The 72,089-nt window shown below is 44.1% G+C and overlaps 1 protein-coding gene across 2 annotated transcripts; it reads left to right on the forward strand.

Annotated features, from left to right (window-relative positions):
• Positions 1–9,297: 9,297 nt before the first annotated feature.
• On the forward strand, positions 9,298–27,503 carry LOC142590275 (uncharacterized). Of its 2 annotated transcripts, none has more exons than XM_075702254.1 (8): positions 9,298–9,391; positions 10,960–10,995; positions 14,351–14,389; positions 16,016–16,072; positions 17,877–17,894; positions 21,527–21,585; positions 21,718–21,792; positions 27,257–27,503. In XM_075702254.1, the coding sequence occupies exons 1-8, from the start codon at positions 9,352–9,354 to the stop codon at positions 27,428–27,430; spliced, it is 498 nt and encodes a 165-aa protein (XP_075558369.1). In that variant the 5' UTR covers positions 9,298–9,351; the 3' UTR covers positions 27,431–27,503. The 2 variants fall into 2 exon arrangements, with proteins under 2 accessions (XP_075558369.1, XP_075558370.1); XM_075702255.1 differs by having other exon boundaries at positions 16,061–16,072.
• Positions 27,504–72,089: the final 44,586 nt, after the last annotated feature.

Here is a 72,089-nt window from a genome sequence, read left to right on the forward strand (position 1 = left end):
CCACAGCAAGCACATGCTTCTTGTTCCTCGTTGTACCTAACATATTACCTACGGGTTTTAGGCATCCTGATCTTACTTCGAAAAGTAGAAAGATTGCCTTTGAAAAATCATAAAATTTTTATTTCCTGGTTTCACATTGTCATCTTAGGCAGTTTCTAATAGGTGGTTTATTTTCTATTGCCGCGCCCCACAAGATTGTATCAGCCTCTCTGACTTAGGGGTACAGGTTCTTTGTTACCACATTACTTACTACACCGGTCGCCAACTTGCTGGTAAGCTTTCTAGTTCTTTTCCTCCACTGTTATTCAATGTTTTTCTTGTAGAAAGATCTGAACACATCGCAAGCCATCTAATTTCTTCCATATTACTCAGTTGTTCTTCAAAATAAATTTTACTTTTAGTTCCCCTCACTTCAAAACTTGTCCTGTCGATATCACCATGCACAGCTTCATATGTGGTCTTCCCATAAGTGCCCAACGTGAGGCGTCCCACTAACCTCTCGTTGCCATCTAGTCCTCATCGTGCTCCTTACTTCCAGCAAACATCGGCATTTGCAAATGTAAGCCCCGGAGCCAATAAACCTTTCCACATATTCCGCGGATCACTTCCTACCTATGGTATTTCTATAGCACCATGTGGTATATTATGGCCGCATTTCTCTAACCCTTTGCTTTTTTTCCCTGTGTCTCCATATATGAATTGGCCATATTTACCCATATTCCCAGGTATATGTATTTTTTTTACCCGGCGTATTTGATGGCCCTATATTGATACCGTCTCTTCAGTGTTTACATTGAATACCATGAAACTTGATTTCTTAAATATAAGTTTCAGTACTAAATTCTCACCTTCCTGTTTACAGATGTTAGCAAGACGTTGAATATCACTTCGCTTGTTAGCTAGCAACACAATTCTATCCACATAACACAAACTTGGAACCTGCTGTCTACTATTGTGCCCACGTGTTCGTATGAATGAGAGATTAAACCAGATATTGCTTCGTTCTAGCGTCCTTTCCATCCTTATCATGTACATCATAAACAGTACCTCGGATAAAGAGCACCCCTGTATAAGTTCCTTCTTGATATCATCTTCTCCTCGCTCGTAATCTTTTCCCATCCAACGCAAAGAATATTTTGTAGGTAAATGTCTCTCAAAAACTGTGTGCAATAGTCCTCTAAGCCTTCGCTTTCCAAAATATCCCACAAAATATTAGGGTATACGTTGTCATACGCACCTACAATGTCTAAAGAAGTCACATATAACGGTATCCTTTCTATTTTTAGATATTTGAACACATTGAGTAAAAACTAATTGCTATCATCCCGATGTGTTCCTATTCTCAAGCTATTGTGAAGTTTTACCAATATGTCATCATTCTCTGTAAACGCTTGCAGTTTTAATTGAATCGCCTGCATTATTAACATGTATATAAACCGATGTAATGGTTACCTGTTTAAATGAGCAAATTCTTTTCCCCCTCACCCTGATAAATTAAATGCACTCTGCTTTGTCGTCAACTGTCTGGTATTTTCCTGCCTTGTAAGCTCAGGGCACAATAATTTTATGGTACGACAGGGGCAACAATTGGTGACGCCGACAGTTGGGCGTGACAGTATTTGGCCTCGCCGATAGGGTAATCTTTGAGGCCATGGATGGGCATGCTTGTACGGTTTCGCCATCGATTGACAGACATAACACTAAAACAATATGAAACACAAACAAATGGAACACAACAATAAAAGAAAGGCGTCAGGCAGGGACATACGATCTCTCCAATGTTATTCACAGCGTGTTTACAGGTGGTATTCAGAGACCAGGATTGGGAAGAATTGGGGATAAGAGTTAATGAAGAATACCTCAGTAACTTGCGATTCGCTAATGATATTGCCTTGCTTAGTAACTCAGGGGACCAACTGCAATGCATGCTCACTGACCTGGAGAGGCAAAGCCGAAAGGTGGATCTAAAAAATTAATCTGCAGAAAACTAAAGTAATGTTTAGCAGTCTCGGAAGTAAACAGCAGTTTACGATAGGTAGAGTCGCACTGGAAGTGGTAAGGGAATACATCTACTTAGGACAGATAGTGACTGCAGATCCTAATCCTGAGACAGAAATAATCACACGAATAAGAACGGGATGGGGTGTGTTTTGCAGGCCTTCTGAGATTATGAACAGTAGGTTACCATTATCCATTAAGAGAAAAGTGTATAATAGCTGTGTCTTACCAGTACTCACCTACGGGGCAGACACCTAGAGGCTAACGAAAAGGGTTCTACTTAAATTGAGGATGACGCAACGAGCTATGGAAAGAAGAATGATAGGTGTAACGTTAAGGGATAAGAAAAGAGCAGATGGGGTGACGGAACACGCGCGAGTTAATGATATCATAGTTCAAATCAAGAAAAAGAAACGGGCATGGGCAGGACACGTAATGAGGAGGGAAGATAACCGATGGTCATTAAGAGTTACGGAATGGATTCCAAGGGAAGGGAAGCGTAGCAGAGGGCGGCAGAAAGTTAGGTGGGCGGATGAGATTAAGAAGTTTTCAGGGAAAACATTGCCACAATTAGTACATGACCGGGGTAGTTGGAGAAGTATGGGAGAGGCCTTCGCCTTGCAGTGGGCGTAACCAGGATGATGATGATGATGATGACAGACAGAGACGGACAGTAAAAATACAATGCACTTGTGGGATGTCGTGTCGGCCGAAGGGGGAATCCCAACATCAAAGCGTAACGACTCTTTATTCGACTAACGATGGCAGCGGACGGGCCACGTCCTGCGTTCGTCTTAGTAGCGGAAAGTAGAAAGTGGTCCTTCTCATCCGGGCAGCCTGTTTTTGTAGCCACCGTCGGTGACGTATTCCTCGAGTGACGCGGCGATGGGGTAATGTTTTACTGGCCAAGCAGTCCAGCGTGCAGCTATGTTATGCTGGGCCGGATGATAAGGAGGCTGAGGGTGCGCCGAAGTATGCGCGGAGTGTGTAGCCACACACTCTTAACTGTAATTGCGCTCCCTTTCCCACTATTATGGAGCACACAGAAATCATGGCGAATACATAAAATCATTTATGCTCATTATGCATGCAAAACCTACAGTGTAACTGAATAGTATCTCGCGCGTAAACTACGTATTACACTGCGCAAACATTTGCTTTCTCTAACGTTCGCTTGTGGAACGGTGGTGGCATTTCCCTGAACCAAATCATTACGCTAAATGTGAATAAAAACTCCAATTTTTCTGGTTGATATTTATGTATTTATTTATTTAGGAATACTGCAGGCCTTAGAAGGCCCAGGCAGGAGGGGAAAGGTACATACAAAAAGAAAACACAATAGATTGACGAAGGAGTAAAAAAGAAAGCTCCGGAAAAAATGTAATAGAAAGTACAATTGCATAATGAGTAAAGCACCTCTAAATAATGCATAGAGAGTGGCAGATACAAATTGAAACGCTGTTTCACAAGCACAATTTCAAAGCACAGGAAATGTAATAGAAAAAAAGGAGGAGTGCATAATTTAAAATTACTACAACGCGCAAATCAATAAATATTGCACAACGATACAAATTGAAACGAGATTTCGTAAGAACAAGCACTAATATTAGATAGTAATAGACGCAATTGAGTCAGTGCTGAGAAGTTTGTTATAGGGTGGGCTGTTCCATTCCGTTACTGTTCGAGGGAAAAAGGAAGACAAAGACATTGGTTCTACCATTATAAGGCGTTAATGATGCAGCGTGGCGATGTCTTGTTCGGCGGGCAGTAAGGGGTGTTATGTAAGGTTCGGGAGAAAGAGATAGTTTATTGTTACTCAGCAAGAAGAGAAATTTAAGCCTGTGAATTTTTCTTCTTAGTTGCAAAGACTGAATATTGTGTTCAGCCATTAACTGAGTTGGAGAATCAGTTGAGCGCTATTTAGAGAAGATGAACCTTACTGCTTTACGTTGTATCATTTCTAGCGCACGGATGTTAGCTTTAGTATAGGGATCCCATACAATAGCTGCATACTCGAGTTTAGGACGGACAAGAGAGCTGTAGGCGATAAGACGGGTTTCAGAAGGAGCGTGTTTTAATTTATGCCTGAGGTAGCAAAGCTTCTTAAAAGCCGAGTCGCAAAGATGGGAGCTGTGCGAGTTCCAACTAAGGTTACTGGCTATTGTAACATCGAGGTATTTATATTCATTCACCTCCGTAAGAGGTTTGGATGCTAGGCTATAGGTAAATGACAATTTATTAATTTTTCTAGTGATCTTCATAAATACTGTTTTATCAATGTTAAGCTGTATATCCCAGCGCGCACACCAAGCTAGTATATCTTGAAGGTTAGAGTTTAGAATAACTTGATCTTGTCGGCAAGTGATCTCATTAAAGAGGAGGCAGTCATAAGCAAACAGTTTTATTTGTACGGGTTGAGTAACAGTGTCTACAATGTCATTAATATATATGTTAAATAATAATGGTCCAAGAACACTACCCTGAGGAACACCAGAAGTCACAGGAAGGGTGCTGGAAGAGCAATTATCAACTACTACGAATTGCGTACGGTTAGAAATATGAGCGCGAATCTAATTTACGAGATGTGAAGGAATGTTGAAATGTTCAAGTTTTTCTATCAGCTTCGTGTGCAATACAAGATCAAATGCTTTCCTGAAGTCGAAGAATATGGTGTCAGTTTGCCCTGATTTGTCGATAGTGCTAGCGAGACTGTGAACTACATTGGTTAATTGAGTTACAGTGGAGAGGCCCTTTCGAAAACCATGCTGCATAGGAGATAGAATGGCTCTATCGTCGAGAAATTTATTGATTTCAGAAGCAATAATATGTTCTAAAAGTTTGCAACAAGATGAGGTTAGTGAAATGGGACGATAGTTTGCCTCTAGTGATAGATCGCCTGTTTTTAGTATCGGAACAATACGAGCAGAAAGCCAGTCGTTAGGAAGCACCGCCGATGAAAGGGATGCACGAAATATGATTACGAGAAAGGGAGATAGCATTTCAGCGTACCTATGAAGAAACACGTTTGGTAGGTTATCAGGCCCAGGAGATGATTTTGTTTTAATATTCAGAAGCATAGAAAAGACGCCAGACAAAGAAATAAAACTAAAATCATTGTTATGTGCTACGCCATTCACACGGGGGGAAACGGGCGAGTTCGAAAAGACACTGTTAAAATAAGCATTGAAGTGAACAGCGATATCTTGTTTAGCGACGACAGGATTGCCCTCATGCATAATATGGTCAGCTGATCTACTTTTTTTTACTAAGATAACCCCAAAACTTGGAAGGAGCAGTTCTGATGAAGTTAGGAAGGGTGAACTGGTAATAGCGAAGTTTAGCAACACTGATAGCCTCATTTAATTTTGCTTGGTAGGGTTCTACTATGTCACGAGAAAGACCATGTCGTATTAGTCGTTTGACCTTTCTCTTTATGTTCACTATGTAACGCGTCATCCAGGGAGTAGCTCTATATGTTCTGTTGGTTTTATTTGGAATAAAGTTGTCAATACAGTGTGTACAAATATTCTTAAATTAATCCCAAAGTTGAACGGTGTCATGTCCCCCAAAACTGCTAAGATGAAAGTCAAGATAATCCAGTATGCTCTCATCCCTGGCGCATGAAAAATCTTTTACAGTAATAGTTTTACAATGAGTAGATCTGAGAGGATCAAGGTAGCAAGAAAAAGCCACAAGTTCATGATCCGAAATGCCATGCTCAACAGAGACAGAATAATTATCTAAACTCCGGCTAATAAACACAAGGTCAAGTATTCAGGCAGAAGTAGAGCTAATTCGTGTTGGCTCAGTAACCACTTGCTGCAAGTTGTGCATCAAGATTATGTTACGCAACTGCTCATTATTTATATTAACATCAGCGCTAGGAGTTCCGTGAATCCAGTCAACTCTCGGAAGATTGAAATCACCTATGAGAAAATTTTTTTCGTGCACAATAGTCGCCATGTGATCACGCAGATCATTGAGAAATTGCGGAGCGGAATCGGGAGTGCGGTAAACAGCAAAAATCAAGACAGAAGCATTATGGCATAAAATTTTTAGAGAGATCACTTTGTCGGGCCCTTGGGCCCTCTCTGCAGCGCGCACGGGGGAGGCCTTTGAAACGCGCGCCACAGCGGCACTCGTCCCATGGAGCATGCGCGCCGAATGCGTATCGTGAGAACTCGCGCGGGGAATGCCGGGAAGGCGGCTGCCCGATAAGAAGGCAGCTGACACGGCACTCGGGGCTTTTTGCGGGGCGCGGGCCTGGGGAGGCACTGGTGGGATATGGCCCGTCTAGGTTTCTTTCCGAGCGTGCTGCAGAGCAGGGGAAAAAGCGTCTTTGTATTGTGTCTGCATGAAAGAATGCTCTTGTTGTTCGTTTTTGGGACTATCTGCGCGCCTGGTTCGGTGATTGCTTGCTTTCTGCGCTTTACGCATTCTGTTATCGCCCGAAAGATTCTGTTGGTTGATGGTTTGTAACGGCCGTTCTTTCGTCACTCCCTTTGGCTTGCATATTTTGTTGCCTCGCTTTTTTGCTGCTTGCTTTTTTGCTGCTTTGCTTCTTTGCTGCTTGCTTCTTTGCCTTGTTCTTTTCTGCTATTGGCCGCGAGGCTGCGGTAATTTTGAGTGTTAGATTCTATCGTAAATTAAAGCGGTCTTTGTTCCTTGCGCCTTTGGTCCTTTGTCGTGCTGGTCGCGGCTCGCGGACCCCCTGAGCGAAGGCAAGGGGCCTTCAACTTCAACATTATCAGCTTGACGTAGGAGAACTGCCGAAATATCTTGTCTCACCAAAATAGCAACACCGCCACCTCTAGTAGGTCTATCACGACGGAAAGCACGGTAATTAGAGGGAAAGACATCCGTATCTTCTATTTCGTCATGCAGCCATGTTTCTGTGATGACGAGAATGTGTGGGTTACGCGCAAGAATTATCGCGTCAAGCTGATCGCTCTTGTTGATAACACTGCGTGCATTGATATTTAAGATTCGGAATTCTTGAGGGGGAGCAAGTCAGTCCTTTTTTGAAGCACTGCGATAGTCGTGGATTTTAATCCTGGTGTTCGTGGCATCATTCCATATAAAGTATTCATTGTTGACCCGTAGTTTCGCGTCTATCAAAGTAACTTTATTGCCCTCTTTCTTTTCAGCCTTCGCGCTGTCCCAAAGCAATTTACCTTTTCTGAGGGTTTCATGCGAATAATCATTTTCTACTGAAGTTCTGGTCCTTTTTAACTTGTGGGCGTTTTTTAAGATTGCAAGTTTTTTATAGAAGTCCTGAAAGAACATAATAACGGGTCTTTGTTTACCAGTCTTCCCTAAACGGTGGATTCTTCCAATCGAGCTCCAATTTACGTTTAGCATATGGGAAAATATGTCAGTCACAATTTTTTGCTTAAGCTCGGTTTCTGTTTCAACGGCTTCCTCTCGAAGGTCAAAAAGTACCAAATTGGAACGCCTACTCCTATCTTCCAATTCTACCATCTTGATTTGTAGAGATTTAACGGTTTGTTCGAGTTCATCAACACGAGCGACACGTTTTTCTAAAACAGTGAAACGATTTCCCCAATCAGTAAAAAGTTTTTCTATGTTATTCTGCTGCGTTCTAAGCATCGCCATATCTTCAACTAAGTTAGTTTGTCATGCCAGTATTTCTTGCAGCACTTTTTCAATATCGGGGCCTGGATTTGTCTCAACGTCACCGCACAGCAAAAGTAAACACATACAGTACATTTCGTAAGCAATACTAGCAAAACGTCGGGGGCACGGGAAGACCAAAAGACAGCGGCAATCGCTCTTAAATGAGGCAGAGTAGTAACTAACCTGCATGAAGCAGAGGAAAGGCTTGTGAGGCCACATGCCCGCAGTTGGTCCGCCGTGCCCACTGAAATCGTGCAGCTGCAGTCGTCCTTTTGTACAGCAGCCCACTGATGTCGCATGATGTGTAGGTGGCGCTATGGTTGGATTGCGCGGGACCAGAGCTGGCGTGACGTGGAAGGAAGGTGTTTCGTGATAACTCTCCATCGTTGCTGACGTGTTAAGAAAACACGTGGAAGGATCAGGCACATTTTGGCAGCTTGAAGATCGGGTAGAATAACTGTTTCGGTGATACGTCGCTCCGGTCAAACCAAGAACGAGCATCTGCACGAAGCAGAGGAAAGGCTTGTGAGGCCACATGCCCGCAGTTGGTCCGCCGTGCCCACAGGAACATGCGGCAGTAAAAAAGTAAAATTCGAAAGCAATTATTCTCCGTCTTCTCTGTAGGTTAGGCCAGAAGGTGAAAAAATCAATATGATATCATATTATATGTTATAATATATGAGTTTATAAACAAAATATTAGCCTTCGTTCATTACCATTATTTTATTTGTAACTTTTATTCCGAAAATTTTATTTACATCTTTATTGGTGAGCTTCCGCAACGCCACTATAGTAGTCAATGCGGCGCTTCGAAAGAGGCTGCACCAGCTGTACATCGCCTCCGAGATGTTGCGGCGGGTGCACGTCACATACGATGGGCGCTGCGAGAACTTAGAGGCTTTTGATTAACAATGTTTGCTTGTACTTATTAATTTTTATGATATTGCCTGAACATAAAGCTTTCATTCTGCTGAAAGAAGAGGTGTGGAAAAAATAAGTCGTTCCACTCAACGCGGTTAGCGTGCTCTGACCCTCTTGACATCCTACATTACTGGATTGCGTGTCTACTCCACCTAAATACTGATGCCATTCAACGCGGCGCTGCAGTTGACGGAGCCACAGAATTTAAGGTTGGCGCATAAGGTTCTCCTGGCGGCCCATTTCTTTTTCCTCCCCCCCCCCCCTCCCCCCCGTTAATTTCAAAAAAGTTTATTGGAAATGGCATCGTCGGTGTGCTGACCTTAGATGCTAATGTCATGACTTACCATTTGATTGAGCGCGAGGAATGAGGCCAACTTGTTTATACCTGGGTTTCACATGTCTCTAAGATTTCAAGGACCTATGATGTATACCACGACCTGGGCAGCGCTAAGGTTAACACAATGTCAAAGATTCTAGAAGTTGTAGCCATAATGTCAATTATTGAATGCAACCTGTTTGCTAGCGGCGGACCTTCCGTGTTTTTTGCTGCCACAATAGCATATCAACATCAAAGATATATCTCTTCATCGGGTACGACAGTACTGACACATCCAATGTACCATCTGAAGAACAAAAGTCAAAAAGATTGAAGTTCACGATAGCGCTCCACCATTGGCTCGTCATTCGTCTATGCAACAAAATAAAGCCACAAAATACCGGTGCCGTACTTACAAAAGCCGACGGAAATCTCCAGAGCATCGGTAAAGCAAATTTTCTACTAGTGAGAAGCAAGCAATGTTAACTACGTTGCTTTTTGCGTTGGCCTGTATTTCTGGTGCGTTGGAGTTTCCTGATTTCTTGCATACCTTGCTGCTGGCGTTTACAAACGTTGCTACAAAGCCTATATTTTCCCTTTTCTCTTTTTATGCTATATATGTGGGGAAAGTCAAAGTTCTATGTAAAACTCTGATAATTGCGCTTCGCCAGTGGTACTCTAACAAGCAGCGTCAAATTGTTGCACCATGTAGCCGCTTTTAGGTTGAGTGGGCATAGATGAAAGTTTTTCAGAAAGAGATATTGAAATTTCGAGAATCACATGACTCTTAGGGGCTGTAATTGCATCGAGTCTAAGTTCACTTTCTTTAAACAAATTGATATACACCTAAAATGAGCTTAAGCATCCAAATATTGCTCTGGGATAGGTCAATGCCGTCTGTTCACATTTCAATGTGGCCGAAGAGAAGTTAAGAAATATAACGTCAGTTTTGGTACTCACGTACTTTACGGTACTCACGGATAACTTTCTGTTGGCTATGAAGGGAAAGCTATGGAGGTAAATTGCGCACGAGTGAGATCACTTCTGAAGAGAGTCCCACGTTTTCATTCATGTTAGCTTAAGCTGGGGAAGAGAAAACATAGGCACCTTATTAGCAACATATAAATAACACAAAACACACCCCTGAATTTTTGTAAAAGGTTACTTATTTTGCAGCTTTTCCTTTCCGCGTCTGGGCAAACACGAAACCGCCGCACGCGGAAGGTGCGCCGATTCAGCGTCTGTTCCGAGGCACCAAAAGCAGTGTCAAACGCTGCCGGACTACTCGGCGTGGTAACGCATGTGCAGAAGCTCCGCCCCCGTAGCTTTCCCTTCATAGCCACAGAAAGTTGTCCGCGAGTATAGCGCACTCGTAAAGTATTTACGAATTCTGTGTTCCGCGAAGAAAGGAAGGCATAATTTAGCAGGGTGTGTGCCACGACAGGGCAGCGACGGAGGTGTTGGCTTTACGGCAACCGTTGTCGCAGAGCTAGCGATAGCGGTTGGCGTTGTCAATTGCACAGTCAATGCCTGCGTCGCGCTGCCCTGGCGCGGCAGCACTCCCTGCTAAATGCTATTTTCTTTTATATACATAACGTTTGGGAGCGCTGCAATCACGGCACGAAAGTGGGCATGTGACGTGGTATTTTTGCATTTCGTTGTCATCTGCAGTAAGCGAAAAAAAACTAATAGTTATTAGAAAGTTAGGAACTGATTATTTGGAAGTTGTGAAAACAGCCCTACAACATTGTACTTGAAATTTCTCCCTAACTTCGTTGTTTCAGAAGTTGGTTCATTAATCTTGACTAACTGTAAAATTAGACGCTGTGCAAAAAATAGTGTTACTTACACATACAAGAACATGCAACATTCATTTCATTGCGTCATCTTAGAGTGCATCGGCACATTTTTAAGCTCTGGCTAAACGTAGCTGGCACCCTGTTTATTTCCGCTAGTAATTGCTAGGTGTATGATTCTAAAAAAATATTTTATGCCAGTTTTTATACTGTTGAGAAATAGCACATTTACTATACGAATGCGCATGCTGTTAGGTCCCGTCTGATAATGTCCGTTGGATTTCGTTTCAGCAACATCGGCCCAAAATGTCAGTAGCTCAACTGAAGGTAAAGCCACCTGTCTTCAATAAACAAATAGAATGCACTTGGATGCTTATTATTGTGCGAAGTTTTCGTCACTCCGGTAAAGATTTCGCAGCCCTCAAAGAACTGACACCCTTTTCGACATCTTTCTTCCTGTTACAATGGCCTGTGAGTGGCCATTGGGACCCAGATCGCCTTGTTGTCAGGTTGATTGTACATACCAATGGTTGCGATAGGGTTATGACAAGGCTATTAAGAAAACGCTCTTTATCAGAGCCGAGGATGGTTGCGAGGCGGTTGTCAGAAATCGTTGTATTTACTGCAACCAAACAAGTTTGCCGGTAGGTATTTCATACTTACATCTACCCTCAATTAAAGGAAAGTAAGCACTTTCTTAATATTTCTTATGGGCCCTAAAGTGTGTTGTGTGAGATTTGCACAGTTTCTAGATGCATGCAGAATGTTCCAAGCGTCATGTCATCAATATATGCCATACATCCAGACATTTATCGCACCAGACAGGCATACTACGGAAACAACCTGCATTCTTCCGAAAACATCAAAAAGGGCACAAAAATGATCAAAACATAAATTACACAATGCTGAGGGGAGAAAATTGCCTGGTAGCTTTACATACTAAATCACAACCGTTCACTTATGATCGGCAAATCTAGCTGTCCATACATTCATCTTGCAAAAATAGCTACAGACGCATTTCGATTATTGTTGTTCAAAAACAGTCTTAGTTGTTTTAGAAACGTTAACGCAAACTTATAGGTGTGTCATTGCTGCTGCAGCTCAAAAGAACACTGACCATAATTTTTCTTTGTTTTGACTTTTACACTTTCTGGGGGTAATAGTCAATAAATTAAAATGAGGCATAACTTCAAACCAAACACCAGTGAGTGTAGCCAGCTGAACGCCACCTCGTGGGGCAGACGCAAGTGACCGGATGCGCAATATTGTTTACTGACCGGTGATGACATTGAGTACAACGAATCGAAATGTCATTTGAAAAACTAGTCTGCTAGTCCAAAACGTGTTACATGTTATTGCCGTCACAATTGTGGTCATCGTCATCGGTAATTCAGGCGTGCAACTTTTTGCAACTAGAAATCGCTGGCACAGAGGTTGCAACAAGCCGTTTTCAATTTGGCTCTAGTGGAGCCGCGCATTCCGAGTTGTGGGGATGCAAAGAGCGATACGGGCCGACTTCAAGCGCGCTCATTTACTGCCGAAATATGAAGCAAGCATTTTTTTTTCTGCTGTCCATTCATTCTGACCACTCCTGCAAACGCCGTTGACCCATTGTTATCGGGTGCCAGAATAGGTAAACAAATGAAATCATACGGCTGCTGCGATGCCATCTTTTTGATTTGATGGCCACTGCCGCAGCTGGTACATGCATCCCGCAATGACGGTATACTCAGTATACTGCTACTGCGCATAGAGGAGCAACCAAACAAGCATCGAAGGAATGGCGTGGTTTCGCGCGCCATCTGTCGCACGAAACGTGCCCGTCGGACCTGCCGTGTACGACAATTCACGACACGTGGGACGGGCGTGGGCGTCTGTGTGCGCTAAGTTGGCTTCGTCTTCAGTCCGGGCGTCCCTGCATTCACGCTCGGAAGACTTCCGCAGTACAAAGCAAACATCTTTGCATGAGCTCCATTCGTTGTGCACGGAAACTGTCAACAGAAGTTTGTCACTGCGAGCGACAAACACTTCGTAATAGCGCCTTTACTGGCACCTCCAATGACAACCACCGAGAGAGTTGTAGGCCAACGCTGTCAGCCGAAGTCGACCACACTAGCGATCGGTGCGCAGCTTCTTATATAAAGCTGTTGTTGTCAATATGAATACCGATTGCACAATTAAATGGTAAATTAATACATCTAACTGCGAAAGCAAACGTGTGAGCCAACACGCCACCTTAGTTCGTGCTATCCATCTGCGAGATAAAACGCCCTGGCATTGCTGCTCTCCATCACGCCATTGTTTCAGTGCTGGGGGCCTCTATGCCGAACAAGCACACATTCAACACAAATTCTTTTCTTAGCTACTATTTTCTACTAGAAACAAGTTATAACCGATGTTTATGGCGTGGTGAGTGGAGATAAAGGTGAATTCCTCCAGCTTTGTGATCGGTCGTGAGATGAACTGTCCCACTGTCGGCTCCGGCTTGGTTGCCGGCAATACCTCACACAGTCAGCGTGAGTTCGTTGCTTATCTAAACGAAATGTTCGATCCAACGATACCTGCCAGTGGAAGTTGTGGAAATTGGTTCGTTGTGGTAGCTGGTACAAGTCAGACACAATATCAGACACCGTAAAGCGGCAACTGTTTCTACAGACCCGCATAGAAGACCAACCCAACTATGAACAGTGACTATACTGCCATGCTTCTCGGCTTTATCCCAATAGGAAACTCGAGAAATGAGCCAGCAGAATGTAGCAAAGGCCAAGGAACCCGTCAACGAGTCATATTGATTACTATTCCGCGAGGAGCTGCAGCTTAAAATCCGTTGCTCACGCTGACTTTAAATTTTATTATGATGAACAGAAGTCAATTTTGGCGTTAAAACCTTCTCAAAGGTACATATGTATGCAGTATAATCGAACAATGCACAATCGCATGCAGTTTTAAATTTTGTATCAGTCTTCCTATAGATGTATTTCGCCTCCCTTTGTTAATTCCTTTTTTCTGTGTTAGTATATCCACAGAGCCACTTCTTAAGAACCTTGCTTACACGGCAGAAGTTTGTCATGCTCCCCTTGAAATTCTGTAACACCCCCCCCCCCCTGCTGCAAGAGAGAAAGGTCTCTTTTCGTAAAACACGCCAATTAGTACTATGTGCACGAATCCTGCAAATATTTTGGGGTATTATGCCGTTGATATTTCCGTATGTACTAATGTTGTTGCAATATTGCAAATCTTGCTAAATTGTTCAGTATTGCCGCATGCTGAGAACTGAGTTCACAGGAGGATGTTTGTTTAAATGCAGGAACACAGAAACAGAGGAACTCTTGTTTATATGAAGGAACACAGAAAATATCACAACGCAGATTTCATGTAAAATGTTAAACAACGATTAATATTTTGAATATTGGAAGAGTGACTGTTTTAATGCGTTGTCTACAATCTTCAACACAAAGGACATATGCCTGCAGCTACACTGCGGCCACGGTGTCTGAATGTCAAGTACGCTTGATTAGTTAGGATTTGCTTAGTAATTTTGACGCATTGTTAATTTTTATGCAGTGGCATAGCAGTGCTTGTGCTAGGCTAACCAATTTTATTTATAGCGCTTGACAATTATATGGTACGTTAATAAATGTAACTGCGAAGTGCTTTTTGATTCTTTCTATCTGTTGAACAGGACCAGTCACCAGTAGCACTGGGCCCGCTCCTGGAATAAGTGAGGCATTTTCGCTGTGGTCTCTCTTTTTCAGCCTATGAATGTTATTTTGGTGTGCGCATAGATTATGGACGTATGTTCAAAGCAAATTGCTCTGAACAACAGGAGCACAAACATTGGTAGTATTTCTTATGGGAACAGAATAATGAACTCTATGACAGAAAAGTTGGCAAGAAAAAAATTACATGAGCATGCACTAGGAAGTTCATGGAACCCTATGCTATTACATTATTGTTGCGTTAACTGAACAAAATTACAGTAAACTTGAAAATACAGCAAACACTAGTGACACGTGTTTACAGAGTAAAATACAACCGCAAGTTATCCATTACGCGGATTCATTTTTATCACTCGTGGGAACAAACTTCCTTAGTTCTTCTGTATAGATACGAAAAACCTATATATAGGCAAGAAACCAGCAACAAATATATGTTAAGCAGGATTTGTAAATGTGATAATACCCTCAGCGGGTGCACGCCCGCCCCAAATTCAGAACTAATGTTTGCGACTGCCGATTGGTTGCCCCATCTCATAGAATTGTGACAGATTTTGTTTCCAATAAAAAGCTGTTGCGGGTTACGCGCGAGGTTCAACTTTTCTTCTCTGTACAGGGTGAGTAGTACGGGTCAAGTTGGAAACTTCATATTTTTTGTATTGTTCTACCAGATTACTGTCAAATACACTACCATCGACTTGCTTGCAATTATGTAGTTACAAACTTTATCATCAGATCAACATATACATCCGCGTATGTGAGAGCGTATGTTCCTGTCCTCATAGAAGGCTTATAACTGGATGAGTATCAACAATGCCGAGATTTTGTGGACCTTTTTGCACTAGGTGTATACATTGGTTTTAGGTGCAAGTCAAGTTCGGGCAGGCGCTTATAACGGATTCTGATTTATTAACCGGTTAACACTTAATAGTGATTCTCGCCAGCGTGCTTTAATCAAGAGCTTTTGATCCGTTATAAAGACAATTTGCGACGAGCTTTTCAGCTATACGAGCACCCAGGTGTCACTGACTGCATCACGTTGATAAACGAATAATAAGCAAATTGTTACATAAGCAGCTACTCTAAACGAATGTTTTCTTTTGTTACTCTTGTTGCAGTTCGTTTGTACAAATTTCATTGGTGTGTCTCGAGAACCCCCATTTTTATCAATTGGAGATAGTCATTGCTCAAACATTTGGTGTATATCACAAGGCAGAGAGCTAGCGCACTAAGATGAACGCCGTGCTCCGAGCGCAGCCAAATTGAAAGTAGGGCTACTGTCGCGCCCACACAGGTTATTATGTTATTTTTATTTTAGGCGACATTGAGGACCCAGAAATCAATACTGCATATTAGGTAGCCCGTAACAACGCTTTTGATGACACGTTTTCTGCATTGCTGTACAACTGTCTCATTTATTATTTGAAAATAATTTCTTAACTCACCGGAATATTGCGTTGAATAATTCTGAACGTAGCACAAACATGCATCATTGGGTGTACTTCCTATGTATGCTACAGCGGCATACATCTAAAAGAATGGATGGAGTTAGCTCTACCACGTTTTCTATGACCGCAAACCTATGTGCTTTAGTGAGAGAATAATTACGTAGTATCATTCCAAATTAAAAGGCTCACTGCAAAACACCTATTTGTTTTCTTTCATATTCTACGAAGACAAAAAGTCAAGTAAGTTGAATCTTTTCTTATGGAGGTTTGGGACGCTTGTACATGCTTAAGCTCGATAAAGATAATAGACAACACACATAAGAAAAGAAATAGACAGTTTGTTCACTGCCAACAATGTTCACATTGAATAACAATTCCCTCTAATGTGCCTGGGTGGCATTCTCAAAAGAAAAAAAAAGGCAGACAATAAAAAGTACCAGATTAGTAATGCGGAAGCGCATATATTTTTCCGAAGAGCACAACATTGTGCTTACATGCGGATGCAAAAAATAATAATTGTAGAGCTAAGGAAACTCAGATGACGTCAGTGAAATTTAGAGAACAGAAGCACGAACGTTATAGCTTCGGAATGTCATCTATCGCGATAGTTTATCTGTTAAGCCGCAGGCACCGTATAGCCAATGCTAGTCAAATAGGACAGTCAACGACACCACCACATGTGAATGTAATGGCGGCTTTGGACCACATTAGGCGTAGTATTGTAGTGTTGTCTGCGTTATAGTGAGCGCCAAACTGCAGAAATTTTCTTTCGGCCAGTCAAAATCGTTGTCATTATCAACATCATTATTCTGGTTCGTGTCATCTGCGCTCTGATTATACGCGTATATATTTCAGCGATCTCCAATTACAGTGTCCTGCGTGGATTGGAATTAGACCCTCTAATTTCTCCTTTAGCCTATCATCAATACTTTCACTTTCCTGTCTTCAAACACTGCGGGAACTAGTCTCTGCTCTTTCGTTGACTGCTCATTGTTTTACATATTATCAAGCATTCCTGCTTTCCTCTATATTTCAGGAGTGTATGTTAGAATTTACAGAGTGCATTGATTGCACACATCCTTTTACAAGCTCAAAGAAGGTGTGGTTCATGACGTGAGAGTAAGGGCGCACTGCAAGGAACTTTTATCCACAGAGAAATATGCTTTCAGGATGCACGTTTCTTGTCACATCTACGAGTGTGGTTACTTTCTTCACAAAGCTTGACTTTCCGTTAGCTAACTGGATAATGTAATCAGCGCAAGAATATACGATAGAAATAATGTACTTCAGCAACATTTGTTCTTTTCTGGTGTTGAACGAAGGTGTGTTCTTTAGGATAATAACTAAACACAGGAAGTCTTTCTTTTACTTGGACATGGCTTTCTAAATTTCTTACATCGTACCTTTGACTGCGTGCTTTCCTTTTCATTGGAACTCGCATGTGCACACAGACCAATGTGGCACCGATAAACATCCTTCAACGTGAACAAAGCATTTGCCCATTTGTGTCATGATGTGGCCCAGTCCGTGTTGGCCAGTGGTATTCTTCCTTCGAATCATCGTACAATAAAAAACAAAGTAGGAAGACCGTAAATTGCTTCTATGTTCATGTCTTGTAATTTTCGCATTTGTGGAAGTTATTTGAATTGATGGCAAAATTTGATAGGATATGAATAACGTTATTAATGGACCACTACGATAATTGTTAGTAATTGAGGATAAATATTCTACGAATGCAAATACAGAATTTTTCGTTTTACGCATTACTGTATTTCAAATAGGTGCAATGAATCGAACTCTTGCTCTGTATGTGAAATACCTATTACAATATATATCTGTGCAAATAGATTGTAGTTGATGTATATTTGTAATAAATGACAGGCTATATCATACGTGAGTAAACTTGATATCCCAGGAATAACAAGAGGACTTTAGCGCTCTTGTTTGACCACCAGCTATATCTTGAAGACAAGCTTATGTACTACACTTTCTTGGGTGACATTAGGAATTGATTTATTAAAATTATATGTTTCTTATTTATTAGATCGCACCGTGCACTATGGTAAGTCAATTAAAGTTATTAATTACTTACAAACCTATTTCTCAGCACTATGCTTTGAACACAAGCAATGACGGCACATTATTTTTACTGCATTTTAAGGCAAGTGCAGGGATTCATCTACGAAGCCCATTATACAGTGAATGTTTACCATTGAAACTGTGCGCGATAAATGTCTCGTTCATTTTTGAAATAATGGAGGCATAAACACATAGGGCAAAATGCCGTTTCAGTTTTATGAATAGCAAGCGCTAGACTTAGAAAACAAATCTCAAAGAAAAAAAAACTTAGGATTTTCCTATCGTAGTTACGCCACCACGAAGCGTGGCGTAACTACCATATGCTGTAGTACGCCTGAACAAGCGGAACTACACTCTCCCTATGCGGATGCAACTTTATCGTCTCCATCGCTTACAAGCGTTCATTTCAGCAATTCTAACACATGAATGAAATGAAAGAAATACTCGTGCACACACAAGAAATCGCGTGAGTTGCCAGTCAAGCAATTAAGCTGTACGATATATAAGTAGAAAGAGTCACTTCGCATACCGCGCACGGTCTTGAGTGTCTTCATCCTCTGTCAGTTTACTTTGGTTTCTTTCTACGGTTCCGGCCCTTTTAATAACCTTGTACTTAGGTCGGGCTGATGTTTACCAGGTGGCTTGAGGAAAATGAAAAGTTCTCGTTTGACGACAGCGCAACAACAACAAAACAAACTGTTGTACATAACGAACGCAAACCGGGAAGATACGTGAAGCGACGTTCCACCAAGGAGTCTATCAAACCTTACCGGACCACCGCTGATGCGTACAATTGTGCTTCATATTAGCACATCCTCCGTGAAACCTCACGTAACGTTTACGTTCATTCAAGACAAGTGACGCAACTGCATTGTCGTTCACATTTCGCATTTAAGCACCACACCGCTGACAGGCTATGCTGAAGGGCCAACTCCGGGTCACCCTGGTTCACACCGTGAGGCGCATATGCAGTGACGTTACGATGACGAAGACGACGTGTGGTGCTGTTGAGGGAGGAATGGTGATAACAGGTGTATGTGCAGCAAAGCATGAGACGTATAAAGAAAGAATAAGTGATTCTGAATCTTCTGTATCCCAGTAGCACAGATGGATGATTCGCGAAAAGTTGGCACAAACTCGGGCAACACATTGAATTCATATGTTAAAATAAAACACAATACTGCATCCGTATAATATTATGCGCTATTCCTATAACAGGTCGTTCTGTTTTAGAGATGCCAACAAGCCGGGAATAAACAAAAAGTCAAACAAGTCAACGTGTCAATATGAGAATTTTTACGTAAGAATAACGAAAACTATCACTTATAATGAAAACAGAAGCGTGCTTAGTGGCACTAACTTGTCGGTTATCTACATGAGGTTAGCATACACGGGTTACGTAAACCCATCTGACGATGCGCGCATTCGACGCGGATATAAACTTACTATATTTATTCGCAAATATATTGACCTGTAGGTGGACATGACCATCAGCAGACAGCAGCAGCTGCAGCCATGCCACACCCCGGAAGGTGTGCAAAGAAAACGTCGGTAGAAAAAAGTACAGGCATGATGCATAAGAAATCTCTAAATTCAGTTCTTGCCAGCTTGAAAGAAGCCATGTCGCCCAGTGCAAGCAACACGCACAAGTGCGATAAAAATGGTAAAGTGAGCGGATACGAAAGAACCAGGTTAGGATATAAATGTTACGTGTGTGTGCTGGCACTGTACGAATAGAAGTAAGTAAAGTTTCGGGGAGCATTGCAGATGAAACTGCGCACCACGGCAAAAGACGCGCAGTAGATCTTGGCCACGAACACGTCCCAGAACCTGCTGACACATGGTGGTACGTGTACATAGCGCCACCACAGACCACGTCATATTTACCTGTGAACATCACAACGGCAGTTGCGTTCTAAAGAAAGCTACCGCCTGGCGTCACTTTTTTGTCTGAGTGTAGCTCCAGCATTATGATACAGCAAATATGATTGCTAATGATCGGCGGCAGGGCTGCGTAAACTTCTTTTTTTCAGAAGTTAAACATCGACCTTCAGTTGGATCTAAACGAGCACAAACTTTCATTGCAGGAAGTAAATAGTCGATGCTTCAAAATCGCTACATCACGCACAAGTGAACCTGCAGAGTATATTATTTTCTGCTTCTCTTCATGGCATGCGTGCCATAATGAGTAAATTGGGCTGCACCAATGAATTTCCAGGGTTCGAGAACCATTTGTTTGTGTTATGCTTTATTTATGGCGGATTTTTGGGACTTTTCTGTGCGACAGTGACGATGACGATGCGCTAAAGTTCGGTTATGTAGACAGATAAACGTTTCCTTTGCAACAGGCTCTGTTGGTGCAGCAGTAATTTTGAAATATTTATTCGTCATCTTCCGGTTACCCACACTTTCGAAGGCCGTAGAAAATGGCTCAAAGCAGAAAGTGATTGAACAGTAGCCCGACAATTATTGTGCCAGCACGCGGCGAAGCTGGTACAAACACCAACTTCGCTGTCTGCTCTGAATGAATGGCCGCTCCACATGTACCAAAAACTTAATGTGCAATACACACTAACTGCTAAAACACCGATGTCACCATATTCGGTAAGTTATTGTTTAAGCTTGCATACCTCTCACGAAGCACGAAACAAAATGAATTCACCGTGTATTGGAAGAATACTCGGAAAATTTATTAGAAATTCAGAAAATTTATGTTGTTTGAATAACGACTTTACGAAGGCGTCGCTTCATATAATTACAAGATATGCATACGATCTGCATTATTCGTTCAGGAGTAACATTTGTGCTGTAAATCACTACTCGAAAATTAACGTTGATATATGGTGGCATTTAAGCTTAGAACTTTTGACTGAACGCAGAAGCCTTTCATCATAGCGCGCTTTCTTTGTCTTGACCGTTGAAAGAGCACAAAGAAACCTGCAATTTACAGACCCTCCCACGTGTGCGGGCCTAGTGAAATGGTCGAATGCAAGGACTTCAACCAATGTTGCAGCGTTGAACAAAACAGTGATGTGATAACCAAAACACCTAGCCCCCAATGTCTGCGTACAGGGCCGATTGAGCACAAACGAAGAAGCAATGACACCGATAAAGAGCCGGTCGTATACATCAGACCTGGTTCTTTACGGGCACACTTAAAAAGTACAGGTAGTGGTCAATGAGATCGGACCAAGATTTCTATAATTAAAAATTTTTGTGCCCCTTTTTAGGTATTACTGACTATTGGTTATCATTACCGTTGCATGGCAGTGGTAAATTGGATAATAACACCTCATATGTTCAGCTTCATCCCATGCTTTACGCAATGAATGTGTTACTGGAGTCTTGGTTTAGATGTGCTATATACTTTCACTAAAAATTATCGCTCACTTCATTTTACCATATTAAAAATGGTGTTTCTTTGACTTACGCAAACGTGTATAAAATCTGGTTTTGGGCTTGTTTTACATGTCTTAAAGCTACGTTCGTTCAACGTCAATAAGCAATACAGTTAAACTTTAGGAAAATAAATATTGCTTATAAACGCACTATAGTGAAAAAAAACAGCATTCGCACTTCGTTACAATGTAGAATGCACATTCCGTCATGCTTTAGGTGTACACATCGACAGACATGGCTGTATATACAAAGTTCTGAAATCTGGAAACGCATTGGTAAGTAGGATGCTAAATTAATAATTTTTCTTTAAGAGCTACAACATGCATATAATGAAGTATCTACTTGAGTATTCTTTCTACGAACTGTCAGTCACTGCGAGGTCTAGGATTTTTTTCCCTTTCTTACAGTATACCGTGAGCTGCCACGCATGGTGTCCAGATGGCTTTTTTTACCAGCTTCCAAACTTTACGCCCTGTCTACAGGTAGGCTCAATTTTCACTTTGCTAAGCATATCATGGAATCCGCATCAATTTTATTCAGGGATTAATAATCAACGTGAATGCTAGAACGCTGTGGCAGCCATCCGCCTGCTTGTCAGTACACCTGCTCTGTTTTAGATATATGTTTTAAATAACACTTTATAGAAACCTCTACCTGCATGTGCGAATCAGGAGATAATTATACAACATTGAAACTTACTTCTACTGTATCCGTATACCCATCATTTTCCTTTTGGTGTAGGGCGCCGCCAGCGTTATCAGGAACTCATCTCGTCATAAGAAATTTATCATTATCAACTGTAACCTCCCCGTAGGTCAAAGAAAGACCTCGTACGCTGCCGCTGATGACATTCATGTGTCAGCGGCAATGACACATTCACCCGTGCGCTGGCATGCAGCTTTCGCGCATGTCATTTATGTTTAATTTTGCGCGCCTCACAGGCTCTGAATTATTTTTGGTTTCGCATTATGCAAGGCATAAATTAACGGTTGCCTATCTGAAGGTTCCTTACTGTCTCTGTATTCGGCCTTGAGATGCCTGTATGAAACGTTGTATAGCGTAATTTCGGGTATGACGTTCACTTTTCTGTCGTTAGTTTATTACAGCATTGACATGACGCAAACCGAGATATCGTCCTATCCTTTAAGATTGGTAGCATGTTGTCACTACAAATGATGAAGGTAGCGTGATAGCGTGTGTCTTCCGTTCTGCGCGATTTTCGCGTTTTATACAGTTTTAGAACTTACGACTTTGCTATTGTCTATTTTTTTTAACAAATTGTAGAGCTTGCACAGTTCTTGCAATATTTAAATATTGAAAAGATTTTATGTTTTCTCGCCTTTTTCGTGCTTCTTTTATTGCTAGAAGAGCTTGCCTGTTTTCTGTCTTATTGGCGATTAAGATATTTATTTGATGTTGCTCAAGCTGATTATCTTAATCTTCTTCACTGCCTGACCCGCCACGATGGCTTAGCGGCTATGGTGTTGAGCACAAGGTTGAAATCGTGGTCGTGGGGGCTGTATTTCGACGGCGGCGAAATGCAAGAAATCCAGAGTGCTCCACTACGGCGTGCTTCGTGATGAAATTGTGGTTTTGGGATGTAAAACCCCAGAATCCAATTAAACTATCACAGCCTCTATAGCTCATTCAACGTCACATTTATGGCCTGTTCGAATGCCCGATACCACTTTCTCACGGAAAAAATTCAATTGCTTTATTCTTACCTCGAATGTAAGACTGCGCTAATTTTGCCCATATACTAAGCTAGCGTCTTTATTTTTCAAATTTTCAAACGACGTAATCTCATCACCACACAAACTGTCTTTACCAATACTACAGCGCACCTATATCAAGCCTAAGTGTTGGTGGCATCTATGAGTTGCATAATGTTCTAGTTCCTTTGCCTGGCTAATTTAAAAACATTCACCATTTACGGATTTTCAAGAATGTATTCATTGATGGAATGCAAGTTATGAGTTCAAGATAATAAAGATCGCATAGTTCGCCTTCCAGGATCTATCAGAACATAACCTCTCAGCACTTTGACAGTATTGGCACCAATGTTCCCGGCTGCTTCTGTGGCATGGATTGTCCCCGTTTTCTCACTGAGTGCACCTGTATCTGTACTTTTTTTCACGTGCCTGCGTAGAGCAGACGTTGAGCGTCGGCTCCTCTACTTAAGGTCCTCGCTTGGAATCGTCATGAAACTCGTGACGTTTTCACGCTTCAAAGTGTAGCGTCATTTTGAAAAAAAAAAGAAAATAGAGCTTCCAGGAGCTGGTGATGGAAAACTCGTTCTGGTCAAACGCCACTAAGACTGCACTACGCACTGAAGTATTCAAAAAAAGCGATTATCCTTGCACCGTGAATGGCCAATACTAGCCTCTTGACTCTCACCGCAAACCATTATCCTTCAATACCCAGTGTCGATGGAGAATCTTACCGAGACTACTGCAATACTTGGTCCTTCGCAGTCTGTAATAAAGATCACTGGCACCATTGAAAGCTATATCTTGAATGGTCCTACGCCCTACAGTTGACCAGTAAAGATAGCGCATTAGCACAGTTTATAAAATTTTGAGGTAACATCTGCAATTTTTAAGGTGATAACGTAGCTAGGACCTGCCATATGTATACAGTGCTGATAAATTATCACGGCGTTTGATGAAGACGCCTTCCTCATAAGCGCCAGCGGCGGTCGCATTCCTAATGATATATCACAGAACAGTTATCAATTAAAAAATAGCGAGAGCATACAGATGTACTAACCTCATACAGGATGTATAAATTTAGCATTTAATATTGCACACCTAAGGTCGAGTCATAATTAAATGGTGTGAAGCCATGGGGAACGCGTAGGACGCGTCACCCAAAAACACGGCATCTCATCTACAGCAAGCGTGACAGCCAACATGGTCATTATGAGAGATACGGAGCGCTGCCTAACGGATAACTGCACAACTTAGCAAAAAATTACTTCTTCCTCCTTGCGTCGTGATACGGTACTCATATGGTACTCTACACCACGACCGTAAAGCAGGCACTGACGCTAGAGAGCGAGATATGTTTGAAACAATGGAATGCCACAAGCCCGTACCCAAACCCTAATTCAGTTTAAAGCACGACTCAGCGCCTAGGGGAAGAGGAGGAGGGCATCATGAAGAAAGAAAAGAGAGTATAGAGAGAAGATCGAGGCGATTGTAACGCGCGGTACCGTAAGGTACCGCTGTCATGGGTAGCTATGCCGCGCATTCGTAATTTACACGACATCCCCGTGTTCTCCAGGAACTTAAAAAGTACGAACCCTAGCCGATGGGAGAGAGTAGGACAAGACGATAGGAGAGGGTGGTGAACAGTTGTGCCGGCCGCATTCGGCAGCCATTAAAAAATAGAGGAGGCAACACTCATCCCATATGCATTGAGCTAATTCTGAACAGCGAGCCCCACCACCTGCGTCGCAGCCCTGAAGCGCCTGTGCGATCACAGCGTCATGGCTAACGTGTGAACGACGCCGGCGTCTGTATAGAACTGCTGCAGCATTATTCAGCTCACTCACTCGTTTCCGCGTGCCGACGGTTGTGCTTACCAGGATGCCTGGCTTTCGCGCAGCCGACGCGCGCAGTTGTTTTGTTGGCTTCGGCAGCAATTTGTTGCCAATTTTGGTCATGTGTATCCCAGAAGACTTGACAAGCGAAAAAAACAGGTGTCAAACCATGTAGAAAGGAAAAAGAATCTAGAAGTGAGTATCGCGTGACAATCTTGGATCCTATAGTCACTAGCAATATAAAAGACATATTGGCATACGTCATATGATAGGCAGGGGGTAGCTTGTTGTCGCCTCTTTTTAGTTGAGTTTCCATACGTCAGTTGCGGTGGCCTCATCTCTCATCTCTGAAGACGCCAAGGCGGCGGTGTGTAAACAGAAAAAAAGACAATTGCGCACGTGCGACGCCTCCGTCGGAAGTGTCAAAACGCGAGGCTTTGGAAGAGCGTGCGCGTAAATTGTTCCGACGCCGATGCCAGATGTTTTAAGCACAGAACTGCCGGAGCTTCTATTTTCTATCAACTTTGCGCCTAGCAGGTCTGCCTAGGCGTCTATGGTGGTATCACCTCATCATCGATGGCAGTTATACCAGAAACACTTCCCTGTAAACGCGTAGCTCAATTGTAGTGATCCGCGCGTTTATGCTCAAGGTTTTTGCCCTTCTAGAAACCTTCACTTGAATAATCACCGTAGTTCAGGGCACGCTGCGGCTCATATGACATACTTATGGAATGCGCGAGAAAGTTGAGCGAGAATGACCTTCAGGCATCCGCACGGGCTTCGAACGAGAGCACTGGAGACTGCACTAACACTGGCGGTAAGCGCAAGTGACGCCTCAGGAATTGTATGGCCTTGGCCCAGGCGCCCGAGCGATTAACAGGATTACCAACCTTGCTTCAAAGCAGCGCTCTTGAACCGAAGTAGAACGCGCTCGGCAGCAAATAACTGTCTGTTTCATTCTCCATGTACTTCGTGCGTCTTCCGTGCCTTTGAAGGTTGGCACGTCCTAAATGTTAGCACAAACCAAGTAATCTCTTAAATGGTGCAGCAGCTACAGGGACCGAATAGTTACCTAGAGCCACCGCGCAGATATGTCCCGGACAGACGAAAGGGCGCTGTTAGAGGAAGTTGGCTGGCCTCGGCTAGCTGAGCGATGTCATATTCCATCCGAGTTTTTTGCTTCCTCCATGTGACGAAAACTGACCTGAAGACGTGGGAACCACTTCCACAACAGAGGAGGGCGTAAAACATGCGAACTTCTCGAGTGTGTGAAGACTGAAACGGGCAAACTAAGAAATGCGGCGAAAACGTCAGTAGTTGGCTGGTGAATTCTCCCTATCTCTTCAAATTAGGTGCGGCAATATACAAAAGAAATATGGGCCGCTACCTTGTACACGTTCGAAAAGCCGACGTTCGATTTCGCCTCGTGCGATTGACCAGGCTGCGCCGATATCGCGGCCTAGGCCAATCTAGTCCAATCGCGTGAGGCGAAATCGAACGTCGGCCATGTTCTATATTTCACGCGTAAGCTAACGTGAATATAATTGTGGGACTCATTGCAACAGCAGTGAGATATAGGCGCTTCTGCTCCGTTAGTTTGGCTTCACATCCAAGAAAACTGTCCTCCAGTATAGGCTTCTGGACTCGCCCTCGAATCCTTGAAATAGCCCCCACATTAAATCATATAACCTCCAACATACGGTGTGCTAGTGAAGATTATATTAGGCCATGTGGGTTGAAGGGGCCCATCCATAACTTTTCTGTAACTCTCTGGGGAGAAAATGTGTGCTATCGTGCTGTTGGACGCTAATGGTGGATTGAGACTGACATCTTTCCCGAGTTGCCCGCACCTGGAAGACGCATGCGGCTAGCAAAACTTCACATGTACTACTAATCATACATTTATGTAAGGCTCTCACAAACTGCGAATTTCCTATTATTATGTGAAACCATATTTTTTGCAGCCGAGAAGAACTCGTGTTATGACCTGTAAGTTTATCGAATGGTGACAGTATAGTCCAACTCCTAAACTTGGATTAGGAACTAGAACGTCTGCGTTCAATATGTTTTCCTTCTTTTTTCCTTCATGTGTTTTATTAGATGTTAGGAAAGCGCCACGAAGGTATATTGTGGCCAAAGAAATACTTCATGAAAGTCTGATTTTAAAATAAATAATACTTGTGCGAATGTATGATAGTTCTTATTCTTAATAAATCATACTTGTGTAGAAATGATGGGCTGAAACGCATGCCTTTAAGTGGTGGCGAAGAAAAATAACACCGTCAGTAGTCGAATTTAGCTCGATGAAATTTGTGAAAAAAAATTTCGTTAGGTTCTACACGTTCTTAAAATTCCTATAATATTTTATATAGTACGGTTGTTACGGTTTCTCTTTATTTCAGATTGCGAATGACTTTGCTGAAAGAAGTATAAGAGCTCATGTAACTCAGTGCATCAGAGGCATATGTGTTCGTGGAGAGTGCAGACATTATGCTCGTCGAGTCAACTGCAATGTTCCAAAGGCCAGAAAACACTGCTGGGACGAATACGGGAACTATTACCTCATGCGACGTTAAGCACTTTGGTCATTACTGCTCTTGATTGATTCTTTGGGTTATATCCTTCAATAAATCGAACAGACAAACTGTTCTCTTGTGCCATGATGTGTTCTACGTACATATAACTTACCCTTGTCATGGGATTGAATAATTTACTAACCACTCCTAAATGGTTCTAGTGGAATCAATCCTTGAACGAAATCTGCATACGGAAAAACTCTCAAACCTCAGGGCAGACGGTAGTATCGGTAGTATGATTTTTTGTCTATCAAAAAAACAGAATGCTGATCTGACACAAAAATATAACCGGCTTTAATTAAAAAACCTCATCAATAATTTCTTTTTCGAGCAAGCGTCATCTCGTTTCGCAAAATAATGCAAGGAGTATATGCCACAGAACTGGACACGTTTTTCGCTCAGCGCCTTACTAAATTTGAAAGTCTGGTTCTCGTACAGTGCCACAGAGACCAGTTTCTCTTGCGGGCCCATACATAAAAAGCAGCTCCCCATGGACCAATTATTTCTAAAAAATCTCTTTGCACCCCTAAAAACAGGCATTCTTCATCGCTCCATATCGACTCCAACCAGCGTGGCCGTGTCTTCGTGAATATATCCTGGAGCATAATATGCATTATCATTTCATAATTGACCACTTGTCTACACTATACCTAATATACAGGATATTCGGACATTTATACGTATGCGTATATATATATATATATATATATATATATATATATATATATATATATATATATATATACATATTATATATACGGCTTATATTTCATTTGTGTATGGGCCGCGTTAAATTCCGAGAGAAAGTAGAGCTTTTACGGCTCGAATGCTCATTTAAGTAGTACTCTAAAGACATGTCTTAGCCATAATTGTACTTACAGATTCTATATAATGGAGAATGAGAAAGGCAAATAATGTGCTTCAATATAGCCGCACCTGTGCAAGGAATACATGCCGCAGCTACTAGTCCAAAAGCAGAATATCTAGCGGAACAGCTTTACAATTTGAAAAGAGGACAGGGTGTGAAGTGGACCATCTTCATGAAGAGCAACAGAGAGAGAGAGAGAGAGAGAGAGAGTCGAATTTAGAAACACGGTAGGTACAAATACGCGGAAAATTTTGGTCTAACAACAAGGTGTAACGGAACAACAAAAGTACGATGCCATTGGGGCCAGGCCAACTAAACTCAGGCTGTAATGTTTGTCGTCGATAGGGGTACAACAACAGCGAGTGTTTCCCACAGCATCCACGTGTCACAGACCGAGAGCATTGAGGATTCATTTTGCTTCGTAAGGAATCAAGTTGACGTCGAATAGGCGGCACCTACGGCTGGTAAAGGGCACGCACAAAAGGTGACAAATAAACCGATTGCCATTTGTCTAACATTCGCGTACAAAACACTCCGGTCCCACTGCGTCACGTGCTTCGTCGCAGCCAAATGCTGCCGCCACCTATTCTTAGAAAAGCATTCGAGGAGCTCGAATCCCGCGCTAAGCGCTGCTGTACTTCTCTGCTTCAACGTCTGGGATAAATTGTCATTTTCGCAAACCCAAAACCATCTCAAAGTCAATTTTAAACATGATTCCTTGAGCACGAACCATTATTTATTCAATTATTATTGCGTTGCCTACGATCAAAAAAATGGAAACATACCATGCTAGATGATAAGTTCTTATGCATATCGAAATTTTTAGGTACTCATAAAAACCTCCGTGGTTTACATAGTAGCTTGCTTTGCAGCGAAATGCAATTTCTACAGAAGAAACTGTGGCGGTTTAGCGGTAAATGTGAGAGATATGCGCTTTGATATATATATATATATATATATATATATATATATATATATATATATATATATATATATATATATATATATATATATATATATATATATACTTCTCACACATGACTCACTTTCCGCAATTTGTACCCCATCCACTTTTTTCTTTCCGCTCTCAACACTCTCAAAGCTAGCGAATCGATAAGGGATTACAATTAGGCTGACGTTCAGGACTTCTGGCACAAGTATCGTTTACACGGCATTCACTAACAAGTAAAAATTTCGGTCGCACTAAGTATTTTAGCTGGAAGCCACCTTTACGTCGTGTCCTTTCCATAAACTGCAGCTTACCAATTTAACCACGCATGTTTGAATTGCCAGCAACGGGCGTTTTAATGTGTTGACAACAGGTTTGATCATTCACTCTTTAAAAAATATTACACCCTTTGGGGCTTATCTTGTGCCACAACAATGATTACGATCTGTCTTGCCCGCGTTTGCTTTTTATAACGCGGCGAGCGCGGTACTTGCCAGTCACGAATGGCTTGCGCGTTATCACTGTGACAAAACATTGTGGACAGAAAAGTAGTGAGCGCCGAGTTTTCAAGAAAGGAAACGCAAGCACGGCAGATGACGATTATTGTTGTGGGACAAATATACACACAAAGGGTGCAACCGTTTTAAAAGTATTTTCTCAATCCAATTCAGCACCTTGGCCTAAAATGGCGAGTCTATACGCTGCAAATTGTACTGGGCTATTCAAATAGAATGTCGGTGAATCGCTGCTCCTGTGGGCAATTGAAGCATCTGCGTCAGCTGTACTTTAACAAGGAAGCACTGAGTCAGACCAACCCTCTCCCTCCTAAGGAAACACATTGCTTCAATCAAAGTTTCTCTATCTCTGTCCCTCTCTTCGGTTTAAGCACGACCTGAGGTAACCAAGGCACGTTTAGCTGTATTGCCCGACTATTGTGCAACCAACATGCTTTGAAAATGTTTGCGACCTGTGGCCCTATAACGTAGAACTGTTAAATTCTTCTTTTTTATTCTCCTCTCCTTACGTCAAACTTACGTAAATGCCGACGTAAGCATTGTGCAGTGACCCGCAGTATTAATTGAACCACCCAATCAAATGCTCTTCTCGTTTAGAAGAGGGCCCTTTCATTTTGTTTCAAAGCGAATAGCATTGTTACACTTTGACAGGCTTTTCTAATCTTATTGAGTGACAAAATGGGGAAAACACGCAGAAACGAAGTGGGCTGAGGTGGAACTTAGCTAAGGCAGTATTAGTGGGTAATGGAATGAGGAAGTTGATGCCAGCGTCTAGAATTGGCCCTCTTGTCCTTATTTAGCTTGCGTTGACCGCTCGAAAATTGCAGCAGTGTACAAAGGAAGGTTACAAAAAGCCGCTAAAAGTTATCTTCAGCGAAGACCATTTTGCAGAGCGATGTGATATAGGTGCCGAAAGCGCTCGACGACGTTATACGACCACGCGAAATGTTTATTGCATGAAAATAAGCCCGCTCTTCCTGGCAGTAACTCCGAGAAGCCAGTATCCGAGTGGTTGGTAGACAGATATGTCTTCGTTTAGGAATCTGGCACTCTCGGGCTATTCCGAAAAAAAAGTGGAGTTTTTTTTTCGCGTAATAGGCTATGCTTAATGCGTTAGGTCACTTTGACGTGGGTAGTTTGCGAGGTTTTGTGACGTCGCGTGACAGAAAGACGGAGTGTGCGAAGCCCGAAAATGTTTGACAAATAGCGGTGGGCTATACTGGCTAAACAAACGTGGATTCAGAAAGTTTTCTTTTGTTTGGTCGCTATGCATAATCAGTAATCGCACGTCATATCAGATGGCGAATTTTCGTGGTTTTCATTACGTCGCGTGACAGGCGGGCGAAAAGCAGGCATGCCGAAAATGCTTGGCCAATGGGGAAGGGCTGAAAACAGAAATGAAACAGGGGCGCTATAACGTAAAACTATTCCAAGCGTTTCTACTCCAAGTCTGCAATCAGCCCTACGTGATTGGTTGAAAACTTTTTTTGGACCACCCCCACGTCGCCTTGCTGTCACGGGACGTCACGAAAACCGTGATAGCTCCCCGTCCGGTATGAAGTGCGCACAATGATTATGCATGATTTCACCGAATAAAAGCAAGAAGGTTACTTGCGATTCGACACCTTTTCGCCATTAGCCCTCGGCTATTGGTGAAAAGCTTTCGGGCTGCACCCACTTCACCTGCCTGTCACGCGACGTCACACAACCGAAAAAACTCACCGCGTCAAAGTGAGGTGTACGCGTAAAAGATGTATTATTATTCCGCACAAAACTGAGTTTTCTTCTGAATAGCCGTAGGCTTTCCCGTTCCGAAAGGAATAAAAGATGGCTGCCGCCGATTGCCCAGACACTGGCTACTCGCACCTGCCGAAAAGCATGGGTTTATTTGTGTATAATAAATCTTTTGTGTGGCCGCTTAACGTTTCCGAGCACTTTCGCCACGTTTACGACCTGGTTCTGCCAACTCTTCTTTGCTGAGGATCCATTTTAGCGTCATTATTAAGTATCCGTTGCATGCCGCCGCGATTGTCGACGAGCCACCGCAAGCTAAGTAAGAGAATACGGACCAATCGCAGACGCCGGCACCACCCTTTTTATCCGGTTATCGATAGTCAGTGCAGTCGCTCGGCCCAATCGAATCCCTCTCCACTTGAGCAGGCTCCTGGCTTCTTGTGAGTCAATTGGATAAGACAAGCCGCTCAGTGTAGGCAATGTTATTCGTTTTTCAAGGAAACAAAAAGGACCTCCTATGAACGAGGGGAGCATTTGATTGGTTTGTTCAGACAACCCTGTGGGCGACCGCCAGATGCTTGCGTCGGTGGTTACGCAAATTTGACGTCAGGAGATTGTAATAAAAACATGTTGGAATAGTTTTACATTATATGGTCTCAGGAATAGCATTGAACTCTATTACGCTACAGCGCATTTATGGAGTGGGAAGAATAATTTGTTAGTATACGTAAATTTTCTAATGAATATACATTTGACTTTGTTATGTTGTATAGAGTGCTTACGCTCTATTTACAGCACGTCCATTCAATATTGTAGGCTGCTGAAGGGTGCACTATATAAGAAACCTAACCATGTGAGATATTGTATAATGTTGCAACCTCTTCCGGGGTATAATGAGAATGCTCATGCACTATAGGGAACGCAAGCTAACCGTAAAAAATCACACAGAAATCCCCCTGGCACTTGCAAGTACGCGTAAGCATTTTGTCACTTGCTTATCTTCACACAGTCTAGTGTCCATTTGTTATTAAACATGATCGGACCAGTATAAACCATTACCAACACTCATTGGTCGTTCGCTTATCCTGTTTAATAGCGAACATGATAAGTGCGGCCTAATTAAGATAGAGCTCATTACGGCACTTGAACCCATGACTATTGGTGTTAAGAAGTTAAGCCGCATGTAATTAAAATAGAGTAAATCAGGCACTCGAGCCCTCGACCTATGGTAGGAGTTGAACCCGCGACATTTGCTGTCAATTAAGGTGAAATAAAGTTAATTCAGCGAAGCTATTGCAAAACCAGCACTACATTTGCTGAGAGAGGTATGAAATGCTTTACTAATGTTTCGGATGCTTGTTTTGAGCTTGTTCTTTATTGAAACATATGGCTGTTCTGTGTGTTCTATGGGTGACTTCAATTAATGTATGCACTGGTTGCTTCAATTTGCTGTGCGTTTCTAGCCTCGGCTTCACGTTGGTAGGAGCCATTGCGTTTTTGGTTGCTCACGGGGATATGAGCCAGGGATATACATTAGCGATGTTGACAATATTTCAGGAAAGTATCCTATGGTCAGTGTTGTATACTTTTGCTAAAGCAATCTGACACTAACTTTATAGCGCATGTTGTTTGTAGATGGTACACAAAAATAACTTTCTTAATCAACGTAACATTTAAAGAAAACCTTACATAATGTCCAGAATCTCTGCCATTTCAAGCAATAACGTGTGGTGCACACTCACGTGTCTTTGTTCTCATAGTGTCGTGCACTTCTTAAAAGGCACTTGTAACCTTTGAAATAATTTTCAATTGTATTATTTTCATGGCAGCTTGTCAAAGGAAGCTCAAAATTCTCGTAAACAATGTTGTTGTTTTCAGAACCCTTCTACGTCGAAGAAATGCACGAAAATTCTGGGGTGTTTGTTTACTTTTGATTTGGCCTACTCAGACGTTTTGAAGATGAAAGGCTTACCAATGGACGTGTAAGGTTAGGAATTACTGCTCTGTCATAAAGGTTTCAATATGCAACTGTAAGACGCCTGTTGAGGAAAAAATAAACAAAATTCACAGGAAAATATAATGCTATTGTAGGCTGTAGTATTTATTCACACTATTATTTCCAATGAGTATGTCAGAAAAGGAAAATGGCCAAAAGTGTTTTCAATAAATATAACATGGCGACTGCCGTGCTCTCAAAAGCAATGTCAAAAACAGCAATGATGACACGTCGGAGGAAGAGGAAAATGAAATTCTATTTGCTTACGTGAAGCTCCAAAATAGAACGCAGAATAGAATGCAGAATACGAAAATAGAACGCAAAGTTCACATAACATGAAGCGCACTGAGGAAGTTCGCTGAGGTTTAAAAGCTATCAATTAGTTCTTAAAGAATGACGTCTTTAAATTCTAAAGAAACATACTAGCTGGAGGAGAGTGGGCAGGACAGTCTCTTTTTGCTTGAAAGTGAAGCTTTTCGAACGCTTTTGCGGTTTTGGAGAACTTAAGTCCACCGTCTGAGCGCCCTTTTCTATTGCGCGCACTATAAATTCAAAAATTCATCAAAAATTCAAGATTAAAAAAAACTTGTTCAAAAACGTATTACTGTGTTCCCATCATACAGAGCTGCATCTGGCATGGGCAATCTTTTGTGCGACAAATTTTCTTCATAAAACCCCAACTAAATGCATTTTGTTATTTATGTTTGGGCATTACTTTACAAAGCAAAACTCATCAAGAAAACTGAGATTTATCAACTCGTAGTAGGCATTTACTTAAAACGTGTAGCCCTGTCAAACGAGAAGAAAGCAACCGAGGGCCCAGATTTTTACTACGCATCTCATAAGAAGCCAACAAACAATGACACCAAGAACAACATAACGGACATTACTTGTATTTATTAACTGAAGTAAAGAAATGACATTTTAATGGAAAGGAAATGAATGAGAAAACAACTGACCGCAGGTGGGGAACAATTACACGTCCTCGAATTACGCGCGGATGAGCGCGATGTTCTTACCAACTGAGCTACCGTGGCGCTGTTTTCCCGTCAACGTTCTAATGTATTTGTGTTTTACTACTAGAGCTAACACTGCGCGTGTTACCCAGCCTTTTCGAGTAATATGAGCTAAAATAGATGCTATGCGAAACTTCGTAAGATAGATTTACCACGCACGTAACTTGCGCTAACCAATACGGCCAACCTTCTGCTAATAAGCACGCTTACAGCAAAGAGACGCACCTTAAAAACAAGGCTAGTGAGTGGAAAGAAGCACATCAGGAATGACAGCACGAATCCAAATGCTGACGCATTACATATCAGTAGAATAAGGACCTCCATCTTGCTTAGGTCGGGCGAGGTGTGCGGAGAAGCGTACTTGCAGATTTTGAATATCATATTTATGCAAAATATGGGCGCTATGACGTAAATCTACTGCAAACGTTTGTATTCTAATTCTGCAATTAGCCCTCCGCAATTGGTCATGAAGTTTTAGGGCCACCCCGCCTTCGCCTGTCTGTCACGCGACGTCAGGATAACCGCGATGGCTCCTACTCTGATATGACATGCATACACTGATTATGCTTGATTTGACAGAGCAAAAGAAAAATAATTATTTCTAACTCGACACTCTTGCGCAATTGGCCCTCTGCTATTGGTCAAAAGCTTTCGCGCTGTGCCCACTTCACTTGTCTATCACGCGACGTCTGAAAACCTCGAAAACTCGTTTAACTGACGCGTACACGCTGCATACGTAATACGTAATATTATGCCGAACAAAATTGAATATTTTATCCTGAATAGCCACAGGTTGTCCGTTCCAAAAGGAATAGGAGATACTTGTTCGCCGAATGCTCAGGCACTGGCTGCTGACATCTGTCAGAGAGGATGGACGCATTTGCGTATAATAAAACTTTTTGCGTGAGAGAATAGTGTTATCGAGCTCTTTCGGCACGTATACGACATTGTTTTGCCAACTCTTCATTGCTGAGGGTTTATTTTAGTGGCATTCCTAACTTTCAGTTGCACGTCACCACAATTTTCGACTAGCCACCGCAAGCTTAATAAGGTGAAGCGGACCAATCGCAAAATGAACAGCTAGAAAAACATTTGTCGCTGAGTAGGTGACGCTGAGGATGTGTCGCGCTTAAACCTATTTCACACCTTCATGGCAAACCAGGTGTGTGCCAGTGCGAATGATGCAATACAACAAAGTTCTTTGACGTAAACATGGATCCCTTGTTATATGGTACTACATATGCCTCGAATTTCATAGAGCCTCTTTGAGAGCCAACTTGAGTGACAGAGTATGTGGCGCTCATCTTCAATAAAGCCCTTTGATGACAATATCCGTTAGCGGCATGTGTCACTGGGTATTTGCCACTCTTCAATAAAATAAAAAAAATCTGCGAAAATTTCACCTGGGCTCGGCGAAAATGAACCCACATCAGACATAGTGAAATGTTTTCCTCCAAATATGCCATGCGCGGACTTCGTGGTCCCGCCGCTAGATAGCGCAGCATGCCCAGAGGAAACCTGGGCATGCCGAATACAGGCTTCATACATGACGCGTTTTGATGGTGCAGTATGATGCGTCACTACATTCCTTCAATTCTAATCATATTACCATGCGAATTCCTCATAAAATTTTTTCTGTCATATTTACTAGCACGGACGCGTGAAAACCATCTGCAAATGACTACAGAGCTAAAGGAAACTTTCACTTGGTTTTCTTAAGTGGGAGCAGTTCTGATGAAAAATTGCCAAAGCAAATACCTAGAATATATTTACAGACAAAACATGACATATTGCAATAACAAACACAATTTCTTATTGTACTTGCCTCACACTTGCTATTAGTACTGCCATTCGTCTATGAAGGCTTTGCTGACATTATTTGCTGTTGCTCTCTCATGCATAGCGTTCAACGCTGTGGAGGCTAGCAAAATTCTTGAAGTCGCTGCGTGGGTACACAGCTATGCCTCAAAGTTTATGACAAACAATTGTATGAAATTGTTCCTTTTGCAGGCTTAGTAACATTTGAATATGTTTTAAACCCTCGATACAAAGCAACTGTGTTACATAGTTGCTAACACATAGAGGTAGATCATTTGGCTCTTAGCTGTTTTCCTGTTCGGACTCTTCATTTGCATCGATTGCATTGCATTAGGCCCTCGCTGGACTCGCACAAACACGTGCGACCGTAAAATTTGACCTCGAAACGCTCGGAATTTATAATTTTGTTCACCGAAGTTCTTGCGTAGATTTCAGTCTCGCACGGTAACTATAAAATTGAATATAGAGCCGCTGAACTCAAAACAGACGTGATGGAGCCTAATGAAAAGTGTTGAGGGGCCAAGTGAGAATGAATTAGGTGAAATACATGTATAGAGATAAGGCAGAGTGAAAGAAACCAGCTGGTACTTTGACAATTGTACTAAATGTGGGTACTGCCTTCATGTCAAACCACTGCTGTCTCGCGCTTTAGTATCGAGCAAATTGCTGCGCGCTAAGTTCACCGCGAATCCGCTGTACGCATCGGGGTTTTGTACTTGTGAACATACAAAGTTTTCGCCAGGCTTCCTCACTGACTAATCAAACCTGTTTCCTTTAATATAATTAGGTAGAATATTAGCAACAAATGATGTCGACTTCAATGAATTAACAAGCCTACAAGGTGATTGCAGACATTAAATTGAGCAAAGCGCAAATTGACTGCATTTCTCTGTTTTCTGGATACTGAAGTACATAAAGAAAGAAAACAGAACGTTGGGTTTACAATTCACGATGATATAAATTATAAAGACACTGAAGATTAAGACTTCCCTAGCAGCAGTCGCAGACTGCTCGGCTGAGGCAGTTACTGCGGGAATGTATACCAAAATGTTGCACTTACCCCAATTTTCGCAATGCAATCTGCATCTTAGTGACTTGAGACACATATTACATAATGACTAGTACCTGATTTTCTGAAGGATTTGATCAGCGTTCTCAACTTGTCATAGATAGTGGGCTTTCGTCACGTTTGAACAGGAAGCACGAAAATCCAAACCTAATATACTTCTGCTAAAATATTGATTGAGGGCTGTACCTATCTTTTCCCCCGAGTAACCTATGAAAAAACATGATTGCAATGTTTGCGCGCTGCTCACCTAAAGAAATGTGATTTCTTGAGTAGCTATGAGAACATAAAAAATCAGAGGGGGAAAATGCCTTGCACTTTCGGTCATATAAAGTTTTTTGTGCAGCAGATGGTGTTTTCGACTTGTGTCGCAGAGCTGCCTGGTTGGTGATTGGTTGGCGCTAATGAGTGAACGACACAAAGCTTCACTCAGAGCAATAAATGGGAAGGCCACTCGAAGGCGCGTGCAATAAAAGCTAGAAGGGAGCTGTGATTCCAGAACACCACCATCACCGAAGGCATTTGGCATTGGTAAAGAAACTTGTTCTGGGTGTGTTCAAGCGATGCTGCGGCGAGATGTGGGGTAATGCGTCTGGGTCACAAAGCGAGGCGATGACGTTCGTGTTTAGATTGGTTTTTAAGACAAAGCACTTAAAAACAAATAATAAAGAAGGCGCAGTTTCTACAGATGCACAGCCAACACAATACTTATATTCATACGAAATCTGAATATGAGGTAAAGAAAACAAACTAGGTATTAACAAAAAGGTCCTACCATAGGATCACTATAACGGCCAATGAAAAATATTCGGCAGCCTGTTACACTCCTACGATACGTCAAGGTGAAAGCCTGCGGCACACATCGTAATGCATAGAGTTATACAATCGGAGGTGTAAGACTTCTTGCGAGCGATAACGAGTCGTAGTGTGGAGTAAACATAAGGTCCAACGGACAGCCATATAAATAGTTGACAGCATTTGATTCTTCACTTTGAAATAGATGTTTAATTAGCGTATTTTATTCTTGAGCTTATTATGTCTTCAACACCGGAACACGATATTTTATAAATTATGTCACTTATCGTTAGAGAGAGTAGTCTTTCAGCAGAAAACACAATTCGCGCTCTGCGCAAACCACCTGTTTAACGATCAGAATGCTCATTTACCTTGAAAAGTGATATCAGGAGACTAGATCAACTGTACTTTCTTACGCAGTTTAAGTTATGCTGCTAGTAAACTTTACGAATATGTCGATGATAAAGTATGAAAATTAAATTTACATAGCGTTCAGTTCGAACGTCAAGTTTCGCGCTGGGAATGGCGAGTCACTTTGGTCATCACCCATTATGAAAGTCAACATAAGTGTTGTTGTGTATTAGGGTATCATCAGAAATCCTTATGAGCTACCTCATAAAGAGCGTGAGCTAGAATTGAGCTAAGGTGTATGGTGCTCATTGTGTATCCAAATGTAAGAACAGCGAATTGACATACTCACAAAATATGCTTATGGGCCTCCAGGAAACTCTCTATTTGTATTTGCCGTTCATGTGCCGCTCAACGCCACAGACAAAAATCAGTTGTGAAAAACGTGGAGTTGGGAAAGAACAGCAGGCTTCTAATTTGAAATAGTGAAAGTGAGAGGCAATTAAGTATCCCTGGTGAATGATGTTTATTGAGTGCATTTTTGCTAATTTCGCTGGTTGCAGCCACGCTTTCTGAATGGCGCCTAGTATAAGGGCACAACTCGGCCCACCATATGTTTGATTTCCATAGAGTTTCTAAGGTTTGATGCTGATAGCTTTGTTTGTGTCAGTATTGTCAATGTCAGTATTGCAAATTTTATATACCTTCTTTTATACTCAGCGCCCTGCATTGGCACGGGCCGTATTCTTCTTTTGATTTTGCCATGTTACAGATCGCTCTCTTACAAACTATCATTATTTAGTTCACCATGTGCTGTCTACTATAAAATTTATATTTGGCTCTCAATATGCTCCGCGGCCCTTTCCTCAGAGAAGTGAAACTCTTCGGGTGCTAAGCGGGCGTCTGCTTTAATATATAGCCTATTTAGTTAGAAATAAAAGTGCGAACAATACTGCATTTCCACGCATTTATAATTGTTTAGGCGGGCTGTGAAACATTTTGCGACTTATCATCATCATCATCATCCTCATCAGCCTATTTTATGTCCACTGCAGGAGAAAGGCCTCTTCCTGGGATCTCCGATTACCCCTGTCCTGCGCCAGCTGATTCCGAATAGCACCCCCAAATTTCCGGACTTCGTCGCACCAGCTAGTCTTCTGCCGTCCTCTATTGCGCTTCCCTTCTCTTGGTATCCATTCTGTCACCTTAATGGTACAACGGTTATCTGATCTACGCATTACATGACCTGCCCAACGCCATTTCTTTCTCTTAATGTCTATTAGAATATCGTCTATACCCGTTTGCTCTCTGATCCAAAACGCTCTCTTTCTGTCTCTTAAAGTTATGACGAGCATTCTTTGTTCCATCCATCGCTCTTTGCGCGGTACTTAACTTGTTCTCAAGCTTCTTTGTCAGTCTCCAAGTCTCTGCCCCATATGTCAGTACCAGTAAAATGCACTGATTGTATACCTGCCTTTTCAATGATAACGGTAAGCTCGCAGTAAGGAGCTCCCGATGTCTGCCGTATCTGATCCAAACCATTTTTATTCTTCTCTAAATTTCCTTCTCACGGTCAGGGTTCCCTTTGATTAGTTGACCAAAGTAAACGTGCTCCTTCACAGACTCTAGAGGCTGGCTTGCGGTCTTGAACTCTTGTTACCTTGCCCGATTATTTATCATTATGTTTGTCTTCTGCATTTTAAACTTCAACCCTACTCATACAACCTCCGTGTTAAGATCCTCGATAATTTGTTGTAACTCGTCCGCATTGTTGCTGAATAGAACAATCTCATCGGCAAAACGACGGTTGCTGAGGTATTCACCGTCGATTCTTACTTCTAAGCCTTCTCAGTTTAATAGCCTGAATACTTCTCCCAAGCACGCTGTAAATAACATTGAATAGATTGTGCCTCCTTGTCTGAGCCCTTTCTTTATAGGTTTTTTCCAACTTTTTTGTGTAGAATTAAGGTGGCTGTAGAATCTCGGTTGATAATTGGCAAAATTTTAGCAGAATTTCTGCCCTGGGTGTTTTCTGCATCGAACGTATTAGAAACGGTCCCTGGAAAAGTAAAACGTAAATAAGGCATTCTCATGCTCTGTTATTTTTTTAAATAGAACACATCAATAAGCACTACGGCTTTAGACACACAACTTTACAATACGAGCTTTGTGAACCGTATATCGACAGCTACAGACATTAGATGCCGTGTAATGGTTCTTCGTCAAACAAAGCACTGCCGTAGGGCTTCGTCTACCACAAGGGAGTTTGCAACCATCCCGAGAGGCTTGCAATATATCTATCCTCAGCCTGAAAAAAAACAGGTAACTTCCACATGATGGTTCTCATCTGTTGAGATCATCAGATGGAGCTCATATCAAAGTAGTCAACTGCACTATGGAATGAGCACATCAGCGGCCAGTGAAAGTCCCGAAATAACACTGCAGTGTTTACCAGAACATTGCGGAATTATGGGAAACATCTACCCAGACGCGACTGCCAAAGACACAAATTCCATGAAAATCCACCACACATGTTTCATTTTCCCGTAATAACATAGAACGCTTGTGTAGCACAAATGTTGGCGAACACAAGTTACTTTTTGAACCGATCCTGATCATTAGTACTTGCTCCTTTATCACATCGATCATCGGTGCAACTACAACCTCTCCGGCGGATTCACTAAGCGTGTTGAGAGCCTCATTAATTCGTAGAAACTCCGTATAGCCTAAACCAAAAGAACATACTTATACGCTAAGTTGTCTGGCATCATGTTACGCCAGCGCAAAACGTCACACAGGAAAAAGGACGTCATGATCCCGTCTTTTATGTTGCCGTCTATGTGCCTTCATGCGCTAGAGTACAGGAAGTTAAGCCAGTTGTCTGTTGTTTACGATCCGACCACTCAATCCACCACTGTAAAGCGAGTTTCATGTACCTGATGATATCGAGCTCGTGCTATGTCACTGTCATCGCTATACCACCGAGAGGTTTGCACCAAGTACTATAAGATATAATTTCACAGATAGATACCTGGTTTTATAGAATACATGGACGAAAGTGGGGACGCAATTCCAGCCGTGAAGGCTCCTGCTGTTACACTTACGTTAGTCAGGGCTTAAAGATATTCTTTGCCATTTTGGCACTCGTGTGGACTAATTTGTTTATTTAATGCCTCTCAAGCACATCGTTTGTGCACATTCCCTCGTTTGGTGTGGCTGCTGGGCTAGTCGGAATTTAGGTGGATATATTTGCGGATACGTATACGAAGGTTTTATGTTGAAGGATTGACACCAGGTCGTAGCGCGTAGTGCACCGGGCATAGTGCACACTGGCACTGTATCTACGGCAAAATCAGGCGGGCCAAGTGCAGAGGGGATGCACGTAAGCGTGAGTATAAGTTTAAACAGGAACACGCTGTGGTTGGTCTTCTAGCGTTTTTATTTCATCGTTATCATTCCATCGTCTTCCTTCCGGTACGATCAGATCTTCGTTGTAACGCCATCGCCATTGTGGCGGTAATTTTATTCCCTCGTACTACCTGCTTTGTTTTTTCATCGTCATCGCGCCGCTGTCATCATGCTGTCATTGGGCATTCTGTCAGCGTCGTTCCGTCTCATTACGTTGTCGTTATAAAGTCACCTAATTATGCTATCGTTAGTCCAGTGTTATTTAGCCGCCATTGTCATGCGATTGTTGGAAAGCCATCTCATGTATTCGTAGTGTCGCCACCGTCGTGATACCTTCATGCTCGATCACCCTTTATCATACCAGCACTTCATCATTTTGTATATATGCCGTCGTCGCCGTTATATTGTCGTCCTCATACTATCGCTATCCCTACAATTCTCATCTCATTGTGGCCATGCCATCGTCACCGTGGTAATCAGTCTGTGGTCGTCAAACAGTTTTCGTCATGCATTTGTGAATATGTCATCGTGATTCGAAGGCTACGTTCCCCAACCGTTTTTGCAGCTTCTTCAACCGGTTGTCGCATGCCGTGTTCGGGAAGGCATCGTCGTCATATAAAGTCTTCACCATCTCATTCTCGTCATGCTGTCGTCGACACACCGTCTAGTTATATCGTTGTGAACGTTTCTTAGTCGTCATCCCAATGTCGTCATGCTATTGTAGCGGCTCTATTATGGTCCTTCTCTCTTAGGCACACAATCGTCGTCAGTCGTTCTTTGTTACTCCATGGTTTTCATTGCTATTGGTTATTCCATCGTCCTAACGCTGTTATTGTTGTTCAATCATCGTCAATGTTTCGTGGTCAGTCCATTGTCGTCATGATGTCGTTGTCCCGCTATCATTATGATGTGAGCCAGTCATCTTCATGACACCGTTGCAAAACAGGTGCTGTCATTTCATCGCCATCGCGAATTGTATCCGCATGCTCGATGCTCGAGCTTCGCAATTTTTACCTGAGCGTTTCATGGTGAAAATGTGCCAAAGATGACCATGTGCTCTGGACTGGTGCATGGTTGCTGAAGAAGAACGCCTTTCTTCTGAAACACCAAAGCATGTTTCGTTTAAACCCACTCCTATCATGCGTGATGTGTAAGTTTATTTTTTTTCGGAGAGTGTGCGGTGTGATAAAGGTGATATGCGTGAAATGTATGAAGTGGGATTTATATATCCGTAAGAAGCACTTACTAAACCAAGCACCCCAAAGCGACAGTTTTTCTTTAGAGCAAAGCTGTTAAGGGCTACTTTCTCGAATATTTTGTTAACGTGCAGAAACAAAAATGGCTGCGGCTCAGCCCAGCAAACCCTAGATATGCAAAGCGAAATCTTGATTTAGCCTGCTTAAGCGTTGGTTTCCCTTGGTTCTTCCAAAACCTGCCTTTTTCTACGGTTGTGGTCATGCTGTCGGCGTTTGACGCGCAGAACGGCTCGCTCTTCCTCAGACTTCGCGCGCTTTGCATTCTGGATCCTCTCAAGTGAAGAAGCTCGCCGGGCGATCTCCGTGGGATGGTCAGAAGCCGCTTGGCGACGACGGCTCATATCCTCCCGCTCACGCACAACGCTCAGAGAAGACGGGCCGGTGTCCCTCTCATCCACGGCCAAGCTCCCACTGATTAGGCGAGTGCGGCGATCTTCTTAGGCGAGCGGCGAGTCGCGAGGTCAGGCGGTGGCCCAGCTGCGGGGAGAGCACGCGGGGGTGACGGATTTCGGCGCGGCAACTCACGTGACGCGTTGCTAAGGCTACGGAGCAGCTGCAATAAAATGAAGGCCAAATTGACGGCGACGGGAAAACTACGCTCGACGCGGTTATTAAAGCTTCTGCTATTAAAACCCCGCAGATAATGCAACGCCGTCCTGAACAACGGCAAAAGGGACGCAGGCGTTAAGCACTGCCCATATATATGGGCCAATACCAAAGTTAGTGCAATACCGGGCCGACCCGCGTCGGAGGTGAAGCAGGCGTTGAGCACTCAACATGCGAATGCCGATCATGAAGATAGCGCAATGTTGGGCCGACCCGCGGCGGAGGTGCAGTTCGATATTAAGGGGCCAACCTACACAGCATCGCGGGTCATCCTGCTTCAGAGAATGGAACGGCAATGAGATTTTTTTACAGTGGAGCTATAAAAGCCTGTTATCTGATTGTCGACATTCTGCCGTCATTGTCGGAGTTCGCTAAAACTAAAATCTCAGCATCTGCAGCCTTGTCGTCTGCTTCCACAGCTGGCTCATTGACACCCCTCGACGTTACCACGTGACCGCGCTCGTGCCACTGCTCTCGCGTTCGTCGTCGCCGTCTTCTTCCTGAGCTGGCTGCGTTGCCGCTTGTTATTCTAGGGCAGAATTTGACTTCTGTCGTCGTATTGGGGAGGTGGAGTTTACGATGTATGATTCATTGCTTAATGGTGTATGAGCCATTCATTGTATTACGTGGCGGACAGATTTAGTTTTGAAGCAATTCCATTTTGAAGAATCCCTGTCGGCGTTTCCGGTAGCATTTCCGCTAACGACGCCACCGAGCAAATTCGAAACATCAAACGCAAGCGAGAACAGCCCACTGTGGGCATACCGTCACAGATGTCGTTCTCTCCGTCACCACCGAACGTGTGTGTAACCTTATTAAGAACCACAAACATGTCAATCGTGAAACCAATCCAAGCAATCGTGAAAACCATTGCAGCGCCCGCCATTCCAGTCATGGGCCCTGCGCCCAACATACGGAGCTTTGGATTAGGGTTTCCGCACATTACATCCCAGCCACAACTATGGGAAAACCATAAGTAGGGCATACTCCAGTTATAGAAGATGCTTACCGAAAAAAGCGAAAATGAGGTGAAAAAAATGGTGAAACAAAATATTTACAATAAAGACTGCTTGCGAAGTTTGGCTTCCCTGGTGTAACTCTCGGTGTAACTAAAACAGCTTCGCTGTTCGACCATCTTCACGGACTGGAAAGGGCGGGGATTTTTGGTGGGAAATTCAGTGTGTCTTTACAATGTAGAAGGAGCCCGCTGTGTCTTTAGGTAGGTAGTGGGTTCATTTATTAAGGTGTGGAATTCGGCCCACCTGTTCACAATATGGAACGTATTTCACAGCGATGTTGTTATGGGCTACTTTCCTCACTATCGTGTCCACGTCTTGAAAAAAAAATCCGAAGATAGTGCAATACCGGGCTGACCCGCGCTGGAGGCGACGCGGGCGTTATGCACTCCCCATACGTGGGCCCATGGAGAAGATAGTACAATGCCGAGCTAACCCGCGGCGGAAGTGAAGCAGGCGTTAACCAATTCTAGTACCTGAGCCGATCCGAAAGATAGTGCAATGTGGGACAGACCCGCGGTGGAGGTGAAACAGGCGTTAAATACTCCCATACGTGAGCCGATCCCAAACATAGTCCAATGCCGGGCTGACCTGCCGCGGAGGTAGAGGAGGTGTTAAGCACTCACAATACGTGGGACGATCCCGAAGATAGTGCAATACCGGGCCGACCCACGGGGAGGTGAAGTGAAGCAGGTGTTCAGCACTCCCCATATGGGGGCCTATCCCAACGATAGTGCACTGCGCGCCCGACCCGCGGCGGAGGCGATGCAGGCGTAAACACTCCCCATACCTGGGCCGATCCGGAAGATAGTGAAATACCAGGCCTACCCGCGGCGGAGGTGAAGCAGGCTTCAATACGCGGGCCAATTCCGAAGATACTGCAATTGCGGGCTGACCCACCCCTTTAGTGCAGTTCGCCATTGGGTCCCACAAACACACCCTCGTTAGTCATCCTTCTTCACACAGTGGAAGGGCACTGAGATTTCTCTGTATGTTTTTACAAAGCATGTTACATTTGGTACAATATAGTATATTTTTTCGAAATCTGTTGGTCTCGGGTCATTTTTTTACAGCAAGCAAATGCATCGCATGGTTACAAGGAAACTCCGTGTTTGTACAATGGCCGGGGAGGTCTAATTGCTGCTTACAGGTTGTAAACAAAGATGATAATGAAAAAATCATAAATATATTTGTTTTGCAAGCTTGATATTGTATGCGCTGAACACATACACATGCTAAGGAAGTGCCGCACTATTCTTGATATATCTACGCATTTGGGCGTACGTAGAGGGTTGTTTTTAAAGTACGCAGCAAGGTACTATGACAGATTATGCTTAGTGTGGAAGTGAAAATGCATCAATATTTATTGTAAGTACGCTAGATACCAAATTGTGGTGCGTAGGAACAATACTTGACCTTTCTAGATAGCTGCACCTGGGAAAACAACTTGAAAAAATTGTTTTTTTGCGGCTGACTTGATGTACGACTCTACTAGCGTCATTACGATTTCATATGACAATTATTTATACTTTTTTTCTTTTTCTTTTTTACAACTGATCTGCGTTGTGAAGACATTTCGAACCACTGCAACAACTTGGCGCACATAATGTAAAGCTATTCCAAACTTTTCTATTCAAATTCTGCAGTCAGGCCTCCGCGATTGGTCAAAACTTTTTTGCACCTCCCTCACTTCGCCCCCATGATGATGATGATGATGATGATATTCAAGGCTAGCAGGGCATAACCAGCACGGCGGTTCATATAGGCTAGCAGCACTGCGTTGACTTTTTTGAGCCTATTGATGATCGTAGCTTTTTAGGTAATTCTGTTGTGCAGAGTACTGGACCAGTTGGACAATCATCCACTGTCAGAATTCAAAGCTTTAGGTGAGTACTCCCTCAGAACATCCACGCTAAAGGTCTTACTCGCGTTATTGAGGTTCCTGCGGTCTGCGGGGCTTCAGGATAGACTGTAAGAACGCCGCGCCCTACCGTTCTGTAGTGTACGCTGTTTGGTCGTTCTCGTCTCTATTTCTTCTTTCTATCTCCTCCTTCCGCTCTCTTTCTTTTTCCCCCTTCACCCTTCCCCCGGTGCACGGTAGCCAACCGGAACTGGCTCTGGTTAACCTCCCTGCCTTTATATCCGCCCCTTTCTCTGTCTCTCTGTTCGAGCCACCGTGACAAATTAAACTTTGCCTGTATGCGTGATTGGCGAGCGCTTGGAAATCTGGTGGCTGTAACTAGGACAATCAGCGTAGAAACAGCGTAATTCAGTAGTTTAGTTCAGCTGTGACTCACAAAAATATAATTAGTACAAATTACCTCTGTTGGAAGACCTTAAGAACTTAAGGTGTTTGTGCTAATAATCACGCGGTAACGTGTTTAGACCGATATATATTGCGAACGTTAGAATGGAAAATCAAAATCAGGGAGGCACCACCGACGCACAAGAAGTTGGCAAAAGCCAACGTCTGAGTCATAAGTTTGACATTGTTGAAATGTGAACTGTCTTGTTTCACCTGTGGAAATGAAATTTTAAGGATCTTTGCGCACTATACCATGTGCGAAGTATTGTTTCAGTACTTCCTTATCGCCGTTCAATATATACGCGCGTCTCGTGTCTTCGCGATCAAAAATTATTCCTTAGCAAGTTTCATATACCACAAACTTTGCCATGATGGAAAGGCATACGAAATATTCGGTACGAGCCGATATGCTAAGAGTACACAGCGAAGCATACACAAATAACAAGCGCGTTCGCCAAATGCCAAATACAATACCTCTTCAAATAAGTCCGACTTTTATCTCGAATATACCTACGAAGTGCGAAGTATGCGAATTTCGGCATGTGGGCGGCACTGTTTCCAAATTGTCGTCTGCAGAAAATGAAGATAGCCACCATGGAATCCTCGTTGAACCTTTTAGGTGTAAAAAGGCATCCTTCTTTGCTTGTTGCATCAGCATTGATATTAAGGACCAACCACAGCATAACATTGCTTTTATGTTTACGTCTTAGTGTATAAACATGTTGCTTGCTGCGCGTAGCTACACTCTTGAAATGTCACGAGTGCTTTCTGTATTTACTTGGAAAAATATTCATTGTGATGAATTATCGCTTTGACGGCTACCTTTATGACAGGCTATTCATTGTGCTTACTTTGAAAAAAATAACCGAACAAATAAGCCGTTTGACATGTATAAAAATGCTGGAAGGCTGAAATAAGTGTCATAGAGTTACTCTTGTTGTGTGTAACAATACGAAATTGCGCTGGAGGGAAACATGCGGTTTCTCACAGTGGTGCTTATCGCCGGTATGTATTTTGAAGCAATTTAGCTTTGCTGGAAGCCTATGCTATGGAATGGTGCCCTCATATGTGCAATATATTCATAGTTAATTTATGGTCATCGGCAATAGGAGTGTAAAACCAATGCAGGCTTAAATTAATGTCTTGGTGCTAGTACTGATAAATACGTATATAAAAGAAATAATTGTAAACAAAGTCCAATGACATTAAAAGTAAAATGCATCAATACTATTATGTGGCTTATTACTGACACAATGAAAAGAAGTCGAGAATATAGCACAGTTCTAATAAAATTATGGTAATGGCATCATTTCTCTCAGCTTTAGAGAAAGCCCATATTGAGCAGATTTTTTAAATGATATTGTGTTACATTTCTTTGTATAGAAATTTATTTCGTCAGTGTTACTAGGCATGTAGGTAAGCATTGTACAGAGGGCTATTAGCCAAACACAATTAAAATCAACCACGGGTCACCTGTTGGCCTGTTGGTAGCTGTATCCCAGGCGTCCGTAGCTTTGAACATGAGGCCAAATTTATGTTTATATATAGTTACTAGTTCTGCGTTGAATGCGGTTGCATGCTGCGAAACCTTATGGCAAGCTTTCCATTGGCGATGAGTGAATTTTAAATATATCCACCTCTTTAAAGCTGTGTATTACGTCATCACATGTAATACATCTTAATTCCATGAAAACAAATCCCATATTTACGCATGTTAATACGTAAAAACGGTTACGGTATTTAGTGGTGCCTAGTTGTATTCAGATTCGGCCTTGTCACTCTGCAAGTGGTTACTTTTGAGCAAGTTCTCTTCTGTGCGCCCTCTGGTAAAACGCAGTGGACGCTAACTGCGCTGAGTACGATGGTATAGGTACAGCTCAAGAGGTACTCCGCTGGTTATCGCCCCAGGAAATGTAGCTTTAAAAATTATGAACAGTCACGAAGTAACTTAGCAGGCCGTGTTTCGGATAGTCGAAATTTTGCCAGCCAGACTGCGATAGTTCTTCTGCTCTTTCTCAAGGGGTGCCTATTCAATGAAACAAAAGATACCTTAAAAGTGTTGTCGCCGCTCGATCAGGGTTACGTTGGTCTACTGCATAGGTTAAGATATGAGAAGCTAGGCGTTGTACTTATCTCCGCTTTTCAATGTGAAGCATTATGCAGCTACTAAGAAGCGAGTATACGGATGCGGTTGCTTAGTCGGCCTCAGATCGACCACTTTAATGTTCTCAGCGTCCCTAAAAATTACCCAATATATAAAATGCACGTCGTGAGGAATGCAATGCACAAGTTCCACATTCCAAAGTGTTGTCGTAATTGTCTAGATTGAATTAAAGCTCTCAATACAGCGCAAAACGGCTTTATACGGGTAGTTTGTGCTCTAGGAGCCAGATATGAGCACGAAAACATGAAATAAATATTGACAGTGTGCGAAAGTACATTTAGGAGCAATTCATGGTCACAGGACCACGTGAAGTGTGTATGTGGGGGGGGGGGAGGGGTGGCGAGGAGATTGTGTCCTCTTATTATCATGTCGTGCTGGCGCGACAGTCTCGCGGGCAGCAGGCTACGTTATGCAGGCAAAAACTGTGTCACGTGATAGGCGAGGCGCCGTGTTACGGGTAAAGACAGTTTGTGCGGTGAGAAAAGGGGCGCGGTAGTGGAGGAAGTGTGGCACCCAAGCCGCGCTGTAAAGTGGAGCACGACAAACGGCAGTGCGCTATCGCTACTGTCGCGCAGAAACTTCACGTAGTTACGATAATTTACGCTTGAGAGCTTCGACATTACCCTTTTCTCCTCGTTGTCTCGCTATCATAGTCAATTGAACCAGTGAAGAACAAATTCATAATTTCAAGGAAATATTAGTCTTATATCACATGACCGTCATCAGTTATGAAGAACAGGAAATAGTGATGATACAAAAATGATTTAGACCTTAAAATGAGTGCAGGAAGGCCATCAAAATCATTTTAAGGCAAATGTGCAAAAAGTATGAAAAATACGAATGTCGCATATATAATTCGGCAGGAAAAATGGATTTCATGTTTGGCGCTCGGGATCTAGACTTTATTCAAGAGAATAGTCATCGAGGACAACTAGATACGCGGCAATGTGATACGAAGACCTGAAATTTCTGGAAGAATCAAAGACCTTTCGTATTTCGGATGTCATAAGCAATATCAAGAACCACCTCTTGCAATTATTGTCAAAATAAAAAAAAGATACATCCATTTTATTCTAACAAGTCAGACCATAGCGCATGAATGTGGAGAATAACAAGAATTTAACAACAACCCCAATCTTTCAGAGAAAATCTATTGATAAATAGAATGGTCACGCAAGACACATTCTCACTGATACTATTTAAACCATTAATATATTAAGTTTTCAAGATGGTATACACGGCGCCAATTGCAGGGGACCAATTGCAATGCATGCTAACTGACCTGGAGAGGCAAAGCAGAAGGGTGGGTCTAAAAATTATACTGCAGAAAACTAAAATAATGTTTACCAGTATCGGAGGAGAAGAGTAGTTTACGATAGGTAGCGAGACACTGGAAGCCGTAAGGAACTACATCTACTTATGGCACGTAGTGACCGCTGATCCGGATCATGAGAGTGAAATAATCAGAAGAATAAGAATGGGCTGTGGTGCGTTTGGCAGGCATTCTCAGATCATGGACATTATCCTTCAAGTTAATGTGTATAACAACTGTGTCTTACCAGTACTCACGTACTGGGTAGAAACCCGGAGGCTTACGAAAACGGTTCTGCTTAAATTGAGGACGACGCAACGAGCTATGAAAAGAAGAATGATTGTGTAACCTTAAGGGATAAGAAAGGAGCAGATTGGGTGAGGGAACAAACGCGAGTTAATGACAGCTTAGTTGAAATCAAGAAAAAGAAATGGGGGGGGGGGGTATGGGCAGGACACGTAATGAGGAGAGAAGTTAACCGATGGTCATTAAGGGTTACGGACTGGAGATTCCAAGGGAAGGGAAGCGTAGCAAGGGGCGGCAGAAAGTTAGGTGGGCGGATAAGATTAAGAAGTTTTCAGGGTCAACGTGGCCACAATTAGTACATGACCGGAGTAGTTGGCGAAGTATGGGAGAGGCCTTTGCCCTGCAGTGGGCGTAACAAGGCTGATGATGATTATGACGATGAAGATGATACAAGGCGCGAAGAAGAAGGGAAGTTAACTGAGAACATGCCAGCAGCCTGTAATTTTCAGATAACGTTGTTCTGTTGGGAATCGATATCGTTTACTCGCAAGAGAGGGGTGAGGAAATCAGCCGAAACAGTGTAGAATTATGTCTGTGAATCTATATGGAGGACCGCAATATAATGCTCATTTGCCTTGAGAGAACAAGAAGTTTTGTTTTATAGCACGTCACTAAAATCCGAGCCAGAGAAAGTTTATCTAGGCTCATTTATCACAGGATAATGAGACAGAATTCTATAGAAAAAAGAAAAACGCGTTGAAGTGTATAGGACAGGTTTGACAGGCAGCTAGTGATGTAAAATTTCCAGCAATTTTGACGTCTGCAGAAAAACTACGATATTTGTTTTAATTCAGGGAAATTTTGGAAACAGTGGAGAAGCACATTAGCCTTTCTTAACATTCGGAAGGAAATATACCAGCAGATGGAATACATGGAACAATTCGTTTGAAAAGTTATGGAAAGTCATCGACATTCCATAACACCTATAATTATCCTGCACTGAAATGTGAAATTACCCACTTTTCATTAGTTTGGAGATTCTTTGTAGCTTTCAGAATTCTCGTGTACCATGTCTGAAACTGTACTTTAATATTATTGGAGAGGCAAGGCTGCTGTAGTGTTTGTGGAGAATGATCATACAAAATAGCAGCTGCTGTGGTAGCGAACGAATAGGTGCAAAATATAGGCTGTAGCGTTAGGTTTCATGCCAGCCAGAAGGTTTCTTATGCTAAGGTACATATTTAAAGCAATCTCAAACCAAGTGGCACATTCCCAGTGGACCTTAGGGCACATACCCAGTGTCAAAGTCTCAATGGCACATATCCAGTGTTCATACCCAGTTTCCTCGGTAGAACTTAACTAGTCGGCCTCGTGGCACGTAATATCACCGCGATTAGCCCATGAGATCAGGGCGATAGGCTCCCCGTTAATAGTGACTGTAATCAGAGAACATAAAGGGTATGAATGCGAGCTAGTTCGTACGAATCCATGGGTGAAAACAGCACGAAATAAACACCAACAAGGCAGGGCCACATGACGGGCACTGACTGCCAAATACTAGTGTTTATTGTGCGCTTACACAAATATACCTATTAAAAAAGGGGGGCGGGGGGATTGCGAACACGCCCTTCATCCGCGCACTCAAATGAGAAAGAGTGCTCTCCGAATGATGAAACCAGATTAGCGGCTGCATCGAGTGGAGCAGACGACGACACGTCGTGTGTCACTTGCTGGGCAAAAGTGACCCAGCGTTTATTCAGCACTGGTTTTATACACGTTGTGAACAGGCGGGTAACGCCCTTATCACATGGGGGCGTATCGTGCCATGAACACAGAGCGCTCTGCATGCTGAGCAGATTAGATACAGATTACGATACATCCCCCTTCGTAACGAAAAAAAAAAAACTTAGGACAAGGAGCGCTTTTAGCTCGGGAGAACAAAAAGAAAGTTAAAGAATCACTGCACATCCAAAACTACAGCAAAGATCAGAGCACTGAATACAGTCACGGCACTTGTTGAAAGTTCGCGTCATACATTAAGCGCCGAGGTGGTCTGCGTTGTCTTGTAGTCCTTGGAGCAGCTGCTTGTTGCGGAACTGTCGGCACAATGCTCGCTGTGCTGTTTGGGTTTTGCGCCGCCTCTGGGTCGTGTTGTGTGCTGGCAGGGGCAGCGTATTCTTGAAAAACACCTTCGTCGTCGTGAGGAGGACCGCTAAGGCGAAAAGATTCTCTGGTTGGCAGCAGATGCTCGCGGTTGCGTCGCAAGAGTTGCCCGTCTTCAGTCATGACAACGTATGACCTTGGTTGACCAGACGACTGAAGAACCCGAGCCTTTCTTCTCCATGATGAGCTGTCTTTTATTCTGACCGTTTCGCCGTTGTTGAGCGGTGCGAGTGGCCCTCTTGAGTAGTCTGTTTGCTGGCGTTTGTCAACCCGCCGGCTTTGTCCGACCTGAACGGTTGGTAGAGTTGTACGCAGCGAGCGTCCCTGTAATATTTCGGCTGGTGACCAGCCGCATTCCAGTGGAGTTGACCTGTAAGCGAGAAGACCAAGCCAAAAGTCTTGTTTAGCTTCAGTTGTTTTCTTCAAGATTCTCTTGACTACTTGTACCCCCTTTTCGGCGAGTCCGTTGGAGCGGGGAAAATACGGGCTTGAGGTCACGTGTTTGAAATCGTACACTTTTGAGAACATGGCAAATTCTCTACTGGAAAACTGAGGCCCGTTATCAGTGCATACCTCTACAGGTATGCCATATCTGGAAAATATGGCACTTGCTGCATCTACAATAGTTTTCGCTGAAGTGTCTACGAGCTGTTGGACTTCGGGAAAATTCGATAGGGCATCATAAACACACAAGTAGGACCGACCTGCGTGGCTAAAAATGTCCATGCCGACGCGGTACCATGGTTGGTCTGGAACCGGACGCATAATCAAAGGCTCTTGCGGCAACTTGTAAGCGTACGTTTTACATACAGAACATGCCTGTGCAAACGTCTCGATATCAGTGTTCATTCCTGGCCAGAACACCAGGCGCCGTGCCCTTTCTTTGCACTTGTTAATTCCCATGTGGCCTTGATGAGTTCTGGCCAACATATCGCGCCTCATACTGGCCGGAATGACAATCTTACAGCCTTTCAAGAGAACCCCTTTTACTTCCGATAGCTCAGCGGCAAAAGGCTTGAACGGTCCTTCAATTGGTTGCCCGTTCTCCAGGTGCTTTAGCACAGCGGCGAGCTGCGTGTCCTTTCGTGTCTCGGAAGCCAGTTCTTTCCACATGGTTTCGCTGACAAGAGAATCAACCACACTTACTGCGTGCACTTCGACGTCGTCGTTGTTGTCTGCGTAATCTGCTGCGCCCTTAACGGAAGCCCTGGACAGCATGTCCGCCAGTAGGAGCTGTTTTCCTGGAACATAATGCATTAAAATGTCATAGCGTAGCAGACGCAAAAAAAATCGCTGCAGTCTTGGCGGCATGTCACCGATCGCCTTCTGTGATATGGAGATCAACGGACGATGGTCAGTCTCAACGACAACCTTCCGCCCATACATGAAATGGTGAAATTTCTCGCAGCCGAAAACTATGGCCATTGCTTCCTTTTCAATTTGTGAATAGCGTTGCTGCGTATCAGTAAGCACTCTGGAGGCGTACGCAACCGGTTTCCATGCACCGTTGTGATACTGCAGCAAGGCAGCACCGATTCCGTTTTGTGACGCATCGCATGATAACCTGGTTTCTTTTTCAGGGTCAAAAACTGATAGCAAGGGCTGCTTGCTAAGGCTGTCGCACAGCGCTCTCCACTCTTTTTCGTGATTTGCCGACCATTCGAAAACAGTGTCTTTTTTTAGCAAGCTTCTGAGAAGCGTTGTCCTTTCTGCTAGTGTTGGCAAAAACTTTCCAAAATAGTTCACGACACCCAGCATGCGTTGAACTGCTAGTTTATCACTAGGGGGTGCCATCTGCAACATGCACTCAACATGGGATGCATTTGGACGGATTCCTTCTTCGTTTATTACGTCGCCCAGGAATTCAATTTGTTGAACGCCAAACTCGCACTTTGCTGGATTGAACGTAAGGCCCGCACGTTCTGCCGCTTCTAGCGCTGATCTTAGACGTTGGTCGTGCTCTTGTTGGGAATTGCCCCACACGAGTATGTCATCGACATACACTCTAACGCCAGGAAGCGCGTCAAAAATTTCACTTAGGGTTTGCTGAAATACTTCGGACGCTGATGATATTCCGAAAGGCAGTCGCAAAAATCGATAGCGGCCGAAGGGTGTCGCAAAAGTGCATATCCTAGACGTCTCGTCATCTAAGGGAATTTGGTGAAACCCTGCGTTTGCATCTAGGCGAGTGAATACTCTTGCGCCGGCCAGCTCGGCCTCTATGTCTTCCCGCCTCGGCATCGCGTAGTGCTCGCGCTTGAGGCACTCATTTATTTTCCTGGGGTCCATGCAGACTCGCAGCTTCCCGTCTTTCTTTCGTACGATAACAAGGGGACTCACCCAGTCTGTTGGCTCAGTGACTTTTGCAATTATTCCGGCTTGTTCCATACGTGACAACTCCTCCCGAAGTGGCTCCTCTAAGGCCAGTGGCACTCGACGAGGTCTCTGAACCACTGGCGTGGCGTCCTTGCGAAGCACCATGTGGTATACTCGTTTGACGCAGCCGGTGCCAGTGAAAAGGTGACGAAAGCTGGCAACCACTTCTTCAGAGCTGTTTTGCGACACGCTGTTCACGCGTGAAATCAGTCCCAGGCGTTCACTCGCCTCAAGTCCTAGGATTGCTTGGCGCCCCTTTCGTGCCACGAAAAAACTCAGCATGGCAATGCAACCATTTAAAGAGACTTCGGCCCGCATGACGCCAATGTGTTTGATTACATCTCCGCCGTAGGAGCGTAAAATCGCGCTGCTGGGGTACAGGGGCGGCTGTGGGTCCATTTTGGCGTATAATCCATAAGGCAACAAATTTGCCTGCGATCCCGTGTCAACCTTTAACTGAACTGCCACGTTCTTGATTTGGACTTCCACCGTCCAGTCATGCTTGCTGGACACATTCTTTGCGGATACGTCGAGAATCTCGAAATCGTCTTGGCCGCTTTGCAACTCGCCAACAACTGCCGTCGCTTTACAACATCTGGCAAAGTGGTTTTTCCGCTGACATCTCCGGCACGTTTTTCCAAAAGCAGGGCACCTTCTTGGGGAGTGTTTTCCGCCGCAGTTTCGGCAGTCATAACGTGTCTGTTCTCGGTTTTCGCGGCTCGTGCTAGTCCTGCTGATAGGATGCACTTGGTGTTCCTGGTTCCACATTTCCTTGTGAGTTGCTGATGCTTCAGCTGCTTTACAGGCTTGTTCTGCCTTCTGCAGGGTCAAGTTGTTGTCCCTGAGGAGCTTTTCACGTACCGTGTCGTCATTTATCCCGAACACAATTTGGTCCCTGACCATCGATTCCGCCAAAGCTCCAAAGTTGCAAGCACGTGCTTGATTCTTCAGGTCTCGTAAGAAATGCTCCACTGGTTCGCCAGCAGCTTGGATTCTTCTCCTGAACATATACCGCTCGTGAACCTCATTGGTCTGTGCAATGCAATACTCATCAAATTTTTTCACCACTGTGGCATAGTCGTCGTTCTTCTCGCCTGCTGCAAACGTGAAGGTGTTAAAGACTTCAATGGCCTCTGCGCCCGCGACGCTCAAAAGCAACGCTGTCTTCTTGGACTCAGTCCGAGGCTTTTCTGCGACCTCTGACGCCGTGAGGAAAATTTCAAACCTTTGTTTGAAGAGCTGCCAGTTCTTGCGCAGGTCGCCTGTTGTAAGGAGCGGCTCCGGTGCTTTGAGGAAATCCATTTTCCGCCACAGGATCGCTGGTCTTCACGCGTCGTGCAGGAAGTGCATTGCCATGCTATCCCACTTCTGACACCATGCATCGAGTGGAGCAGACGACGACACGTCGTGTGTCACTTGCTGGGCAAAAGTGACCCAGCGTTTATTCAGCACTGGTTTTATACACGTTGTGAACAGGCGGGTAACGCCCTTATCACATGGGGGCGTATCGTGCCATGAACACAGAGCGCTCTGCATGCTGAGCAGATTAGATACAGATTACGATACAGCGGCGATTAGAAACTCCTTGCCAGTTAGGGCACTGGATGGAGCACTGACGCAGTCGTCAACTTTACGCATCATCACAAACGCTTCCTACATCTCACGTGCTGTTTGGTCCCCACACCGATGCAGAACCCTTGTTCCTTCAAAGACAAGATTGCACCCACACCTTGCACAGTGCATGGCCAGATTACTCCCACTTTTTGTCATTAGTTATAGCGTGTCCGCGTGTAGGAAAAAAAAATAACGAAAATAGCGTAATGGCGGGACGACCCGCGGCGGAGGTGATGCAGACATTAATCGCTGCCCATACGTGGGCCGATCCCGAAGATAGTGTACTACCGAGCCAATCCACGACGGAGGTGAAGCAGGCATTAAGCAGTCCCCATACGTGGGCCAATGCCGAAGGTAGTGCAATACCCGGACACCCACGCTGGAGGTGAAGCCGGATTTGAGCACTTCCCATACGTGGGCCGATCCTGAAGATAGGGCAATATCGGGCGCATCCGCAGTGGATGTGCAATTCGCCATTAAGGGGCTCACGTGGCCTCGCTGGTCATCCTTCTTCACAGAGCGAAACGGCACTGAGTTTTATATTTCACTTTTTGCTCTATATTGTTTATTACCTGTCGTGGTTGCTCAGTGGCTATGGTGTACATACTTGGCAATTAGGCCAAGGAATGATACTCTTTAGTGCCACAGAGACAAAAGGTTATACTGGAAAGGCTTTACTTTGAACCTCTGAATTTTTATAATGCTAGCGTTATACTTACAGTTGCGATACCTAGAATATTAGAAATCTAACGCAAACCGTTTTCTTTCGCGCTCAGGCATTGTGGCAGTGGATCTGACAAGCGGCCATGGTGAGCGTTGATATTATTTTTTGAACATTTTTAAACACTGAATGATGGCTATAATTTTTCAAAACGTCCTAAAATTTAGGGTTTGGTTCACAATTTAGTTTTGCACGTTTTTTGATAAGTTAGAGCACTGAAGTTCATGAGAGGGAACATTGTAAATTATCAGTGATGTTCAGAATATGGGTTGTGGAAGACAAAAATGTTCGAAATTGCGCTCAGCTTACGATGTGTATTTTCGTATGCAGATGGTACTTACTTGATAAGAAAAACACAATTTAAGTTGTTTTACGCGTATATGCTAATGACATTCGTTAGAATATTTACTGGCATTATGCTCTTGCCAATATTTATTGGACACAAACTTAAACTTCGCCGAAGATGCTAGTTTTCTTTAGCGGTGTTACGCAACTTAACTTAGGGACGCTATACCTACTGCAACAATACCTTCTTCACGGTACTCAGAAAAGGCAACCAGAGGATATATTCATCATCGATAAAATACCACCAAAAAACAAATTCATAAACGTCATGCCTTATGATATTTATCGAGAAAAAGAAATTTACGGCACGCCTGCCTTGCCCTATCCAATGCAAGGGCCTCATTAAAATCTATTGCTGATTGTCACAACCGTGCGATACATGAGTACCTTAGAGCGGCAATATTGATGAAACTCACTTCAAATGAAATCAGCAGTTGGACGAAATCTCGTCTGGTCCGTTTACGGCATAATACGAAGAAAAACAGAACGCCGACCAAAATGGGGTTGCCTAAAAATTCTTAAATGTTCCGGCTTCCAGACGGAAGCCTTTTTCACTGAGCTGAGAGGCAAAAAAAAAAGAAACATTCAGCCTGAATGCGCGTCAATAATCGCATCAGGCATCTTGCGTGTATTGGTGGGTGAGTGCCATCCTTTCGATTATGCGTGTGTGTGCGGTTGTTTGGAGAGTCAGGGATTACACATACTGTCATTTTCTCCAGTTCATTCATATAGGACCATGACTCAAGCTCGGCTCCAGTTAAAATCGTGTTGCTTGAATTCTGCGTATTCAGCGAGCGCACTAGAAATGACCTTTTCTTTTTCACATCGTTCATGTACTCCTTTAGTCACCGCTAAATATTGCCACTTTCTACAATGTAGGCATAATGGCAGTTCGCGCACAGTATCTTGTATACTACTCCATTGAAACTTTCTTGACAAGTTTCTGGGACGAAAGACTTGGGGAATGTCAGTGCATGCAATGTTGGAATTGTACAGGGCTCTTTTTCTGGGCTTCTTGAGATGCAGTTTGCCCGTACTGACCAACACCTGCTTCGTGCTCTACAGGCTATTCAAGCTCGGGCTCTCAGGGTTTGTCTTGGTTTGCCAAAATGCACATCGATAGCAGCGACTATTGCGATTGTTCGGGACCAACCTATAATAACACACATTGCGGTAGAAGTGTTGAGAGTGCACATTAGGCACGTTGCCCGTGCCTGTTCCCACCATCTGGCAACACTACCGTCAGAAAGGCCGCAGGCAGCATTTTGTACTACGATTTCGGAGTATTACACCTGCCTCCCGTCAGGCTTCACCCCCGCAACTAAGCCATCGATTCCTCCATGGTGTTTGGCTCGACCCGCAGTGCACCTCACCGTACCAGGAATCAGGGAAAAATCTGAGCTGTCATCACCTGCTCTTAAACAACTGACTCTGTTCCTTTTGCACGAGAGGTACGCCGAACACGTACATATTTATACTGATGGATCGGCAACTCGCCAGTGTTCCTCTGGAGCCGTGATCTTCCCAGCGAAAGCCACCACCATCAGTTTCAAGACATGTCACCCAACGACACCGATGGCCGCGGAACTTGCATCCCTTCGCGCTGCACTTTGTCTCGTCAGCCAGGAGCAACCTCGAAGATGCTCAATATTCAGTGACTCGAAGGCTGCACTGCAATCTTTGCTATCGGCCCTGCGGCGCGGACCACACGAACAACTGATATTTGAGATTAGAGAACTCATTCATACCTTAACTGAGAAAGGACACCACGTGACATTTCAGTGGCTTCCAAGTCACTGCGGAGTCATAGGGAACGAACACGCTGACAACGCTGCTCCGTCGGCTCTTCAAGGGGACGAAGAGGAGCCGATATCGTTATCAAGGACAGATGCCGCTCGAAAAATTCGAATGATCAGCCGTGACATCACGTTCTCCTTGTGGAACGCTGGAAGTTTTCACGACTACCGACTCCACAATCTTGACTACCCTCTACGCCTTTGTATTCCAGCTGGACTCTACCGTCGCGAAGCTACCCTGCTTTGTCGACTATAGCTAGGGGTGGCTGTCACCAAGTCTTTCACTTACCGAATTGGGTGGGCCGACGACGCCACGTGTGAGGACTGTGGTAACGAGGAGACTTTTTAACACCTTCTTTGTGACTGTCCTCGATATAATTTACAGAGACAATCACTCGCAACCGCGATAGCGCGCTTTGGCCAAAGACCTCTCACAGAGGAACTTATGTTAAAATACCGCCATCACAAGCCATCGCAGCAGAGGGCGACGAGGGCACTGTTGCGGTTTTTGAGGGCGACAGAATTGGACAGGCGGCTGTAGCCTGAACAGATGTTGATAGTGCGGCAAGTGTCAATGTGCTGTGCGATGACAGTATTCGGTGCCAGTGACCGATTGTGATTGTGTGTCTACGCTCCTTCCTTTCCTTATCTCTACTTTCTTACCACTTTACCTCCCCCTCCCCTCTCTCCCCAGTGTAGGGTAGCCAACCGGATCTTTTTCTCTGGTTAACCTCCCTGCCTTTCCCCTTTCCTCTCTCTCTCTCTTGACAAGTAGTGGCGTAACTTCTGAGAACGTGGGCGATATGCACGGCTGAGAACATGGGCGATATGCACGTTATATTTACGCAGGACACGTTCAAAAGCTTCGCTGATTTTAGCAACATACGGGATGGCGGCACGAAGTTGGCAGGAGGCATGACGTGGTTCCCTAGGGCGCGAGGCTCTACTTTCTGGAGACGCAATAAAGCTTTTAGAATAGGTGCAAGCGCCGAGCTCCTGTCGAATGGAGGCGAAATCAGCAACCAACTCTTCTGGCTTGCTACAAATCCTTTGGGCTTTGTGTATGAACGAGAATGCCACGGACCGCTTGTGGCATACAGGGTTTACAGGAGTAGAGTGAAGATTCCACCCTGTGTGCGTCTCCTTCCTGTGAACTTTGAAAGATTACCGCTGCCTGTCCGGTTCTACCACCACCTTTAGAAAAGGTAGCCATCCGGAGTCCTCTTCTTCAACGGTGAAATTTATGGCTTCTTCAATGCTATTTAGGCGATGCGTTCAGGCAGCCAGGGTGTGATTTTTATGATGCAAAAACAATCGTCAACGTAGCGGAAGGAAACTTTTAGAGGAGCGGAAAAGGAAGCGAAAGCCCGGCTTTCCTCGAAACCATAGCCAAAATTGCAGGGGTTACAGAAATCGTTGTCACTTGATCGAACTCCTTCGAGGACCTGGGGAGTGACCACAGGATACTGTGCGTGACCGTGGCAGAGGATGAAAGCGAGGAGGACGTCTGCCGCAAGGCCAGAATCGTAGACTGAGACAGTTTCCGGAAAAAAGAGAACAAGAGAAGAATGAGGGCCCGATCGAAGACATCAGCGAGTGGTGCAGAGTACTACTCGCGGACGTAGAGAAAGCCTCCGATGAGATCGAATGGACGCACTGGCGACAAGAATCCCCCAAAGAAGACGCAGACAGATGCCGCGGTGCCGGGCACGACGGCGCTCCCCAACAGTGCAGAGTGGACAGCCGGCTTGCACATCCCGTTGCGGCCAAGAAATCCGTGCAACGGAGAGCGAGTAGGCAAAGACTCAACAGGAAGATACGCAAGAAGATCGCCATAATCAACCGGGATATCCAGACGCATTGCGCCCACCCGTGTGAGCAAGAATGACATGATTTGTGGGACACGATGAATGGGAACATGAGCGCTGGACGCACCTGGAAGATTCTCAGGCACCTGCTCGACCAGGTAAGCACCAGAACGGCTACCCGTACAGAGATGGCCAGGCCGCGACACAAGTACAAGGACGACCCTGAGGCCTTCATGGAAGAGATCGTGCAGACGCACTTCGCACGCCCGGAAGGGCAGAGTCACCCAGAGTACCGCGGGGCTCCCAACGAGGAACTGGACGCGGACTTTTCCACGCAGGAAATTAGAACGGTCCTCCAGCTACTGAAGACCAACTCGGCGCCCGGTGCTGAAAGGATCACCAACAAAATCCTGAGGAACCTGAACGACAACGCCATCGAGAAGCTCTGCGAGTACATCAACGCGTGCTGGAAGGAGGGCCGAATTACGCAAGAGTGGAAGACCGCAGACGTTATACTGATACACAAGTCGTGCAAACAGCTGGAGGTCCGAAACATGAGGCCGATCTCCCTCACGTCCTGCGTCGGGAAAGTGATGGAGCATGCCTGGCTTAACAGGGTGACAACGCTACTCGAGAAGTAGGACGCCTTCGGCACCCACATCATCGGTTTCCGGAAGGGACTTTCCACGCAGGACGCCATGCTGCAAATCAAGGACCAGATCGTGAACGCTCCGATCACGCACGTGCGCGCCCTGCTCGGACTAGGCCTCAAGAGCGCCTTCAACACTTTGAAGCACATGGCCAAACTGGACAGGATTAGCCGACTCGATGTCGGAGCGAGGTTCCACCGATATGTCAGCAGCTTCCTGAATGGGCGCGAGGCGATGGTCAAGATCGACGGGGCCCCACCACGAACGGTCCAAATGGGTGGTGCGGGAACGCCGCAGGGCTCCATACTCTCCCCCATGCTTTTCAACTTCGTCATGATCGACCTGTCGGAGCGTCTTGACGGGATAGAGGGCATCAATCATACGATATACGCAGGTGACGTGACGGTGTGGTCCACGGAGAACACCAGGGTCGGCGTAATGCAAGACCGATGGCAGCGGGCCGTCCGGGAGGTGGAGCGGCACCTCGAAGATACGGGGCTTGTCTGCTGACCCGACAAGTCGGAGATCCTGCTCCACAGGCCGCGCAGAGAAAGGACCCCTTCCTCAGGGTGTGCTAGACGCCCATCGTTTGGGCGCCCGCGTCACGACGAGGGAGGGGACCCGAATACCGACGGTGTCCGAGTTGCTAGTGCTCGTCCGGCGGCTGGAAGAGAATGGTGCCAACCGCAATGCGGTTGCCCGACTGCAGAAGAAAGTGGCCGCCGCCACACACCTCGTGCGGAGGGTCGCGAACAAGAGGAAAGGAATGAAGGAACACAACGTTACGAGCCTGATACAGACGTACGCGCTGAGCCACATAGCATACGTCGCCGCATACGCCGACTGGAACAGTAGCGAAACTGACAACTGAATGTGGCGATCCACAGGGCGTTGAAGAACGGCCTGGGAGTACCTCGGTACACTCCAACTCACAGGCTCCTCAAGTTGGGCGTACACAACACGCTTCAGGAGATCGCCGAGGCGCATAAAATCGCGCAGCTGAAGAGGCTGTCGAGCACCGTAACGGGAAGACGAATCTTAGACCTGCTCGGGATTCGATATCACGAGGAGCGTGGACTGAAGGAATCACTGCTACCGGAAGTCAGAGACGCCATACAGAGGGAAAAGATGTCGAAGAATATGCACCCGGTGCATGTTGCGCAAAGACATATATGCAGGGCGGTAGCAATCCTTGAGGAGCATGCAAGACGAGAAGGCGTCCTCTTCGTCGATGCAGTCAGGTACCCGCGGCCAGTCGGTGACTCTGATGGCGACGAAGGATGTCGACCACCACCGCCGCTACAAGACAATGTGCGAGACGAACCGCAGTTACCAGCACCACCATCACTACTACTACTACAACAAAAACGGCTGCAGCAACAGCGGCAACTACGACACGGCCGGCTGACGGCGGCGGCACCCGCCTTCTCCATAGCAATCGTAGATAAAAAGGGAAGGATCCGTGTCACGGCATCAGTGAGACTGCCGTCTATCGAAGCAGCTGAAGAGATGGCTATAGCCCTTGCGGTAATACACGGAGGTGCGGAGGATAACCTGATCACCAGTGACTCCAAATCAGCAATTCGGAACTACACCAAAGGTTGGGTGTCCGCGGATGCGGCGCGCATGCTCAACTCCCGGGCCGGGGAGTTCGGATCCGGCGCGATTACAACTCCCTCAAGTGGTACCCCGCGCACGACGGGGAGCTTGGAAGTAACAACAACAGCCGCGACAACAATGACAACAATGCTAACGGCCGAAGATGCACCGACACCCCACCCAACCACAACGAGCGCGCCCACCTCGTCGCGAGGCACGGTGGGTAAGCTATGACTCGGTGGGTTCTAGATATGACCTATGTGCATTGGGAATGCCAATGCCATGAGGAAGAAGGACAGGGAGGAAGGGGGAAGACAACAGCAGGACCCCCTGAAGCGGGGCGCCTGGCTGAGAGATGGCAAGACGCCCTCCTCAGCGAGGCACCCGAAGACCAGGAGTCGGCCGTCCAGAGGCCAGGGCCGTTGCCGTGGATCTCGGAAGATTTTCCTCGGGCGATGGACCCCTGGCAGCATGGCCCCGGGCACCAACATCAATAACGTTTCGACAAATAAAGTTTATTGCTATTCTATCCCAGAAATCGACGCGCCCACAGGGGTGCAGTGCACTTGCATGTTAGTGACTCCGCGGAAATTGAAGTATTTTTCAAGCAAGATTCCAGTAATCTTGCTACATCCGGCCGACACTTAAATTGCCGTACGTTCACAAAGCCTCTCGTCAGCCAGAAAGACAGCTTTGCGTGCGTCCACTGCAAGGGCCACAGGAACGTAGGTGAAAAGATAAACCACGTCAAACGACACCATGGCTTCATCATCATCCAGCGTGAGGTGGTGTACCTTGCCACTGAATTCCTGCGAGTTGCGAATAAATGTGTGGCCACTCCCAACAAGTGGAGCCCAAACACGGTGAAGGTAGCCGGACAGTTTGCCAAGTTCACAATGGGCTGCGTCGGAGTCCCTGACTTGTGGATTTTCAGGAGACAGTATAATGACGGAACGGAGCCATTGCGGCAAAAAAAGCGAATAGTAAAGTGACTTGTGTTCTGGCGGCACAAAGCGGAAAATATCCTTTAGAAGGTTTTGCAGATACCGTTCCACCTTAAGTGCGGGGTCACGATGCAGGATGGTATAGGTGCGTCTGTCTTGAAGGAGGTCCAACATTTTTCTGATGTAGTCATTGGTATTCATAATGACTGTGGCATTTTTTTTTGTTGGCTGGCAATATCACAACGTCGCGATTCCTGCGGAGACTTCTGATGGCGTTTTGCTGCTCAGGCAACCAGGCGCAGGGCGGCTTAAGCGGGAGTTTGGCGACAACGCTGGTAGCCCTAGTACGGGCACCTTCCCGCTCGGAGTGACTGATGAGGCCCATGATATGCTCCACAGCAGAGATAACTTTTCAATGGTCGGGTGCATGACCCGTGTTGAAGTTCAACCTAAGTTCTACAATGCTTAGCTCGGGCTGGCTAGCAGCGCATGAGGTCAAGTTACACACTGCTGACTTCTGCCGAGAAGGCTTGGTTTCCGATTTCGTCTGCATTCGACGTCAGCTCGGAGCGCGGAGAAACAACAGCCTTGCCTCCTATAGGTGGCTCCCTATAGGGAATCACGTGATGCCTCCTGCCAACGTCGCGCCGCCATCCCGTATGTTCCCGCCGTCAACGAAGCTTTTGCACGTGTCCTGCGTAAGTATAACGCGCATGTCGCCCATGTTCTCAGCCGGAAGTTACGTCACGAGCTTGTAAAGAAAGGTTCTCTGGCGTTGTATATAAGGCCCCGTGCGAGTACTGCAATTATGTCTACATTGATGAAAGTGGCAATTTTGAGCGGCACACAGAATCTAAGCAACGCGATTTCAACTGGAGCCAAGCTTCAGTCATCGCCCAAGAAAAAAAACTGGACAAAGCCACTGTATTTGGAATCCCTGCCTATACAAACAACCGCACGCACGCATAATCGAAAAGATGGCGATCTCCCGCCAACATACGCAAAATGCCTGATGCGATTATTGACATGGATTTCAGCTGAATGGTATATACCACTCAGCTCAGTGAATAAAGCTTCCGTGTGGAAGCCCAAACGATTAAGAATTTGTAGACAACCCCATTTTGCTCGGCGTTGTGCTTTTCTTCCCATTACGAACTCGCTTCCTATCAAATCAGAAAAATCACGCTTCACAACGCGTGCGCACACACTCTGCTTAGTGTGCCCTGTGCAAGAATCCGGGTGCCTATTTCAAGGGAACCACGAGACTTAAAACGATTTCTTAAGGCGATCACTCTGTAAGCTCAGGCGAACGCAAGGAGTCAAATCACTGCGGTGACGCCCAAATTGTCATTAACTTTATGAGCGCAGACTGTATACGAAGTGAAGAGTTCACAAAACTACTGAATAACCGCATGCAGGTACAGGAGGCGCATGCGTTAACAATAAGAGAACAGAGATTGCAGATTAAATAGGTTTCTTTCTGCTAGGAGTCATCCTACGTGCACCGTATACGTCTTGGCACAGACAGCAGAGACCCTGAGGGTGCTCTAAATCTTTTTTTTTGCACTCCCTATTTGGTAACTCTGATTACGCGGTGCGTAAGTAGGCGGCTCGCACAATTCACGTTGTAGCCATTTCTTTGTCTGACCTTCTAAAGATTTCGAGGAGATCTGTTCCACGCCGACCGTTAGCTTCCCTTCACCACAAGAAATAACCGAGCAAATAAATTCGAATGTGCGTCAGAAAACACGCTGCAATGCTTTAAACGCAATTTGTGCGAATAGAGTGGTTCGCGACTCTTGTAATTGTTAATTCATTCACTGTACCACCTGCTAATATACACTGCTGCTTTTTTATCTCTCTATGCATTCTAGTAATTGGCCGTTTTCTGAAATTGGATCCACGAAACGAAGAAGGCGATGGTGAGCACAAATATATTTTTCTTATTAGAAGCGATTCCCTACAGGGGCATGCGGGCCAGACTTCGCAGTCTTAGCGTCAATTATCATTGCTATATACCTACTGTTGTGTGATATTTAGGTTGCAGTGACTAATTTTGTTATCGCTCAAACAGACTGTATTGTTTCGTGTTTCATAGCGTGATACGCCGCCTTGTGTGCTTCATCGATACGTCGAGTACGTTGCCTTATATTCGCCTCTATTTCCCCCACTAACTGCGTTCAAATAGAGGCATTCAAATTCTTTGAAACACTAATTATTTTATGCGTGGGTAGTCATGATAATTTATGATTATTCTGCGCCATATAATTATAACCTCCAGCCAAGAACCGCTCACATCTGAGCGGATGGTTGCCACTGCCTTTATGACCTCAGATTTGCTTGCTTTCTGGGCAGAAGTACGTTCGCAAAATGTGAAATTTGTTAAATATTTGTTCTTGTATTATGCGTGCGCTATTGCCTGCGCTTGGATTTGTGGGAATGATACACTAATTTAAGACAGTTCGTGCTCACTATGAAATGTGCCTATATATATGTATATATATATATATATATATAAATGAAGAAGGGGTGTTGAGGACGAAGTAAAGCCAATTTTCTTCATTAAATTGAAGTTTCTGCCGTGGGCCTGGCCTTCGTCAGACTGAAACATGAAGCCCAACAATTGTTGATTTATAAGCCAGTGGTTGTAATAGTTTATGCAATGCTAGAAGATACAATCAGCACAAGTGGAAATACAACCAATAATATTTGCACCCATCAAAAGCATTACTTTATGCAAAAAGAAAACACATGTGAAGTGAGTACACGGGACAAACAAACGATAGTTGTTTGTCCCGTGTCACCATGTAAGATAGTTGTCGCGCACACACACACACACACACGCACACACACACACACACACACACACACACACACACACACACACACACACACACACACACACACACACACACACACATATATATATATATATATATATATATATATATATATACATAAGGTATACAAAGAAATCAACAAAGACACAAAGGACAATATAGGGAAAGTACTTGTACCCACTAATTGACTTAACACATGATATATTAACGAAAATGCAAGTGGGATTTGAATCCGGCAACGTTGATGCCTACAGGTAGTAGGTGTGAGTCTATTCACGAATTGCCGTCACTCAAATAGTTCCCATACTTGTCACGCCTGCGGATCTAGACGATGTTCTAGATCCGTCGCGTGGCTTTGTAAGTGGAGGCGCTGGCTAACGCTCTGCAGGTTAGTTATAGTAGTAAAACATAAATATACCAGTAAGTGGATGAGGAAACGGCGCCGAAATAGGTCAAGTGATAAGAGCATCGCACGTGTGATGCGAAGACGTGGGTTCATGCCCCACTGCGGCCAGATTTTTCATACATTTTAATTTCCATTAATATATAGATTTTTTGTTGTATTAGCAAGTGCAATTATTTCCCCTATGATGTCTTTCGTGTCTATCTTTCTTGGTTTGTATGATACGATTTACAAAAATTGGGCCCTTCTGTTCCCTTTCTTCTCGTTCATATTGGTGCTGAACAGCCGCCATAGCGTGGCGTCACTGAAGAAAAGGAAGAGACGACGCGTTCCTGATTGTTTTAGGGTCGTCATCTTAGCCACTGCTGGTATCCTTGTAGATATAGTGTAAATGGACTTGTGCATTAACGACACGTAACACACACACACACACACATGTGTGTATGTATATATATATATATATATATATATATATATATATATATATATATATATATATATATATATATATTAATATATCATCACTGCGCCTCGATTCATACAATGGGCTGAGGGTGTGGGAAGGTCGATGCAACGGAACTTTCGTTACGTCGAAAGCATATGGTCTTGAATTGGTGGATCAGATATGAGCCTCTCTGTCACAATGGGACCTGAAACCTAATTCCAAAATAGTGGCTTGTTTTTTCTCGACCGTCGAATGATGGCGAAGCGATATGTGTTTGGAGGATGGTACATTACTGATCGAAGAGTCATGTTTCTTGTTATTGTTAAAACGCGGACGGAAGCTAATTTTCGTTTGTGCTCTGCGTCGCAGACACAACACTCTAGGATATAAGTTACATTGCAAGTGTTAGAATCAAAATTGCCTTTTATTTTAAGGATAAAGCCTTAAACAGGCCCTGAGTGTTCCCTAAGAACGCTCGGCGCAATCTAGCTCCGCCGGCGCAAAGCCTGCGCATAGAGTCCGGAATTCGCGGTGCGCTGGACCATGCGAAACGCGTCACGTGGCAACCGGGCTCATCTTTCACGCTTCTCTGTGGACACACTGTGCCATCTAGTGGCGCCGCCAAGAAGTCGGCTGTTGCATTTGGAGACGACAAGAGTCGCGCGCTAGTGGCGGCGAACGCTGTAAAATATTCCCTCGCTTGCCGCACACTACCTGGCACAAGCTCATCGCCCAAGTTGGAGGCAGGTTCGTTTAAGAGCCCCACGTGCCCACTGCATTTGTGGCACAGTCTGTTAATGCATCGTATTGCTGTTCATGAGGAACCCTTGTGGCGTGGGTTGGATTCTCGTCAGGATGGATTAAATTATGCAGTTGTTTTCGCCGTTGCAAACTGGCACATTCCCAGGGCCACATATCTAGTTACCCGAGCTGGTGCCCCAGTCATTCTATGAAAAATGGCACACCCGTGCTGACGCATACCCACTAACCCAAGCTGGCATCAAAGAGGTTTATTGGGCAGGAGCGCAAACCTAGTGGTGCATACTCAGTACTCCAAGTTGACGTCAAATAGCTTCTTTGAACAGCAGTACTTGCCCAGTACCACGTTTACAGAGATCCGTGTCTGCATCAAAGAAGTTCGTTGAAGACCGGCACATTTGTACACATTGCAACACATTCAGTGACCCAAGTGGTCTGGTAGTTGGTATCGAACCTTGCTATCTCAGTAGAGAATCCCGATGCCCTAGTCGCTCGACAACGAACTACCAAATCAGCCAGGTGGGCGGGAAAAGTGCCACAAGAAACACGATGAAACAAACATGGTAAAACATGGTAAAACAAGTGAAACAAACATGGTAGATTAGATAGTTAGATAGATAGATAGATAGATAGATAGATAGATAGATAGATAGATAGATAGATAGATAGATAGATAGATAGATAGATAGATAGATAGATAGATAGATAGATAGATAGATAGATAGATAGATCCAAGAATGTGAATGAAATATTGGAAGAATGCTAACGCATTAATACACAACGCTTTCCTAAGTGCATCTGTTCACGGGAAGTGCCACACATGGTCAACATCTTTGGATTGTTCCTAAATTGCAAGTTTTAAGATGATCTAACAAGCAGTTCTTAAAGGCACCGTATTTTAGATAACGCAATTGGGCTCTTTTTGCAGAAAAAACTCCACGCGACCCTCAGATTTCACTTTGTTTAGAAGTTGAAAATATTCAGCTTTCGAATCGGCAATAGATAGTAATTTTTCAAGGAATTCTGTTGTTTCGTGCAGTGTGGGAAACGCTTACCGCACGCTTTACGAATACGACTGCAAACTGTGTCACACGCAAACGCCCTGTACCACTTGGTGTATCCATTATTCCAGCCATTGAGCGGGAACACACAAGCAAGCGGGCGTTATTTACACGTGAAATTAAAATACATAATAGACCAAATAAAAAAGTTGACTAATGCCCTTTCTAATATTTCCCTTACATCACATATTGGAATTTACGAATTGTAGGTTTTGAATTCGCATGGCATATACGCTACGAATTTGTAGGAAATTCTTTGACTGACACCAGGTTTAACAAAATCATTCCCAAATTCTGTGACAAGATTCATAGACATTGCTGTTACATTTGTGTTTTAACTTTAGATCGACGCTGTAAGAAAGGAAATTGAACAATCGCGCATTTCCACCGCAAGTTTCACAGCATATATCTCGAAACTCTTACGATCTTTACAATTCAGTACAAGTGGATTTTATTTACAATCTCACCCGATACAGTTCATAAGTTTTATGATTTGCTGTAAAGTAAATAATTCCAAAGTATTTGGTGTGTTCCTGTTAATTAGTCGAACATGTGTGTTAATCTCGTGTGCGAGTTATGTCCACCGCTTTCGGGCTCATGATATTAACTTATTGAAGGCTTCCAGAGGCTACAAGCTTTTCAAATACATCGTTTACAATTGAGTAATTTAGCTGTACGCGGAACACTAAGAACTTCGACGACTTTGATGCAATGTAACCTTATGCTGTAGGCAGTTTCATAGTAAATTACGTTAGTGAAAATAAAGAAACCCTACTTTGCCTTTCCCTTTTCCCTTCCTTCCCGTATAATTTAAAAGATTGCAGTTTTTCCCCCTCAGTAAAATGGTGGCCAATGCACTTGCCTACAATACCTCAAGAAACATTTTTACTTTCTAATAGAGGGTTACAAAGGATAATCACTATATCAGAAAGACAATACGATAGGCTTGTTAACATAGGCTGTGTCATAGTCTGAGTCTCCAGTTATTTCTTTATGCATTTACTGGCCCCTCCATAAAAGGATATAACTTAAATTGCAAACAACCTGTATCCAATGCCTTACGCAGGAAGCCTGGGCGACTTTAGGTTAGAACACGCATTCGGTGGTTTAGGTATCCCATGGGAATGAATGGATAAACAAATTCAGTGTAAATTCTTCAATTCAGGGGGAAATAGGTTTTTTATTGCTCTCTGTACGCATTACTAAAGGCCTTGCCTCTACATTCTGCTGTCCTCGACGGAATAAAACTAATGGCTGAGAAGACAATGTTTAAAAAAATTTTTGATATGTATCTGTTCAATTATTATATACTCAGTAACCTCACTCTGAGTAGACCAGCGACAGAAGACTATATTTAGCTTAGACTCACCCTATTTGAATAAGTGACTGTATTGCTGCAATGGCGCAGATGATATTTGTATAATAAATATTTTGTGAATTATCAATGAAATGTTTGTACTTTAAAGCGTAAAACTAATTCATGAACCTGCCCTAATTAACAGCAGGAGAAAATAGGACCACTAAACGTTCCAGGTCACGAATTTCACGTAATTATGTACCTGTTATTGTGCATTCACTGCAATAAACTTACAACCATTTAATAAGGAAAGCAAATTAATGAAATACTGGCCAATGCGGAACCCAGAGCGTCCACCTAAACTTGAGTGGATGTAGCGGAGAAGATGAAACAATTTGAATTTGTTTAACTGTAGCGATG

This window comes from Dermacentor variabilis, chromosome 8 (genome assembly GCF_050947875.1).
Source record: "Dermacentor variabilis isolate Ectoservices chromosome 8, ASM5094787v1, whole genome shotgun sequence".
Classification (NCBI taxonomy): domain Eukaryota; kingdom Metazoa; phylum Arthropoda; class Arachnida; order Ixodida; family Ixodidae; genus Dermacentor; species Dermacentor variabilis.

What these genes read in the sequence shown, in the direction of transcription:
- LOC142590275 (XM_075702254.1), top strand. Translation starts at nt 9,352, where the DNA reads ATGTTAACTACGTTGCTTTTTGCGTTGGCCTGTATTTCTG. An exon ending in TGCGTTGGCCTGTATTTCTG is followed by an intron (nt 9,392 to 10,959) that starts GTGCGTTGGAGT and finishes ATTTCGTTTCAG; the next exon opens with CAACATCGGCCCAAAATGTC. An exon ending in TGGGCCCGCTCCTGGAATAA is followed by an intron (nt 14,390 to 16,015) that starts GTGAGGCATTTT and finishes CCAAATTAAAAG; the next exon opens with GCTCACTGCAAAACACCTAT.